Here is a 72,089-nt window from a genome sequence, read left to right on the forward strand (position 1 = left end):
CAAGATGGAATTATGGACTATAAATAAAGAATGCTCTGACACAGACTTCTGGCAACTGTTAATTGGGAGAGAAATGACCGGAAGCCAGAGAATTGGTGTGCATGTAGGGCATGCTGATTGGAATCCACTTTGAACAGTCACCAGAACTCAGCACAGTAGATGGCAGCATATACGGCCAGTTTTGTTTTGTTTTGTTTTGTTTTTACACTTCTACTGGGTTAACAAAGTTAAAAATGAAAATCCAATGATGCAGGGTTACTTGGTGGATTTTTCAGCTGCAAGGGAAATGAAGCTGTGCATGGTTGGATGGCATCAGAGACTCAATGGACATGAGTTTGAGCAAACTCCAAGAGATAGTGAAAAACAGGGAAGCCTCACATGCTGCAGTGCATGAGGTCACAGACAGTCAAATAAGACTTAGTGACTAAAAAACAATAGAGAGATAGCTACTGAAATCTGATATTTACCATAGTGGTTCCAATGTCCGTAAAGATACATATCAGATAATAAAATATATTCTCTAAGATGGTAACTTCCCTGAGCACAGACTCAGTCCTCAATCTGCTAATTTACTTCTGAATAAATTACAGACATAATTTATTTAGTTTGCAACCTAAAAAGACAATACAGACCCTTGAATAAGGGAAGCCAAAGGAAATAATTGGCATTCTCATGATAAATACCAAGGGGAAAGAATTCTGAGTTCCCAGAAAATAGGTAAAAATACTTTGTAGCTAAGGAAAAACATCCTGGAAAATACATGAAGAAAATACCACTTGATAGACAAACAAAAAATAATTTTAATGATTGCATGAAAATATTAGTTGATATTTTATAATAATATTTTGGAAGAGTTCTATCATGTGTACATGGATTGCTGCTTTGATCCTGTGCTGTGTCAAGTGGTAGTATTACAATTATTATAAATTAGGAAATTGAAACATAAGGAAGTTATTTACTTAAATTGGCACAGCTATAAATTATTAAACAGCCTCGTGTCAGACACAGGGATCCACCTGTATGTCCTGTGTTTAACCAGAGATCTTACTACTTTTTGTCTTGCACGTCCTCCAAGTTACTGACTTAGCTTTTGCTGCTCAGAGTCAAAATTCTTGAATTTTCTACCTCCATTGCCTCTACTCTGGATTTTTTTTCTGCAATTCCAGCTGCAAACAAGATCACTAACAATCACCATACTGAAGAATCCAATGACTTGTTCAGTATTTTTGAAATTGACTTACCAGAAAGCAACAATTAAAGTGTGGATTGCTCCTTATTTTGTTAATTGTGAACAATTAACATGAGCTGTACTATATGAAATGTTTTATACATTCAATGCAATATTATTCAGTACATGCACTGTGTTTTATAACAAACCATTATAATATATTCATCTTGAAAAATTGAAATTTTATAGACTTTGGTGAAAAACTATTTTAAGCTCTCTGCAGAATTTGGAAGCCATGCTTCTACACTCTGTTTCTTTGAATTTGACAATTTTAGATATTTCACATAAGTGGAATCATGCAATATGTGTCATTCTGTGACTGGTTTATTTTACTTAGCATAATTTCTTCTAGTTTCATCTGCATTCCTATATACGGAAGGATTTCCTTCTTTTCAAAAGTTGAATAATATTCCACTAAATGTGTATACCATATTTTCTGTATCCATCTATTCGGCAATGGGGATTTAGGCCAAAATCCATATCTTTATGGAAAATTTTCCATATCTTTATTTTTGTGAACCACCTTTGGGATCCTGTGTTAATTATTTTGGCAATAGGCTGAGAAGTAGGACTGCTAGATCATTTAGTTGTTCTATTTTTAATATTTTGAGGGTTCTTCATACTATGTTCTATTACAGCTGTGCCATTTTACATTCTCGTCAACAATGTACACGTTTTCCAATTTCTCCATATTCTCTCCAACACTCTAATCTTCTGTTCCTTTAACAATAGCCATCCTAATAAGTGTGGTATGATATCTCACTCTTTTGATCTGCATTTTTTTGAAATTGAACACTTTTTCAAATATCTATTAGCTTCTTTGGGAAAATGTCTACTCAAGAATTTTGTTCACTTTTCAGTTGAAGTATGTATTTATTTTCTCTACTGAGTTACAGAAGTTCTTTACATATTATGTATATAAACACCTTATTAGATATATTGTTAGCAAATATATTCTCTCATCCCATAGGCTGACTTTCAATTTCATTGAATATTTCTGCAGATACTTTTAATCTATTTTTACTTGTCTATAATTGGGTTTGTTCCCTGTGTTTTGGTGTTATATCTAGGGAGTATTTGCCAAGACCAATGTCAAAAAGGTACTTCTGTTTTCTTCCAGGAGACTTATAGATTTAAGTCTTATGTTTAAGGCTTTATTCCATTTTAAGTTGATTTTTGAATATTATATAAGGGCCCAGTTTTGTTATTTTTAATGTGGAGATCTAGTTTTCCCAATACCCATTGTTGAGGAGACTATACTTCCCTCATTATGTATTTTTTGTTCCCTTGTTGAAGTTTAGTTGACTGCATATATGTGGGTTTATTTTGAGTTTCTCTATTTTTTCCCATTTATCTATAACCTTAAGCTAATACTTTAGTTTTGGTTACTGTAGTTTCACAATGCATTTGGAAATCAAGAAATGTGATGCCTCCAGCTTTGAACTCTGTTGATATTTCCTTGGCTTTTCAGAATTATTTTGTGGTTTGGTATATATTTTGGGCTGTCTTTAAATATCTGTAAAAACTATCAATGTGATTTTGGTGGGGATTACACTGAATATGTAAGTTTCTTCAGTTCGTATGGATATTTTAATATATTAAGTCTTCCAGTACATGAATACGCAGTTCTATATCCTTTAACTTCTTTCTTCAGTTTTCAAGATGCAAATATTTCACCTCTTTGGTTAAGTTTATTTCTAAGTATTTCACTATTTTTGATGCTATTTTAAATAAGATGATTTGTTTAGTTTCCTTCTCAGAAACTTAATTGTCTGGCATAGTAACAGCTTTTTCAATATTAATGACATAGTTTATAACTTTACTGAATTAATTTATTTATTGTAACACATTTTTTTGTGGGAAATTTTCTACACATAAAATCATGCTGTCTGAAAACAAGGATATATTTATTCCTTTCCAATTTGGAACCCTACTTATTTTTCTTCTCCAATCTTTCGGCTAGAACTTCTAGCATTATGTTGCATAACAGGTGAGAGGGGGCATTTTTTATGTTATTATTGATTTTTGAGTAGCTTTTACTTTTCTTTACTGAACATGTTAAGTTTGGGCTTGACATATATCCTTTAGCATATTGAGATATATCCCTTGTATACCTACTTTATTAAGAGTTTGTATGATAAAAGAGTGTTGAATTAAGCAAATACTTTTCTTTTGCAGCTATTGAGATAATCATGGGTTTTTATCCTTCATTCTATTTTTATTAATATTGTATATCACTTGAATTGATTTGTATTTGTTGAATCAAGCTTGCATCAAAGGATAAATCACACTTGACTATGATGTACTATTCTGTTGAATTTCATTGACTAGATTTTGCTGAAAACTTCTGCATATATTTTCATCAGAAATATTGCAATATCCTTTACTTGTAGTATCTTTGCCTGTCTTTTGTATATGGATAATACTGCCCTTTTGTAATGGGTTGGGAACTGTTCCTTCCTCTTCAACTTTCTGAAGGAGTTTGCAAAATCTTGGTAATAATTCTTTAAATATTTGATAGGATTAACCAGTGAAGCCCTATGGACCTATGATTTCTTTGTTTGGAGGGGTTTTTTTTTAGTACTTATTCAATCTCTACTAGCTATTACTTTGTTTAGAGCTTCTACTTCTTCATGATTCAGTCATTTTGGTTATATGTTTCTATAAATTAAGCCATTAATTTAAGGTTATCCAGCTTTTCACTCCTGTGATATCAGCTGTAGTGTTTTCTCTTTCTAATTTTGCTTGCCTTCTGTATTTTTTATTGGTCTAACTAAGATTGGCCAATTTTATCTTTTAGAAAACCAATTCTCATTTTAATTTTTCACTATCTTTCTTTTGTTCATTTTTTGCTCTAATTTTTTCTTTCTTTCCTTTCATATTTTTGGCATAATTTATTCTTCTACTTCAATGAGACAAAAAGTCAGATTATTTATGATTTTTTTTACATTTTTGACATATTACCAATATAATCTTCCCTTTTAGTGGTGTCTCTGATATATCCCATAAGTTTCAATATGTTGTGCTTTCATTTTCAAATTTCTCAAGACATTTTCTTATTTTCCTTTAATTTTTTTTCTCTGATCCATTGGTTGATCAGGAGCATGATGCTTTAGTATTGACATATTTGTGACTTTTTTTTTTTTTAAATTAAGACTTGTTTTGTGACCTAATATGAGATCCCTCCTGGGAAAAGATCTATTTGTTCTTGGGAGAATAATGTGTGTATCCCTGTTTTAAGGTGGAAAGCTCTGTATATATCTTAAATTAATAGGCCCATTTGTGATGTGACATTGTTAAAGACCACTGTTTCCTTATTGATTTTCTATCTGGTTTTCTACATATTATTGAAAGTGGGGTCTTGAAATATCTTAATATTATATACCCGTTCATTTTTTTCCTTCAGCTTTATCAGCTTGCCTTACATATTTAGGTGCTCTGATGTCTGATTGTCCTCCTGAATTGTAATTTCTATCATTATGCAATGTCTTCCTGTGTCTCTTGTAACAAGTTTTTACTTAAAGTCTATTTTGTCTGATATAAGTAATGTTATTCTTACTCTCTTGTTTAATTTTAGTATGAAATGTCTTTTTTCCATCTCTTTGCTTTCAGCCTGTGTGTTTATTTAAATCTAAAATAGTTCAGTTCAGTCACTCAGTCGTGTCTGACTCTCTGAGATTCCATGGACTGAAGCATGCCAGGCTTCCCTGTCTCTTGTAAATAGCATATTTACTATTAGCTTTATTTTTAGTGATTCAATCACTCAATTCATTTGATTCAGTTCAGTTCAGTCGCTCAGTCATGTCCAGCTCTTTGCGACCCCATGAAGAGCAGCATGCCAGGCCTCCCTGTCCATCACCAATTCCTGGAGTCTACCCAAACTCATGTCCATCGAGTCAGTGATGCCATCTAACCATCTCATCCTCTGTCATCTCCTTCTCCTCCTGCCCCCAATCCCTCCTAGCATCAGAGTCTTTTCCAATGAGTCAACTCTTCACATGAGGTGGTCAAAGTACTGGAGTTTCAACTTCAGCATCATTCCTTCCAAAGAACACCCAGGACTGATCTCCTTCAGAATGGACTGGTTGGATCTCCTTGCAGTCCAAGGGACTCTCAAGAGTCTTCTCCAACACCACAGTTCAAAAGCATCAATTCTTCGGCACTCAGCTTTCTTCACGGTCCAACTCTCACATCCATACATGACCACTGGAAAAACCATAAACTTGACTAGACAGACCTTTGTTGGCAAAGTAATGTCTAATGTCTCTGCTTTTGAATATGCTATCTAGGTTGGTCATAAGAAGCTCAATTTATATGCATTTTGTGTATCCTTTCTGTCTGGCTACCATGAAGCTTTCCTTAACATCATCTAGATATAACAGTCTATACCTATGCTTTTCAAGCTGTATAGTAAAATTAAAAGAAGTTTACACACATCAATATTATAGTAGTCTGTATTTGTCTATATATTTACCTTTATCAGTACTTTCATGTTTTTTATGCTTTTTTTTTTTTTTTTTTGCTATTTACCAACTTAAAATTCTGTTTAGTTTTCTTTAAAGCAGTTCTAGGGGTGATGAACTCCCTCAGCTTTTGTCTAATTTTTTTTTTTTCCTGTTCTTCATTTTTAGAGGTCAGTTTTCCCAGATACTATTCTTCATTCACAGTTTTTTTTTTTTTTTCCCCTTTTAGTTTTTTGAGTATATCATTTCACCTTCTTCCAGCCTACAAGATTTGTGCTAATAAATGCATTGATAGTCTTATGTGAACCTCCTTTGTGCATGGTAAAAGATTTTTCTCTTGTTTTCAAAATTCATTCTTTGTCTTTGACTTTTGACAACTTGGTTATAACGTATCTCAGTGTAGATTTCTGTGTTGTTTTTGCAGCCCTTTGGGCTTATGAATCTGGTGTCTGGTTCCTTTCCCAAATTTAGAGAGTTTAGGGCCACTAATTTTTTTTTTTAAACCTCTTGCACTTCTGGGACCCCCTTAGTGTGTATGTCTATTCATTTGAGGTTTTTCATAAGCCCCTTAGTTTTACTTTACTCATTTCATTCTGTTTTTCTTTTTGCTCTATGACTGAATAATTTCAAATCACTGTGTTCAAATTTCATGATTCCTTCCTCTGTTCAACTAAGTCAAATACTGAAGCTCTTTATTGATTGTATTCAATTCCAGAATTTAGGTATTCATTAATGTTTATACCTTCTATCTCTTTGCTTATAGTCTCATTTTCATCTACCATTTTTCTGATTTTGCTTAATTGTGCATTTTTTTTAAGTTTCCCTAAGCTTCTTGAAGATGCTTATTTTGAATTACTTTTCAGGCAATTCATGAATCTTCATTTTTTTTTTTTTTTGGTTGTGTCTTATTCCCTTTTTCTGCATGTCAATATAAGAAACATGTCTTATCTACATATTTGTAGAAGCGACACTTCTCCCAGTCCTTATAAATAGGCTTTGACAGGAAATAGACTTCACCAATTACTCCAGCTAGAGATTCTGGCAAACTCTTAATCTTTTTTTTTTTTTCCTTTTTTTTTTAATGAATATGCATGCTCTACTCTGGTATTCTTGCCTGGAGGATGAACGGATAGAGGCCTGACAGGCTATAATTCAGTTTATGGGGTCGCAAAGAATTGGACACGACTGAGCAACTAACATACAGATGCTCCACTTGTCTCCCTCCTTTTAGGGTTATGAGCCTTCCTCCATTTTTGTGGAGCTGCAGTGACTATAGTAAGCACCACCACTGTTCCTGAGGAGAGTTTGTTGTAAGGGAAAGGTCATAGGATGAAGGCTCCATTAGAAGTCAAGGGCTAAAGTGATCTCTATGGTGTTGAGCTGTGCCAACTTGACAGAGGTGATCCAATAGGTAAAGTGAAATAGTGTTTCTTTCATGTTCCATTTGGTTGTTATCAGTTTTGAGCTCATCAGCATACTACAACCTGTTAACTTGACTTTGGAGGTCTCATAACACTATTTTCATCCATATGTTGCTTTTAAAACAGTGTTTTTATTGAGGGACAAGGGCTGGGACTTTCCATTCTGCCATCTCTCTGAGGTCACTCCCCAAGTCCTATGTTTTAAACACTCCTTCACCTTAACTTCCTAAATTCACTGTCTAGCTCTTACACTATTCCTTCTCAGCACCTTAATATCAGTATCTCAATGTCCCATACTTCATTTTCACTTTAATTTTTGTTACCCCTCCATATTCTGTGATAAAAACAGTTTTATCCTACTTAAGTTTACTCCTTGAGTGATACTACCATATCCTAGGAAGGCAGCAGCTAATATGCATATGATAATTATGACAAAAGATGAATAATATATTTTTATGATATTGACTACAGTGTTTCTCTTCTGAGTAGATTTTTCTTCAATTATTTCAAAATTCTTATATTTTTTGAATATATTCAGTCATTAAAAATGACAATAATGTATTATTGGTGGAAATATTCTCAAGTGGTAAGAAAAAAAAAATTGATCAGGCTCTTTTCTTGACTACATGCTGATTGATAAATAAATATTATTGTAATATCAGGATTAGATTATATCCAAATACTCATTAATATTGTAATTTTTATGAAATATGAAGTCAAAGTTAGCTTGGAAACATTGAACTAGTAATTTCAATAATAGTGCCTAACTTTCTAACTTTCAAATGCATGAAGAAACAACTACAAAATTGAATATATTTTGAACATTTTATGAACTTGTCTAAATTTTCAAAGTGCAGATAAAAGCCATTCTTAATGTTTACACTTAACAATATTAACCTAATATCTCTGGTAGTTGTTTTCATTGTATTTTTTTAAAATGTAGAATACAGTAAAGAAAAAGCCCTCAGCAGATTCCTTCTGAAAAACAAGAAAACATCCAATAATTATGGCGTACTCCAAATCCACTTAATTAAAATCTTTAGCTCTATGAAACTAAGCAGATAAGTATTACTCAGATTTGTAAAGGGAACTTTAAAGGAATATTGCAGCATTTTCATGGTTAATAGTAAGCTTTTCATAAGACAGTATCGATATAACAATTTCATGAGTAGGCTTTTTTCCCCTGAGTTAGTTATTAATATCCAAAGCATGACATTTTTTTGTGCCAGGTGCTTTTCTAGGCACTGGAGATAGAAAAATGAATAAAACAGATAAACTTATTCCTTCCATAAGGACTGATTTTTTTTTCCATGGATTGAAGAAAATAATAAATACATACAGAAATACTTATTATTATTACAATCTACATCAAGTTAATTGGTGACAGTGAGGGAAAATAAGCAAAAGAAAGGATAAAGTGTGTTCAGGTTGGGCCACACAGTTTATTTTAAAATAATATGCTCAGGAAATGCCACTCTGCATATCAACAAGGTGACAATAAGAATACAAATTCATAAGAGAAGTGTTGAAATGAGAGGTGAGGTTGAAGGCAGGGGCCAGGCCACTTAGGACGTCATCAGATATCCTTAGGGCTAGGGTTACAGCAGCTGCTAAGCAGAAGGGCTTAGCAGACTAACATGATCTGACTCACGTGTAAAGAGAATCATTCTTGTTGCTGTTGAAGGTGAAGGCAGAGAAAGAGTGATTCATTAGAAGAACACGTCTGTAAAAAAAAATGATGGCAAGAAAACAGTAACAGTGCTAGTGAGAAGTGGTCGGATTTTAACTGTATTTTGTTGTCAGACGCAACAGGATTTTCAGAGGGATACAGTTCAAACAGAAGAGGGAAGTCAAGGATAACTGCAAGGCTTTTTTTTTTTTTTTTGCTTAAACTAACTAGAAGAATGTACTGGTGATAATTAATGCAGGAGTTGGGAAAGGACTGCACGATGCTTGGGGACGTGTTGAATTTAGGACATGACATGCTGATGGGCATTCGAGGAGACATATCAAGTTGGCAGTGAGATACTAAAGTTTGGGGTGCATTGGAAAATCTGGATATTAACATTTTCTTTATAGGCAATTCTTTTTAGTGCTATGAAATTGTGACTTAGAGGATGTTTGAGGTTGGAATCCCAGAAATAATTAAATCATGTCCAAATTCATTATAATAGAGATGAAAATAGTAACAGCTAGTCTGGGTCAGTAACTGTGAAACATCTTAAAATGTGGGTCAGCCTACGGGCTCTTAGGGATAGATTTATTAAATTTTCTAAAGACAAGAAAATAGAACTATTTCAAAAGTTGTTAATGAGATCATGACTTTATAAGGGTATTTTCTAATAAAAACTAGTACCAGAGGGAACTTCAAAATGACTTCTAAATTTTGAATACACACTTAGTTTCTACTTAAAATAGATTTGGTTTTGTCTCTTCAATTTACTTCATTTACTTTTAATCCTTGCTTTGGCCCAGAGGAAACTATTATGAGTTGAAGTGACATGCTTTGTTTTAATTTGACAATGAAACTTGAAATATGAATTACAGTTCATCTTCAGATCATTCTGATAACTTACACAGACTTCTATTTCCTACAGTTTTAGACACATGTCCTCTTGAAAGTCAAGACTTTCAATGTAAATCCAGCTGATCTAATCATCAGTTCAGTTATTCCTCTATAAACCTGCCCTTTTGACTGAATAGCTCTTGAGTAGAAAAGAAATAGGGCGAAGTGGTTAGGGAGTAGCATGGAGGATTAAATGACAAGACTCCTTGGGAGCCAAGCTTTGCTAAAGTTGTTGGGCCTTCTTGAGAACAAGAACCATTATCCATAGGAAGCAGGAAGCATTGTGTATTATTTGTAGAAAGGGTAATGTTAAAAATAAAATAAAACATTTATAATGACTGCTTTCCAAAATTTGTGTACATTTTATATAACGTAAAGTAGCTTAAAGGTAAAGAATCCACCTGCAAGTTCAGGAGACACAGGAGACATGAGTTCAATCCCTGGGTTGGGAGTACCCCCTGGAGGAGGAAACAGCAATACACTCCAGTATTCTTGCCTGGTGAATCCCATGAACAGAAGAGCCTGACAGCATTACAGTCCATGGAATCACAAAAGCTAAGACTACGTAAAGAAGCAAGCTGTCTTAAGAAGCAAAGTGTCGTGTACCACTTTAGAGAGGCTGTGTGATGCAGCCTGAATCTGTCCCCTCCTCCTCCTTTTGCTGGACAATGCACAACATGTGCTACTGCTTACTTCATCTGAAATCTCCCATTTTACAGTGGAAACTATATCAATGTTTTAAGAGTTTATTTATAGTCTTATTTCTCTGTGAAGAGCTACTTACCTTATTCCAATCAAAATCTTCTTTTTATTTTCTGAACTATTATTACTCAATTATCTCTAGCTTTCAAGTCATGCTTAATATTTATAGTACACATGCTTCTTAAGGGATAAAAGGCTAATATTCTGCAATGTTTGTTTTTTTCATTGTTGCTGAGTCGGGTTGAATAATGAATGAATGAATACATTGGCATCACATATGAACCTGAGGTCCCTAAATTTTATGTTTAGGTAGCTGAGGTTTTCTCCCTTATTTAAGGGAAAGAAATCAAAGACAAATTATTTCATTGGCTGAGTATGCCACAGAGCTATAAAGCAAGAAAAATTATCAATATTCCTGAAATTTTGCCTATACAATAAAATGCTACTCTTGTGCTACAGTAAATAGAAATACAAATGTAATCATCTTTATTTATGAAAGTAAAGGTTTAATGATATTTAAAGGTAGTTTAGATAAGTCAAAGATTGTAATGCTTTATATTTTAGTATTTGTTCTTTCTTAGATTTATTTTCACTGCTTCCCTAAGTTTGGCTTTATATATCTGAGTACAAAGTATTTATTATTTAAAAGGAGAAATCCTTTATTATAGGCTTCCTAGGCGGCTGAGTGGTAAAGAATTCTCCTCCCAATGTGAAAGATGCAGATTGATCCCAGGGTCAGGAAGATCCCCTGGAAAATGAAATAAGGCTTCCCTGGTGGCTCAGCTGGCAAAGAATCTGTCTGCAATGTAGGCAATTGAAGGAATTGACCCTGGTTCAATTCCTGAATTGGGAAGATCCCCTGAAGAAGGGATAGGCTACCCACTCCAGTATTCTTGGTCTTCCCTTTTGGTTCAGTTGATAAATAATTTGCCTGCAATTAGGGAGACCTGATTTTGATCCATAGGTTGGGAAAATTCCATGGAGAAGGACATGGAAACCCACTCCAGTATTCTTGTCTGGAGAACCCCCTTGGACAGAAGAGCCTGGCAGGCTACAGTTCATGAGGTCACAGAGTTGGACATGACTGAATGACTAACCATAGCACACAGCAACCCACTCCAGTATTCTTGCCTGGGAATTCCAATTGACAGAGGAGCCTGGAGGGCTGCAGTCCATGGGGTTGCAAAAGAGTTGCAGACAACTGAGTACCTTTGGATCCCTTATCATAGGCTAAAGATCAGGAAATTTTAAGTCAACAATTATGTAAACATTTTCACAGTTGTTGGTAAAATGACTAAGAAGTGTAGAAGAAGGGAGAGATTAGATTCTTACTGAATGGAAAACTGGATAAACAGAATATAGAGCCATTGTATACTATTTCTCATAACTGATGTGTATCTACAATTCTATAGTAAAAATATTAATTAAAATTTTCACACTAACTGTAGAATTTTATTTTAAAAAGATTCCTTTATATCTAAGAATATAAGAACAGTCTAGCAGCAAACCAGTTACTAATATAATTTGTCATGTTAGTAGAATAAAGAAACAAAATCACAGAAATATTCAATGCAGGAAGGAAAAAAAAGATGCTTAATAAAATTCCACAAACTATTGATATAAAATATCAGAACATTAGGAAAGAAAGGGAGATTTCTAAATCTGATGATGGTTATTTACTAACAACCAACGTCATGTCTTGTTTAATGGTGAAGCATTACAAACATTTTCTTTAAAAATCCAGAGCAAGAGAAGGAAGATTGTAATCTCTGCATCAATTCAACTGCATCCTGAGGGACTCAGACAGAACAATATGATGAGAAAAAAAACAAAGAGAACAAATGATGTTATTATTGTTTATTCAGTCCTTCCCAGCAGTTTTCGTCTCAGAGGATACACAAAGTGATAAAAGATTCAGATCAACATCTTGCTCAGTTGTAATCTATTTGTGACCCTGTGGCGTTCCACTGCTACTGGAGGGAAACCCTGTGCATGCATGTGCTAATTTGCTTCAGTTGTGTCTGACTGTGCCATTCTATGGACTGAAGTCTGTCAGGCTTCTCTGTCCATGGGATTCTCCAAGCAAGAACAGTGAAGTGGGTCGCTGGCGCCCTCCTCCAGAGGATCTTCCTGACCCAGCAATCAAACTGGTGTCTAACATATCATAAATGTGCTTTGAAAAAGACAGTGTTTTGGAAGAAAGTGTTCAGCAAATTTGCCAAATAAAATATCAATATAAAAACAGATATATTATTAATGCAATTTTAACAAACAATTTTGGGGGAAAAATGTTCAAGACTTTTGTGGCAAAATTGTAAAATCTTTCTTACAGGTTAAAATGTTATTTAAATAAATTCAGAAGTATATATGGATATAATACTTAATATTTTATAGAAATTATTCTCCCCAAAATCAATCTATAAATTTGATGAAGTTCTAATAAAAAAAAAAAAAAAACCCTACAAATTGATGCTCAAAGGCAGAATCAAGAATAGCCAAGACAACTTTGTATCAAACAAGAAGGGAGACAGATCTTATCAGATATTTAGTTATATACTTTATAAATCTGTAGTAATTAAGAGAGTATAGTATTGAAGGTCGGTTGCTTAAAAGGTCAAGACAGAATAGAAAGCCCATTTATAAGAAGACAATGTAACACTTGTTTTCCTTTTTCTCTTCTTCATCTATATTACATTAAAATATTTTGAAGTGTAAAATTAAATCATTTTTGAGGATGTTTTTGTTCAATTTATACACTCCTGCTGTTTCACTAAAGTAGCATTTAATAGAAAAAAAAATAGTAAACTACTATCCTGATAACTTCAATTATGAACATTCTGAGTGTCATCAATTACTTATAGGGGTAAAATAGGAAAATATTAAATAGTGTTATGTATTGATGATATGGGCTTTAAGCTGTTTTGTGTTAGGTCATTCTCAATGCATGCATAAACATTAAACTCAGATGACAGTTGAAGGATGTAGAGGAAATATAATTTATTAAGTTTGAATTTGTTCATAGATGGTTTCTTTTATCTTGATTACCACAAGCACAATGTGAAGTTGACAAGAAAATAGACTATTTTAAATTGGTTATTGTATGACATTTAAGTATAAACTTTATTTAATCTGTAAAATAGTATATTAACATGCTACCGTAGTTGATAGATTAAAGAGCAGTTAATGTATGCTTTTATAAGATAATTCAATGAGATTTCTTTCCTGAAAAGTCACATGAACAGAAGAGCCTGCTGGGCTGCAGTCCCTGAGGTTGCAAAAATTGGGACATGACTGAGCATACACCACACACACACACACCACACACACACACATACCCTCTTAACAAAATATAATATAGTATTAGTAGCTATAGCTATTGTGTTTTATAGTAGATCTCTAGAAGTTATCTTTCTTGAATAATTGGCTTAAAATTCATCATTCATAAAACTAAGATCATGGCATCCAGTCGCATCACATCATGGCAAATAAATGGGGAAATATTAGAAACAGTGGCAGATTTTATTTTGGGGGACTCAAAAATCACTGTGGACAGTGACTGCAGCCATGAAATTAAAAGAGGCTTGCTCATGGAAGGAAAGCTATGACAAATCTAGATAGCTTATTAAAAAGCAGAGACATCACATTCCTGACAAAGGTCCATCTAGTCAAGGATATGGTCTTTCCAGTAGTCATGTGTGGATGTCAGTTGGGCCATAAGAAGGCTGAGTTCTGAAGAATAGATGCTTTAAAACTGTGATGCTGGAGAAGATTCTTGAGAGTCACTTGGACTGCAAGAATATCAAACCAGTCCATCTTAAAGGAAATCAACCCTGAATATTTACTTAAAAGACTGTTGTTGAAGCTGAAACTCCAATATTTTGGCCATCTGATGTGAAGAGTCAACTAACTGGAAAAGACTCTGATGCTGGAAAAGATTGAGGGCAGGAAAATGGGGGCAACATGATGAAATGGTTAGATAGCATCACTAACTTATTGGGCATGAATTTAAACAAACTCTGTGAGATAGTGAAAAAAAAGAAGCCTGACATGCTGCAGTCCATGGAGTTGCTAAGAGTTGGACATGACTTAAGGACTGAACAACCACGGAGGGATCTCTATCTCTAAAGTGCCACCATATATTGTAGCTATCAGCAGTTTGTTAACCAGAAGAAAAAAGAGGCGGGTGTTTCAGGCACAAGGAACAGCATTGTGAAAATTAAAAAGCAATAGTATTTTTAGAATAATAATGAGCCATTCAATATGAATAAAGCACCTAGTTGCTTGTAAAATTCAAAGGAAAGAATGAATGATTACAGAAAAGCTTAAAATAAGAATGAGAATACAGTTCCAGTGGTCTTTTAAGCAATTGCTCAGATTTGCATTTCACTCTATGTAAGTTATTCCTAACAGTCCTCAGTGGAACGGAGTGTTCTGTGGAAACAGATTTTCAAGTGAAATAGGATTGAAATACATTTTGCCAGATTCAATACCATATTGGTAGTGTAACCCATCTTGGAGTTAATCCATGGTAGCATTTAACACATCCTAGTATATAAACAACTTGGGAGCCCTTCAGTGAAGAAAAAAAAAAGATTTTTACATATAATTTTCTCAGTTCATTCGCTCAGTCATGTCCAACTCTTTGCAATCCCATGCCAGGCTTCCCTGTCCATCATCAGCTCCCAGAGCCTACTCAGGAAATGAAAAATTCTCCAGTTGGAATGCTTATTATGTATAATATCAAGAAGAATTCCATGTTATAAAGTTAGGCACATACGATTTATAGGATGTGCATTCTTATGATATCTGTTACTTTATGGCTCAAGTATGATTTTCCCTGTAATGAACCTCCTCCACAAACATCTTCATCAAGCTTATACATAAAGCTATAAACTCTGCTTGTCCTCACATTATAACTGGAAGCAGTTTGAAATATGTCATAAAGTGTCTTTAAAAAATGTCTTCTTTAACAGGGGTCCCCAAACTCTGGGATTTAATGCCTGATGATATGATATTAATATAAATAAAGTCCATAGCAAATGTAATGCTTTTAAATCATCTCCAAACCATCTCCAACCATCTAGTCCATGGAAAAGTTGTCTTCCATAAAACCATTCCCTGGTGCCAAAAACGTTGGGTACCACATATAGGATTTTATATTTTGTCTTTATTTCACTGGGAAGAAAACTGCCTAAGGAACATTTTGCATTCATCTATGCAGCCCAGTGTGTAGGAAAGTATTTAAATATCATAGGAACTAAACAGAAACTTTTGAAGGAATGACAATATTCATTAATAAACTCACTAACAACTTGGTTTCTCACATTTTCTGAGCCAAGGAGCAACAATAAAATGTTCTTTATTGATTGTATTTTGAAACATACTATTTGTATTTATTAGTGTCAATGCTTAATACTTACATAGCATAACATGAATATCATAATTTATCTATTGCCAGTTACTTCTATTCAGCATTTTTTAAACTAAAATATAGTTGATTTAAAATGTTTTCTTACTATCTGGTGATATTAAAATAATTATAGTTGTATATCCTCAGATTCTTTTCCATTTTATTTCTAGATAGCGAATAGTTCCCTGTGCTATAAAGTGGGAACTTGTTGTTTATTCATTTTATATGTAGTAGCTTATATCTACTAACCCCAAAGTACTAATTTATCCCTTGTTCTATATCTATTACAGTTTTGTAAATAAGTTCACTTTAGCAGAAGTTAGATTCCACATATAATTAATGTCATATATTTGGCTTTCTCTGTCTGACTCACTTCAGTTAGTATGATAATATCTATATTGATCTTGCCACATTTCTCATTATTTTTTTAAGACTGAGTAATATTTATTTATATTTGTGTATATATATATATATATATATATATATATATCTCACATTTTCTTTATCCATTCATCTGTTTTTGTACATTTAGGTAGCTGCCATGTCTTGGCTATTGAAAATAGCTTCAGCAGGTTTTTTTTTTTTTTAATCATCTTCAACATTCACATTTTTGTAAGGAACTTAAGTTTTATACATTTTGACACTATAATGAATATGTATATAATTCTATTTTAGAAAGTCCATGAACCAAGTTTTCTAAGTCTCTCAAATTCCTATTTGAAAATACACTCTGATAAAATCATATTGAAAGAACCATGAGTCCCATGGAATGGCATCACAAAACCTTTCCAAGATTTACAAAAATGAGCTAAAGAAATCCAGTGTTTCAAGCATTCTCTGTGCTGGCATACAGCTGCAGATCACAACTTTGTACATTATAGTACTCTTCACATGTTTTCAAAGATTAAATTTCTATAATTATAATGCATTATATTCTGAGAAGCAATGTTTCATTTTCTTGTGCACTAGTCACTTCAGTCATGTAGGACTCTGTGCAACCCAATGAACTGTAACTTGGCTCTTCTATCCATGGGAGTCTCTTGGCAAGAATACTGGAGTGGGTTGCCATGCTCTTCTCCAGGGGATCTTCCTGACTCAGGGATCAAATCCTTGATTCTTATGTCTCTTGAATTGGCAAGCAGTGTTCTTTGCCACTAGTGCCACTTGGGAAGCACATATCATTTTCTTAACACCATTTAAATGTGGTGTCTGTGAAATAAGGTAAAGTTAGTAAAATCAATTAAAAAAAAAAAAAACTGTAAAACTAGAAGGAAATAAACAGGCATCAAGCCAAAAATCTTTTGTTGTAAAGAAATGTGTCCTAAGACCTGGAAAATTAAATGGTTCCCTGGTGGCTTAGATGGTAAAGCGTCTGTCTACAAAGCAGGAGACCCAGTTTCAGTCCCTGGGTCAGGAAGATATCCTAGCGAAGGCAATGGCAACTCACTCCACTATTTTTACCTGGAAAATCCCATGGATGGAGGAGACTGGTAGACTATAGTCCATGGGGTCGCAAAGAGTCGGACACGACTGAGTGACTTCACTTTCACTTTTGCTAGAGCATTCAGGAATTGTTGTCATCCAGTCACTCAGTCATGTTCAACTCTATGAAACTCCATGAACAACAGCAAGCCAGTCTTCCCTGTCCTTCACTATCTCCCGGAGGTTGCTCAAACTCATGTCCATAGAGTCAGTGAAGGCATCCAATCATCTCATTCTCTGTCATCCCCTTCTCCTTCTGCCTTCAATCTTTCCCAGAATCAGGGACTTTTCTAATGAGTTGGCTGTTTGCATAAGCTTGCCAAAGTATGGACTCCAACTTCAGTATCAGTCTTTCCAAAGAAAATTCAGGATTGATTTCCATTAGGATTGACTGGTTTGATCTCCTTGCAGTCCATGAGATTCTCAAGGGTTTTCTCCAACATCACAGTTCAAAAGTATCAATTCCTCAGTGCTCAGCTTTCTTTATGGTCCAACTCTCATCCATACATGACTGTTGGAAAATCACAGCTTTGACTAGCCTTTGTCAGCAAAGTAATGTCTCTGCTTTTTTAATATGCTGTGTAGGTTGGTCATAGCTTTTCTTCCAAGAAGCTGATGTCTTTTAATTTCATGGCTCTAGTCACCATCTGCAGATTTTGGAGCTGAAAAAAATAAAGCCTGTCACTGTTTCCATTTTTTTCCCCATCTACTTGCCATGAAGTGATGGGGCCAGAATCCATGATTTTTGTTTTTTGAATGTTGAGTTTTAAGCCAGCATTTTCACTCTCCTCTCATCTTCATAAAGAGGCTCTTTAGTTCTTCTTTGCTTTATGTCATAAGGATGATAACATCTGTATGTCTGAGTTTACTGATATTTCCCACTGCAATCTTGATTTCAGCTTGTCCTTCTTGAGGCCTGGCATTTCTCATGATGAAATCTGCATACAATTTAAATAAACAGGGTGACAATATACAGCCTTGATGTACTCCTTTCCCAATTTGGAAGCAGTCCATTGTTCCATGCCCAGTTGCTTCTTGACCAGCATGCAAGTTTTTCAGGAGGCAGATAAGGTAATCTGATATCCCCATCTCTTTAAGAATTTTCCACTTTCTGTTGTGATCCACACAGTCAAAGACTTTAAAATAATCAACAAGGCAGGACCTACTGTTCCCTTTCTTCTGTTCAAGCATACCTGGGAGCAGCCTAGCAAGGTCACTGCACAGGTGACACATACTGCTGTTAAATTTGCTTGCTTGAAAACCTATCCAAAATTTCCTCAGATAAGTGTTCACTGAGATATTTCTTTTGTTATATGACATGATACACATTAAAAAAATATATATTTTGAAAATATTTTACTTTGTTTTATATTTATCATGTATTACATAGATCTTAAAATATTTATTTAAAAAAGTCTTATATTGAAGTATATTAATTAACAATGTTGTGTTAGTTTCAGGTGTACAGCAATATGTTTTAGTTGTACATATACATGCTTCTATTCTTTTTCAAGTTATTTTCCAATTTAGGTTATTACAGAATGTTGAGCAAAATTCCTTTCAAATGCTACTCTTTTGTAACTGAAATACCTAGCTGCGTTTATTATGTCTGATAAGAATTTTAAACTTTTTTTTTTTAATTTTTGCTTGTTCATCAGTTAGATAGAATGTTGTTCTCATAAGACCATCAGGGATACAAACTCTCCTGTTTGCCACTATATTTCTGTTACCAGTGCTGAGATAAATGTGATAGGAACTCAGTGCATACCAACAAAATGAATGAATGGATGACTAGTAATTTATATACACATTGTGATAATTTGCAGATATAAATCTTTTTTTTTCTTAAAACTATTAATAGCATTGTGTTTTCTTCTTAATCCTACAAAACTCTAATTTGCCCAATTGTTATAGTCCATTTTTATGGACCTGCTAACTCAGCATTTCTCAGGGTGAATCTTGAAACACTTGGGACACTGGTCTGTATCTAACCATCTATACCTTCCTGTTCATGGTCAGATCATTCAGATTACACTGATTACACTAAATTAATGTAGTGCACCTGCAGATTACCCTAAATCAGCAGTTCTACTGATTTAGACTACAAGGTTGGGAATTAAGGGGTACAGAATTTTGAAAAAAAATTCTGATTCATTCTAAAGATTGAGAACCCAAGTTTTTTTGTTTTGTTTTGTTTTGTTTTAGTTCACCCATGATGAAGTTATTTATGATTTTACGTTGATATAAATTATTGTTTGCATTAATTCTGAAAATAAGAATAATTATGTTTCTTAGTACAAATAATATTAACATAAGTGAAAGTTAAATGGCAAAGTTTGAAGTTAGTTTTCAAGTTAGTGCCTGGAAAATTTCTCCTCACATTCATAGGATAAGATATTTCTAGTAGTTAATCTAAGCTACAGGGAATAAGTAACAATAGCAATAGCAATGATAGCTTTTAAAATATTCATTAAAGGATAGTTCAAAGGTTAAAAGTAAGAGGTACTGTGACTGGGCTTAAAACTTAAAGAAGGCAGCTTTTTGAGAACATCACTAATTCTATGAATATAACAGAACATTGCTATTCAAGCCCTTTTCTTTAGATGTATATATTCCTATCATACATTTGTGTCATCATGATTCAATATGTTCTTCATATAGCTTTTCTGTTAATTTCAGATCCCACTTTTAAAGTTTATTTAGAATAAATCTTCCTATCTTTATTATTATTATTATTTATTTATTTATTTTTTACTAACGATGCCAGAATAGAAGGTCATGAGCTCATCTTCTCCTGGAGAACACCAAAATCGCAACTAGCTGCTGAACAACCATCGACAGGGGAATGTTAAATCCCACCAAAAAATGGTACCTTGTGACCAAGGGCAGAGAAGAAACCTGAACAAGATGGTAGGAGGGGCAAAAGCACATTTTAAGTAAACCTTATACCTCTTGGAGACACTCAGAGGGTGCAAACAAAACCTTTTGTGCACAAGGACCCAAGGAAAGGACCAGTGACACCCACAAGAGTCTGATCCAGACCTGCCTTTGAGTGTTTGAGTGTCTCCTGTGGAGACACAGGTCAGCAGTAGCCTGCTGTGGGGACAGGGTTTCTGGCTGCAGAAACCTGGAAGGCAAAGTGTGTAGTATAGTCCTCTTGGAGGAGGTCACCATTAGACCCACCAGTGAGCCACCAAGCAGACCACCTTGAAACAGGTGGAAGCAGAACACCTGGAAAACAATTATACCAAAGAAATTCTTGCACTGTTGCTAAAGTTCTAGATCCCAAAACAGATTTCCCAATTTGAAACCTGGCAAAAAACTGAGAACTCCCAGGGAACTCGATTTTGAAGGCTGCTGGAATTTGATTACAGAAATTCCACAGGACTTAGAAACAGACTCTTGGAGGGCACAAACCAAACCGTGTATGTTCCAAGACCCAGGAGAAAGGAGCAGGGACCCCATAGGAGACTGAGCCAGACTTGCCTGTGAGTATCCAGGAGTCTCAAGAGGAAGTATGGGTCAACAGTGGACTGCTGTGGGTTCAGGGGCACCAAATACAACAGTACTGGGAGCCACACTGGGATGGCATCAGTTCTTTTGAAGGAAGTCTCCATTACTACCATTATCCCTACCATAGTTTGGCCTTGGGCCAAAACACAGGGAGGAAACATAGCTGCAGCTATCAGCAAAAAACTGGACTAAATATTTACTTTGCAAGGCCCTACCCACTAGAATGAGACCCAGTTTCCCCCCAGCTAGTCACTCTCATCAGGAAGCTTCCACAAGCCTCTTGTCCTCATCCATCAGAGGGCAGAGAGAATGAAAACCACAATTATATAAAACTAAGCAAACTGATCATATGGATCAGAGCCTTGTCGAAGACAATGAAACTCTGAGCCATGGCCTGTAGGGCCATCCAAGAGGGACAAGTCATGGTGATGAGTTCTGATAAAACCTGGTCCACTGGAGAAGGGAATGGCAAACCACTTCAGCATTCTTGCCTCAAGAAACCCATGAACAGTATGAAATGGTATATCAGTTCAGTTCAGTCGCTCCCCGTCCATCACCAACTCCCAGAGTTCACTCAGACTCCCATCCATTGAGTCAGTGATGTCATCCAGCCATCTCATCCTCTGTCATTCCCTTCTCCTCCTGACCCCAATCCCTCCCAGCATGAGAGTTGTTTCCAATGAGTCAACTCTTCGTAAGAGGTGGCCAAAGTATTGGAGTTTCAGCTTTAGCATCATTCCTTCCAAATAAATCCCAGGGCTGATCTCCTTCAGAATGGACTGGTTGGATCTCCTTGCAGTCCAAGGGACTCTCAAGAGTCTTCTCCAACACCACAGTTCAAAAGCATCAATTCTTCGGCACTCAGCATTCTTCACAGTCCAATTCTCACATCCATACATGACCACAGGAAAAACCTTAGCCTTGACTAGACGGACCTTTGTTGGCAAAGTAATGTCTCTGCTTTTGAATATGCTGTCTGCATTGGTCATAACTTTCCTTCCAAGGAGTAAGCGTCTTTTAATTTCATGGCTGCAATCACCACCTGCAGTGATTTTGGAACCCCCAAAAATAAAGTCTGACACTGTTTCCACTGTTTCCCCATCTATTTCCCATGAAATGATGGGACTGGATGCCATGATCTTCGTTTTTTGAATGTTGAGCTTTAGGCCAACTTTTTCACTCTCCACTTTCACTTTCATCAAGAGGCTTTTTAGTTCCTCTTCACTTTCTGCCATATGGGTGGTGTCATCTGCATATCTGAGGTTATTGATATTTCTCCCGGCAACCTTGATTCTAGCTTGTGTTCCTTCCAGTCCAGCATTTCTCATGATGTACTCTGCATATAAGTTAAATAAGCAGCATGACAATATACAGCCTTGACATACTCCTTTTCCTATTTGGAACTAGTCTGTTGTTCCATGTCCAGTTCTAACTGTTGCTTCCTTACCTGCATACAGATTTCTCAAGAGGCAGGTCAGGTGATCTGGTATTCCCTTCTCTTGAAGAATTTTCTGCAGTTTATTGTGATCCACACAGTCAAAGGTTTTGGCATAGTCAATAAAGCAGAAATAGATGTTTTTCTGGAACTCTCTTGCTTTTTCAAGGATCCAGAGGATGTTGGCAATTTGATCTCTGGTTCCTCTGCCTTTTCTCAAACCAGCTTGAGCATCAGGAAGTTCACAGTTCACGTATTGCTGAAGCCTGGCTTGGAGAATTTTGAGCAGGTCTTTACTAGCACGTGAGATGAGTGCAATTGTGTGGTAGTTTGAGCATTGTTTGGCATTGCCTTTCTTTGGGATTGGAATGAAAACTGACCTTTTCCAGTCCTGTGTCCCCTGCTGAGTTTTCCAAATTTGCTGGTGTGATCACTGACCTAGAGCCAGACTTCCTGGAATGTGAAGTCAAGTGGGCCTTAGAAAGCATCACTACGAACAAAGCTAGTGGAGGTGATGGAATTCCAGTTGAGTTATTTCAAATCCTGAAAGATGATGCTGTGGAAGTGCTGCACTCAATATGCCAGCAAATTTGGAAATGGCATATATATGACACTAAAAGATGAATTCCCCAGGTGGGTATTTTCCCAATATATTACTGGAGAAGAGCAGAGAAATAGCTCAGAAAGAATGAAAAGGCTGGGCAAAAGCAGAAACAAAAACCAGTTGCAGATGTGTGTGGTGGTGAAAGTAAAGTCCGATGCTGTAAAGAACAATATTGCACAGTAACATGGAATGTTAGGTCCATGAATCAAGATAAACTGGAAATGGTCAAACAAGAGATGGCAAGAGCAAACATTTACATTGTAAGAATCAGTGAACTAAAATGTATCAATGGTGAGCTTAATTCAGATGATCATTACATCTACTAATGTGGGCAAAAATCCCTTAGAAGAAATGTGGTAGCTCTAATAGTCAGCAAAAGAGTTTGAAATGCAGTACTTGTGTGCAATCTCAAAAACAGAAAGAGCCCTGTAGGTTCAAACAATTCAATATCACAGAAATCCAAGTCTACACCCCAACCACTAATGGTGAAGAAGCTTATGTTGACTGGTTTATGACGATCTACAAGACTTTCTAGAACTAATGCCCCCAAAAGATGTACTTTTCTTCATAGGGTACTAGGATTCAAAAGTTGGAAGTCAAGAGATACCTTAAGTAACAGTCAAGCTTGGCATTGGAGTACAAAATGAAGCAGGGCAAAGGCTAACAGAGTTTTGCCAAGAGAACACACTGATCATAGCAAACACCCTCTTCCAACAACATAAGAGACCACTCTATATAAGGACATCACCAGATGGTCAATACTGAAATCAGATTGATTATATTTTTTGCAGCAGAAGCTTTATACAGGCTGGATGAAGCTCAATCTGGAAACAAGATTTCTGGGAGAAATATTAATAATATCAGGTATGCAGCTGACACCACTCTTATGGAAGAAAGCAAAGAGGAATTAAAGAGCCTCTTGATGAAGATGAAAGAGGAGAGTGAAAAAGCTCGCTTAAAAGTCAACATTCAGAAAATGAAGTTCAGGGCATCTGGTCCCATCACTCAATGCAAATAGATGGGAAAACAATGGAAACAGTGACAGACTATATTTCCTGGGGCTCCCAAATCACCACAGATGGTGACTGCAGCCATGGAAATTAAAAGATTCTTGCTCCTTGGAAGGAAAGCTATGACCAATCTGGACAGTTTGTTAAAAAACAGAGACATTACTTTGCCAACAGAGTCCATCTAGTCAAAGCTATGGTTTTTCCAGTAGTCATGTATGGCTGTGAGAATTGAGCCATAAAGAAAGCTGAATGCAGAAGAATTGGTACTTTTGAACTGTGTGTTGGAGAAGATTCTTGAGAGTCCCTTGAACTGCAAGGAGATCCAACCAGTCAATCCTAAAGGAAATCAGTCCTGAATATTCACTGGAAGGACTGATGCTGAAGCTGAAGCTCCAATCTTTTGGCCACCTGATGCAAAGAGCTGACTCATTATAAAAGACCCTGAATATGGTAAAGATTGAAGTCTGGAGAAAAAGGGAACAATAGAGGGTGAGATGGCTGGATAGCATCAGAGTTTGAGTAAGCTCTGGGAGATTGTGAAGGACAGGGAAGCCTGGTGTGGTACAGTCTATGGGTTCACAAAAATTTGGACACTGAACGATGACCTTAAATTTTGGCTTTGTGCATTTAAAAGGCATTATCTAGTTTTGATTTTAAATAGTATAGGATGTGTCTCAGAATAAAGTCATCTAGTTTAAGGATAATTTAACTGATATTTTCATTCCTCCTCCTTCACTAGAAGGTATATTTTGAGAAAAGAACACACACAAGCGAAGTTTATTTTGCCACAGCTACTCACAAGAAGACAGCAGGATACTATGGAGTTTAGTGGAATAGACAGTTTCCAGAGAGGCTGAATTTCAACAACTCTCAGACACAAAAAACTACCTCTGAGCTTCCTTGATGGTCATGTGGTTAAGATTCTGCACTTCTGATGCAGGGGGCTTGGATTGGATAATCCTTCATGCCACATGGTGTACCCCTTCTGCCCACTCTCCAAAAAAACTAAAAAGCTACTTGACTTTGAGCACATTGCCATTTATGATGAGTTTGTTTTTCAATCTATAAGAAAGAGAATAATAGTAGCATCATAGTAATATTTAAGGAGAAGGCAATGGCAACCTACTCCAGTACTCTTGCCTGGAGAATTCCATGGATGGAGGAGCCTGGTAGGCTGTGGCCCATGGGGTTGCACGGAGTTGGACAAGACTGAGCGACTTCAATTTGACTTTTCAGTCTCATACATTGGAGAAGGAAATGGCAACCTACTCCATTGTTCCTGCCTGGGGAATCCCAGGGACAGCAGAGCCTGGTGGGCTGCCTTCTATGGGGTTGCACAGAGTCGGACATGATTAAAGGGACTTAGAAGCAGCAGCAGTAATGTTTGATGCACATATTTCAAGAAGCACACATCTGACTGTTTCTGATATTAAAAGTAACATTTGACATGGTATAATGGAAATCTCGGAGAAGGCAATGGCACCCCACTCCAGTACTCTTGCCTGGAAAATCCCATGGAAGGAGGAGCCTGGAAGGCTGCAGTCCATGGAGTCGCTGAGGGTCAGACATGACTGAGCGACTTCACTTTCACTTTTCACTTTCACGTGTTGGAGAAGGAAATGGCAACCCACTCCAGTGTTCTTGCCAGGAGAATCCCAGGAACGGGGCATCCTGGTGGGCTGCCGTCTATGGGGTCGCACAGAGTCAGACACAACTGAAGTGACTCAGCAGCAATGGAAATCTTAAAAAATACCCCCTGCATATTGAGGAACATATTCTGGTAGGCCTGGGATTTTCTATGTGAGGAATTTCTACTCTAGTCAAGGTTAATATTTTAGCATAAATATTATTAGTTGCAAACATAGAGCTTTTGGCTACTGAACCTATCAGAACATTTTTCACATTCCATTTGTTGCATAAATAATTGATACCATATAAAAGTATTAAAGAATATAAACTATTTGGTCATTGAGACGCTAGAAGCAGGATTGATATATATTGGGTTGACCAAAATGTTCCTTCAAGTTTTTCCATAACATTTTACAGAAAACCCAAGTGGATTTTTGCCCCACCCAATATGTCTATTCCTCTTTTTATCAATAATATGTTGAATTATCTCTTTCTTTTCCTGTCTTCTCTGATGTGTTTCCTGTCTACACTTAGGCCTTATCTTATTTTTGCGCTTAACAACTCAAATATCCACATATGTTGTGGATATCACTTGTCTATTAGTCTGACCAAGGACCTCAAGAAAAAAATCAGATTTAGCAATTGAAAATGAATTGAATTTCTGCCAAGTTCATAAATTAAAACTGCTTGGTTATATTTTGTTGCTTATGTTTTGTTAATTATTTGTGTTTAAGTTTATTTGACTTTTCCTAATTTAAGAATCTAGGGATCTATTTATAGCTATCCATCATGTTTTAATATATCTCATAACCTTTGGAAGGTGGAAAATGATCAATTTCATTAATTTTATGTACTGCTGCTTTTGAAGCTAAGTTGCTTCAGTAGTGTCCAACTATGTACAACCCCATAGAAGGCAGCCCACCAGGCTCCCCCATCCCTGGGATTATCCAGGCAAGAACACTAAAGTGGGTTACCATTTCTTTTTCCAATGCATGAAAGTGAAAGTGAAGTCTCTCAGTCGTGTCCAACTCTTAGCGACCCTATGGACTGCAGCCCACCAGGCTACTCGGTCCATGGGATTTTCCAGACAATATTACTGGAGTGGGTTGCCATTGCCTCCTCTGAATTTTATGTACTAATCATATGAAAAATATCTAAGGTTTACTTTCCATTAACCCATAGTTTAAGAAAAAAATTATGGATGTAAAGTAATATTCATTTATTACATATAATTCTAGAGATCCTAATAATTTTATAAAGAGGAGAAAAAATATTATAAATATACCTGCATCACTCATTATTTACAATACCATAAAATTCAATTTGCCTATTAATTTTATTTTTTAACTTGCTAAGTTGTAAGCTCTTATTTTCATTAAATGCTTTTCTTCTTGGTATGAATTTAGATTCACTTAAAGTGATTATGATTAAGAAACATTTTTAGTTGCATTGTGTGTATGTGCTCAGTCATGTCCAACTGTTTGCAATCCTATGGACTATAGTCCCCCATGCCTGAGGCCAGGGGTGGCGGCTGGGAGGAGCTACCCCATGCCCCCACGCCCGAGTCCAGGGACGGCGGCCGGGAGGACCAACCCCACGTCCAAGGAGCGGTGGCTGCTCGGGCACAGGAGGGCCTAGAGGAGATATCCCACGTTGAAGGTCAGGAAGGGCAGTGTAGAGGAGATACCCCTCGACCAAGGTAAGGAGCAGTGGCTGCACTTTGCTAGAGCAGCCGTGAAGAGATACCCCATGCCGAAGATAAGAGACCCCAAGTAAGTCGGTAGGTGTTACAAGAGGGCATCAGAGGGCAGACACACTGAAACCATACTCATAGGAAACTAGTCAATCTAATCACATTAGGAACACAGCCTTGTCTAACTCAATGAAACTAAGCCATGCCCCTGGGGCAACCCAAGATGAGTGGGTCATGGTGGAGAGATCTGACAGAATGTGGTCCACTAGAGAAGGGAATGGTAAACCACTTCAGTATTCTTGCCTTGAGAATCCCATGAACAGTATGAAAAGACAAACAGATAGGATACTGAAAGAGGAACTCCCCAGGTCAGTAGGTGCCCACTATGCTACTGGAGATCAGTGGAGAAATAACTCCAGAAAGAATGAAGGGATGGAGCCAAAGCAAAAACAATACCCAGCTGTGGATGTGACTGGTGATAGAAGCAAGGTCTGATGCTGTAAAGAGCAATATTGCATAGGAACCTGGAATGTCAGGTCCAGGAATCAAGGCAAATTGAAAGTGGTCAAACAAGAGATGGCAAAAGTGAATGTCGACATTTTAGGAATCAGCGAACTAAAATGGACTGGAACAGGTGAATTTAACTCAGATGACCATTATATCTACTTCTGCAGACAGGAATCCCTCAGAAGAAATGGAGTAGCCATCATGGTCAACAAAAGAGTCTGGAATTCAGTACTTGGATGCAATCTCAAAAACAACAGAATGATCTCTGTTCGTTTCCAAGGCAAACCATTTGATATCATAGTAATCCAAGTCTATGCCCTAACCAGCAATGCTGAAGAAGCTGAAGTTGAACGGTTCTATGAAGACCTACAAGACCTTTTAGTACTAACACCCAAAAAAGATGTCCTTTTCATTATAGGGGACTGGAATGCAAAAGTAGGAGGTCAAGAAACACCTGGAGTAACAGGCGAATTTGGCCTTGGAATACGGAATGAAGCAGGGCAAAGACTAATAGAGTTTTGCCAAGAAAATGCTCTGGTAATAGCAAACACCCTCTTTCAACAACACAAGGGAAGACTCTATACATGGACATCACCAGATGGTCTACACTGAAATCAGATTGATTCTGTTCTTTGCAGCCAAAGATGGAGAAGCTCTATACATACAAAAAAAAAAAAAAAAGACTGGGAGCTGACTGTGGCTCAGATCATGAACTCATTATCAAATTCAGACTTAAGCTGAAGAAAGTAGGGAAAACCACTTGACCATTCAGGTATGACCTAAATCAAATCACTTATGATTATACAGTGGAATTGAGAAATAGATTTAAGGGCCTAGATCTGATAGATAGAGTGCCTGATGAACTATGGAATGAGTTTTGTGACATTGTACAGGAGACAGGGATCAAGACCATTCCCATGGAAAGACATGCAAAAAAGTGAAACGGTTGTCTGGAGAGGCCTTACAAATAGCTGTGAAAAGAAGAGAAGTGAAAAGCAAAGGAGAAAAGGGAAGATATAAGCATCTGAATGCAGAGTTCCAAAGAAAAGCAAGAAGAGATAAGAAAGCCTTCTTCAGCGATCAATGCAAAGACATAGAGGAAAACAACAGAATGGGAAACACGAGAGATCTCTTCAAGAAAATCAGAGATACCAAGGGAACATTTCATGCAAAGATGGACTCGATAAAGGACAGAAATGGTACGGACCTGACAGAAGCAGAAGATATTAAGAAGAGGTGACAAGATTACACAGAAGAACTGTAAAAAAAAAGATCTTCATGACCCAGATAATCAAGATGGTGTGATCACTGACCTAGAGCCAGACATCCTGGACTGTGAAGACAAGTGGGCCTTAGAAAGCATCACTATGAACAAAGCTAGTGGAGGTGATGGAATTCCAGTTAAGCTATTCCAAATCCTGAAAGATGATGCTGTGAAAGTGCTGCACTCAATATGCCAGCAAATTTGGAAAACTCAGCAGTGGCCACAGGACTGGAAAAGGTCAGTTTTCATTCCAATCCCAAAGAAAGGCAATGCCAAACAATGCTCAAACTACTGCACAATCGCACTCATCTCACATGCTAGTAAAGTAATGCTCAAAATTCTCCAGGCCAGGCTTCAGCAATACGTGAACCGTGAACTTCCTGATGTTCAAGCTGGTTTGAGAAAAGGCAGAGGAACCAGAGATCAAATTGCCAACATCCGCTGGATCATGGAAAAAGCAAGAGAGTTCCAGAAAAACATCTATTTCTGCTTTATTGACTATGCCAAAGCCTTTGACTGTGTGGATCACAATAAACTGTGGAAAATTCTGAAAGGGATCAGAATACCAGACCACCTGACCTGCCTCTTGAGAAATCTGTATGCAGGTCAGGAAGTAACAGTTAGAACTGGACATGGAACAACAGACTGGTTCCAAATAGGAAAAGGAGTACATCAAGGCTGTATATTGTCACCCTGTTTATTTAACTTCTATGCAGAGTACATCATGAAAAATGTTGGGCTGAAAGGAACACAAGCTGGAATCAAGATTGCCGGGAGAAATATCAATAACCTCAGATATGCAGATGACACCACCCTTATGGCAGAAAGAGGTATTAAAAAGCCTCTTGATGAAAGTGAAAGTGGAGAGAGAAAAAGTTGGCTTAAAGCTCAACATTCAGAAAATGAAGATCATGGCATCCAGTCCCATAATTTCATGGGAAATAGATGGGGAAACAGTGGAAACAGTGTCTGACTTTATTTTAGGGGGCTCCAAATTCACTGCCAATTGTGACTGGAGACATGCAATTAAAAGACGCTTCCTCCTTGGAAGAAAAGTTATGACCAACCTAGATAGCATATTCAAAAGCAGAGACATTATTTTGCCAACAAAGTTCCATCTAATCAAGGCTATGGTTTTTCCTGTGGTCATGTATGGATGTGAGAGTTGGACTGTGAAGAATGCTGAGTGCCGAAGAATTGATGCTTTTGAACTGTGGTGTTGGAGAAGACTCTTGAGAGTCCCTTGGACTGCAAGGAGATCCAACCAGTCCATTCTGAAGGAGATCAGCCCTGGGATTTCTTTGGAAGGAATGATGCTAAAGCTGAAACTCCCGTAGTTTGGCCACCTCATGCGAAGAGTTGAATCATTGGAAAAGATTCTGATGCTGGGAGCGATTGGGGTCAGGATGAGAAGGGGAAGACAGAGGATGAGATGGCTGGATGGCATCACTGACTCGATGGGCGTGAGTCTGAGTGAACTCCGGGAGTTGGTGATGGACAGGGAGGCCTGGAGTACTGCAATTCATTGGGTCTCAAAGAGTCGGAAATGACAGAGCGACTAAACTGAACTGAATTGAACCCATAATTTTTAGCATCCTAACTGAACTGAACCCATAATTTAGGGGGAATTAAAATTTGACCCCAAAGTTGTAGAGTTTGAAAATCTTCAGACAGTATAAAAAACATAGTTTTAACCTGCAACAATTTTGAATCAGTCATGAAGCTCTTTCTCTTGTTACTCCAAGCAATTAACTGACCAATTAATCACCTGGTTTATCACACAGATATCAAATTTATTCTTACTCTTTTTTAAAAAATGTGTTAAGATACATGAAATAACTTGTAAACACTGGAAGGAAAACATTTAGATCAATATTTTAGAAGAATAGTAATAAACTTTAGTCAAGTTATTAATTTTTTATCAAAATATCTTTCAAGTATTATGCCTATTTAATACTTTTTCTTTAAGTAAAATTTCATCTCTTAGTTTGTTTAAAGTACACTAACTTCAAGAAGAAAATTGTCAGAGTCAAAAGCATTTTCTAGAGGTCTGAATGTTTGAACACACACACACACACACACACTTTTATTTGGAACCCTCCTCTGTTTTCATGACTTTTATTCATTGCTGTGTAGACAGAGTAAAACTCAATATAATGCAGAGAGTTGTGTTAGCTGTTAGCTTCATGGTGATTAATGGCAAGACGAGCTATCAGGCACCAAAGAGTTGAAAAGCTATTAACTTAAGAGAAAGCTGAAAAAGCAAGAGGGGAATAAGTCACATTAACAAAAGGCAATGGAAAAGCAAGACATTGCTCTTTATTGCATTTTGATATATTCCTGAATCCATGCAAAATTTTCAAAAGACACTTTATACTAGTGTTCAATCCAGATCAGTTCAGTCACTCAGTCATTTCTGACTCTTTTTAAACCCTTGGACTGCAGCACACCAGGACTCCCTGTCCATCACCGACTACTGAAGCTTTCTCAAACTATGTCCATCCAATCGGTGATGCCATCCAACAATGTCATTCTCTGTCATCCCCTTCTCCTCTTGCCGTCAGTCTTTCCCAGCCTCAGGGGCTTTTCCAATGAGTCAGCAATTTGCATCAGGTGGCCAAAGTATTGGAGCTTCAGCATCAGTCCTTCTAATGAACATACAGGACTGATTTCCTTTACGATGGACTGGTTGGATCTCCTTGCATGCAAAGGGACTCTCAAGAGTCTTCTCCAACACCACAGTTCAAAAACATCAATTCTTCAGCACTCAGTTTTCTTTATGGTCCAACTCTCACATCCATTTATGACTACTGGAAAAACCATAGCTTTGACAAGATGGACCTTTGTTGGCAAAATAATGTCTCTGTTTTTTGAAATGCTGTCTAGGTTGGTTGTAGCTTTTCTTCCAAGGAGCAAGTTTGTTTTTTTGTTTGTTTGTTTGTTTTTTAATATCATGGCTGCATTCACCATTTGCTGTGATTTTGGAGCCCCAGGAAATAAAGTCTGTCATGATTTCCATTGTTTCCCCATTTATTTGCCATTAAGTGATGGGACCAAATACCGTGATTTTCATTTTTTGAAGGTTGAGTTTTAAGCCAGCTTTTTCACTCTCCTCTTTCACTTTCAGCAAAAGGCTCTTTAGTTTTTCTTTCCTTTCTGAGATAAGATGGAGTTATCTGCATATCTGAAGTTATTGATATTTCTCCTGGCAATCTTGACTCTTGCCTGTGTTTCATCCTGCCCAGCATTACACATGATGTAATCTGCATATAAGTTAAATAAACAGGGTGACAACATACAGCCTTGATATACACATTTCCCAATTTGGAACCAATCTGTTGTTCCATCTTCAGTTCTAAAGGTTACTTCTTGACCTGCATACAGATGTCTCAGGAGGCAGTTAAGGTGGTCTGGTATTTTTGTATCTTAAAGAACTTTTCAGTTTTTTGTAAGCCATACAGTCAAAGGCTTTGGTGTAGTAAATAAAGCAGATGTACATGTTTTTTCTGGAACTCCTTTGCTTTTTGTATGATCCAACAGATATTGGCAATTTGATGTCTGGTTCCTCTGCCTTTTCTAAATCCAGTTTGAATACCTGTAAGTTCTCAGTTCATGTACTGTTGAAGGCTGACTTGGATAATTTTAAACACTGAACATTTTGTTACAAGATGCTTGAATAGAAGGACTTGCACTCATATTCTCCTTGAGAATTTCAAAATTGCAACTTGCTGCTGAAAAACCATCAACAGGAGAATGTTGGATCCCACCAAAAAAAAGATGCCCCACATCCATGGCAAAGAAAAAGTCTGAACATAACAGTAGGGGGAAAAACCATGTTTAGAATCAAACCTTACACTCACCAGAGACACTCGGAGGGCTCAAACCAAATCTTCTATACACCAGGACCCAGAGACCTGACAGAGACTGAGCCAGACCTGCCTTTGAGTATTTGAGTGTCTCCTGAGGAGGCGTGGGTCATCAGTGACCTGCCACGGGGACAAGTGCTCTGGCTGCATCAGACCTGGGTCATACACTGTGTGTCATAAGCCCTCTTAGAGGAGGTCATCACTGGCCCCACCATAGAGCGACCAAGCAAATGACCCACAAACTGCAGAGTAATTATACCAAAGAAATTCTCACACTGTTAAGAAAGTTCTAGGATCCACAACAGATTTTCCAATCTGGGGATTTGACAAAAATACTGAGAACTTTGACTTTGGAGGCCAGTAGGATTTGATTACAGAATTTCCACAGTACTGGTGAAACAGACACTTGGAAGACATAAAGAAAACTTTTGCAGACCAGAAGCCAGAAGAAAGTACAGTGTTCCCACGAGAGATTAAGCCACACTTTCCTGTGAGTGTCCAGGAGTCTCCAGGGGAGGTGTGGGTTCACAGTGGCCTACTGAAGGGACAGGGGCCCTGAATAGAACAGTGCACGCACAAGTCTTCTTAAAGGATGTCTGCTATAACCTTTATTACTCCTACCATAGATTGACCTCAGGCCAAACAACAGGGAGGGAACACAGTCCCACCCATCAACAGAAAATTGGATTAAAGATTTACTGAGCATGGCCCCGCCCATCAGAACAAGACCCAGTTTCCCCCACAGTCACTCTTTTCCCATCAGGAACTTTCCATAAGCCTCTTATCCTTATCCTTCAGAGGGCAGACAGAATGAAAAACACAATCACAGAAAACTAATCAAATTGATCACATGGACCACAGCCTTGTCTAACTCCATGAAACTATGAGCCATGCCATGTAGGGCCATCCAAGATGAATGGGTCATAGCGAAGAGTTCTGATAAAACATGGTCCACTAGGGAAGGGAATGGCAAACCACTTCAATATTCTTGCCTTGAGAACCCCATGAACAGCATGAAAAGTAGTATTCATGTGGTCTAAATCTAAACTTGCCCATACAGTAGAACAAGAAACAAATGTATCATTACAGAAAAATAAAAGAATATATATATATATATATATATATAATAGTAAACAAATTTTGTATATATTTGAATACAGAAAAATGCAAGAACTTAGTTTTTCAAGATTTATATGTTTCAAAAATTTAAACTTTAGAAGAAAAGCCTGATAAAAAAAGACATACACAAAATTCTATGTATAAGCCTCAAGTAATATTTGTTACTAGTTATTAACTCGATGATCCTGTAATTGTCCTAGGTCATTAAATAATATAACCTATATCGATCCTTACAGCATATTCACTAGGTACATGTTTGCTTTTTGTTGTGAACACTTTATGAATTTTGTACATTGAAATTTCAAAACAAGCGGTTTTTTGAAAGTTGCACAAAAGTTTCATCACAGTTTAAATCAGTAGTGTTATTTATTGGCCTGATTTCAATATTGTAATGTCTCAGGGAATAGGGAGACCCAGGGAAAGAGGGGGGAATTGTTGGGGACAGTCTGTAGGTGGAACAGTCAAGACACAGACAAGGATTATCTATTGAGTTCTCCCTCTTATATGGGTATGGCTCATGGTGCCCTAAAACTACCGCAGTAATATCAAAGATTACTGATAAGAGATCATCATAGAAAATATGATAATATTGAAAAAATTTGAAATATGGTGTTAACTACCAAAATGTTACACAGAGACACAAGGTGAGCACATGCTTTTGGAACAATAATGCTAATACACTTGTTTGATCTAGGGTTGCCACATGCCTTTCATTTAAAAAAAATTAAAAAAAAAAGAAAGAAGGCAGTATTTGTGAGTTGCAATAAACAAAATATAATAAAGCAAAGCATGATTGTAATGAAACATGATGGACACATGGAATATTTTGCTAATAAAACAACAAGTGGATTGAAATTGGAAAAAGTGAGTTTGTTATCTAGCTTCATAATGACAGAGAGTGGGAGAAGAGAAAAGCACTTCAGGAAGGGAAAATGGCATACTAACTCCCACGTTAAAGGAAATAGCATGTTCATTTTGTCTGGGCTATAAAGTTTGTGAATCAATGGCAGAGTTAAGCTTACAAATGTGTGGTCAGGTCAGATGTTCCATGAAGTTCCCTTTAGCAGAGGCATTACTGGCATATTGCACAATTCTTTGTTGTTGATGACAATTTTGGAGGAGGACCTTTAACATCACTGGTCTCCATCAATTAAATTCCAGAAGCTAGTCCTTGTAACAGGGCAAACCAATCTCTTTCCCTACCTGCCCACTCCTTTCCAGATGCATCTTATGAGAACTGTAATCCCCCATAGATACACACCCATGTCACTGAGGGCTGCTGTAGAGTGTTGAGGCACATAATATGCCACATATGAAGCACATATTCAATGGAAAATGAGGATAAAGATTTTAGGTAACAAAAATGACCATGGATCACATCACACTTCATGTTTGCACTGTACTTTATAATACTGAAAGAAAATTACACATTTATGTGATGTTGTTTGGTTGCTCAGTCAAGTCTGACTCTGTAACCCCATGGTCTATAGTACACCAGGCTTCCCTGTCCTTCACTCTCTCTAAAAATTTGCTCAAACTCATGTCCATTGAGTTGGTGTTGCCATCTAACCATCTCATCCTAATAGTTTAAATTGTAAAAATAAAACAAATCATCCCTAAGGTGTGAAATGTTTTATCAATATTCATTTAGAATCCAGTCCTAGGATATGCTGGTTTTCAGTTTGTGACAGCTCAGCACTGACTCATCGCTGTTTCATTGACATGAGTCTGTGTCAAGGCACCTATTTATTTTATTAACACTTCTTCTTCATGGTCCTCAAAGATAAATGTGACAGGTTATTTTATTCATCTACACTCATATATACATACATACACAATCATACACTCACACACACAAATATAGCTTTGCAGAATATAATTCTAATTATTGTAGTGATTTTTGGGAAGTTTTCTTACTAATTTGGCAGTTGCAATTGCAATATTTTTAGTTACCACATTATAACAACAAATAACAACTTAAGCCCTGGGGAGAATAAAAATGGTCAAAACAAAGTTGTCTGTATTTCAGCCAAATTATTTAATACAATTATGTTCTGTCCACAACATATAATTACATAATCTGCTCCATGATCATCATGTTTGTATCTTCCATATTGTGACATGTGAATGTGTGCACAGTTCTTAAGGTGTATTATCAGCAATGGATCTATGATTACATCAGGTAGGCAGGTTAGAAAACCTGCTCCTGTTTTTCCTTCAGTATCTGGTAAAAAGGGTTTTATTTCCCTGACTATCTGAAGAAGAGCAAATCTGACTTATTGCTACTCTCTCCACTCTGCCATTTCTATTTCTCATCAGCATGTGACTGGAAATCATATAGTATATTATCTGGAAGCAATAGAGCAAGACTTGAGAGTTAGAAACAAAGATTCTGATTAAATGTTAGGTTTCACCTTAGGAAACTAACACTCACATTTGTATGCACCAGTTAATGTGTTCCCAGTGCATTTGCTTCCCATCATAAGCTATGTCCTAAGAACAAAAATAACCTCTTCCAATAGATTCTTAGGACCATCTGCTCCACTTCGCCTTATGAGACTTCTGTTGTTTGCTTTTACTAAAGCATGGTTTCAACAATGTTCTCTGTGATCTATTGTCTTCCTGCTGTCTACTCTGGCTTTCTTCCTATAAGGAAATTGAGAATTGTCTCCAGCTCCCTACAGCTTGAAAGTCAAAGTAATAGCCAATTATGTGACTTTAGCCTTATGGGAGCATATGGATTTTGTGGAGAATTTTTTTTTAATTAAAATCTTTGAGCTGTTAACTCATAAAAGAAAATAATTCTTACGGGATTTTTCTGAAATGTTTATAGTCAAAAATACATTCATTTTAGCAACGTTCTCAAACTATATTTTTGAATTGTCATGTATACAATTTAACACAAGAAAGAAACTGAAAATAAAGTTGGTATTACCTATTGTCTACAGGTATTAACAACTGAAAATGGAAAACTACTAGTAGCTGATTTGAATTTCATTCTCTTCAGATTCAACTGTGAGGTAAAACGATGAGAAATAAAACTTGGCTAAATCAAACAAACAGAAAACATTTTCAGAATCTTGTTTGAAAGCAAAGTCAAGAAAAACAAGGTTTTCAAAAAAACAGATTCTGTGTATTCTTTTTCTTCCTCTCCTCAGAACAAGTCTTTTCTTCCTCAGTTCTCTCTTCCCTCATTTCCTGTCCTTCCATTCTTCCCTTTTCTGCTTTGAAGTAATTTTCTTTCTTAGTTAGCCAACTCAACTTTTTATCTTCCTTGTTTTCTTACAAACTTTCTGGGACCTTTCCCTCATTTTAGATGCTAATTAGCACTTGGTAATTGAAATTTTAAAAGCTGAGTATTACAAGCACATTAGCACATCACAGATTTCTGTGATCATAGGCAGAATTCAAAATAGTTTAGTGTATAAAATAGAAGATGCTAAGGACTCTGCTGTCTTTTGAGGAAAGTGTGAAAAACAGAATATGGGTCTACACTTTATGCTTATTTTATATTCACAATGCATGTCTAATTCTGCCATTCTTACACAGTTTGAAAACAAACCCAGCTTTCATTGGTTTCTGGCTAGTGTGACTACTGCCGTCAGAATCCTGGCCTCTCAGCTCCTTCAAAGGCACCACAGATATTAGAATTTTTATTCCAGATTCCTCTGTCTTTGTTCCATAGTTATTTATAGAAAATTAAATAGGACTAAGTATAACAACAGCCCTAAATCTAGGGGGAACAATAGGTCATTCTTAGGAAGCCGTATTTCATGTAACATTTTTTTTCCAGTAAAATTACATTTATAAAATATGACTGATATATGTGGAAAGCAAGAGGGAAGGAAGGAAGTGCACAGGAAAGAGAGGTGGAGCATCACTTAGTGGGCAGACCTTTCTGCTGACCCTGTGATGTATGCAGCAAGAGATGTACCATCAGAGTGATGCTGCCTGGAGTGGGACGGGGCTAGACCTTCCTGCTCCTTCATCCAGCAGCAGTATGTGTCCTGTTCTGGAAAGGGGAATGATCTTGTGGAGGCAACTCCTGAACTGTGGCAATAAGACCCTCCAAGAGGAATGTGGGCTCTGGGTGCTACATCTGCACACTCAGACCCCAAAAGTACCTCACATTTCTGGACTTCTGCTAAATAATTTTTTTTTTTAAACATGACATTGTCTTAGTTCATCATTGTTATGAAAATTGTTGATATACTCAAATGTACAGTACTATGCTATTTTCCATTTTATTCAAAATACACTTGGGCCTCACTATAAGTGTTTTTCCTGGGTCAGTTACTGTTGTATATACCTGAATTCTGTTGTAATTTTATTTTGAATGTGTTTGCTTCCCCTTCCTTTGGAAATGCTTATAAATATAACTACTAGCAAAAGTAGTTTTTATTATTTATTTTTGGGTGTTTTCTATATTAATTTAAAAAATAAACACAGATGAGTGGTATACTCATCTCTAAGTATGGGGGATAAGAAAACTTCCAATTTTGATGCAAACTAAAGAAAGATAGTAGAAGAAGCTAATGTTTGTAGTATTTACTAGCAGCACAATTTAAATATTTGAGAATAAATCATAGAATGTATTTACTTTGTTTACATACACACCACACACAAACATTTTAACTATGTTTTACTAACATTTAAAATAATTTAAATACTTATTACTTCAACTAAATTGGTTAATCTGCACCCCCAGTAATAATTCAGATATCTCTTTTGCAATATTTAATAATTTTCTTCCACAATAAATGATTAATGAATATTTGAATAATTTACCACAGTCTTTAGAATTATAGAAATATACAAAGTTGTCATATTTTTACCTCAGAAATCCTATTTTTGTCATTAGCTTAAAAAATGTGTTCATGTACAATAAACAAAGATTCAGTTCAGTTCAGTTCAGTCTCTCAGTCGTGTCCGACTCTTTGCAACCCAATGAATCGAAGCACACCAGGCCTCCCTGTCAATCACCATCTCCTGGAGTTCACTCAAATTCACGTCCATCGAGTCAGTGATGCCATCCAGCCATCTCATCCTCTGTCGTCCCCTTCTCCTCCTGCCCCCAATCCCTCCCAGCATCAGAGTCTTTTCCAATGAGTCAACTCTTTGCATGAGGTGGCCAAAGTATTGGAGTTTCAGATTTAGCCTCATTCCTTCCAAAGAACACCTAGGGCTGATCTCCTTTAGAACAGACTGGTTGGAAAGTTTTAGCAAACATAATTGTTTGAGTGTTAAAGCTACTGTGGGTTTTTTAATTCCTGCCTCCACAGTGATAAAATTCTCCTAATTAGCACTGCTTCCAAAATGTAGTTACTGACCTCTATCTTTTCCTTTTTTTAAGTGCCTATTTTAACATTTTCACTTTCATAAAGAGTGACGATTCCAAATTAATTTGTATGTTAGTTAAAATTCACCCAAAGTTGTGCTATCAATGAACAATTTATTTATAACTGTACACTTTAAATAATTTTACATTCTTGCTCTGTTACATATTTAACAGGAAAATGAATATATTTTCTTAATTTGAAGAAAATATTTAAACATTTTTTAAAGATTTGCATATAGATACATTGGAATCCTTAATGAGATATAGTAAAAATAAAGAGGATATGTCACAAATTGATAATGATAATATCTAGTAAGTATAAAGGGAATGTTAACTCATTAACAACAACTATAAACAAACAGCAGAGTGTTAGAAACTCTTCCAATAATAAGACTATCACATTCTAAAATTTAAGAAATATGTTTATCATTTTCATTATAAAGCAATATTTTTATTATTACCTAATGAAAAAATATTTCAAAGAACAGAAGGACAGAAAAGATGACTTTTTACTAAATTAAATTATTCTAAATTAAATGAGATGTTCTAATATTGAGCCAACTTTATCTGCTTGAAATAATTAAGCTTGTTGGTGTATATCAGATTTGTTTATTGAAGTCACTAAGGTAAGATTAACTACATTATAGCTTGTAATGTATTGCCTCACTCAAGATAATAATATGTAATTAGTTGAATTAACTGGGTTTTCCAATCTGTATTCCTAATGTTAAAGATGTTGCATAATTGTAACTGGCATCTGTCTACAGTCAAAATGCCATTTGGAAGATTAGCAGAATTCTAGTGGAATTAGTGGACAATGGCCCAGACTGAGGGCTGAAATGAAGTGTTGCAGTGATGAGCTTTCTGTGGATTATCCAGTGTCAGGGAATTATATGTTTCAAAAAAGAAATAGCATCCAAGTCAATGATATGTGGACATGGCCATATGATAAATCATTATGAGTGTTTCTGTTAGACCCATATGAGTAATCAGGGATCTAAAAATTAATAACCATTTGTTAACATATCAACAAACCTTAATAATGGCAATCCAAAAAGGAACCTTTGAAATAAAAATGTGAAGAATGTCCAGTCACAGACAAGAACCACAGATCTCTAAACATAAATTAAGCTGTGAGGTGGAAGGAAATCTTAATAGTTATACTAACTGAGATAGATGGGCAAATAGTGGCTGACTTTATTTTTTTCAGCTCCAAAATCACTGCAGATGGTGATTGCAGCCATGATGTTAAAAGATGCTTACTCCTTGGAAGGAAAGCTGTGACCAATCTAGACAGCATATTAAAAAGCAGAGACATTACTTTGTTAACAAAGGTTCGTCTAGTCAAGGCTATGGTTTTTCCAGTGGTCATGTATGGATGTGAGAGTTGGACTATAAAGAGGCCTGAGCACAGAAGAATTGATGCTTTTGAACTGTGGTATTGGAGAAGACTCTTGAGAGTCCCTTGGACTGCAAGGAAATCCAACCAGTCCATCCTAAGGGAAATCGGTCCTGGGTGTTCATTGGAAGGACTGATGTTGAAGCTGAAACTCCAGTATTTTGGCCACCTAATCAAAGATCTGACTCATTTGAAAAGACCCTGATGTTGGGAAAGATTGAAGGCAAGAGAAGTGGACGACAGAGGATGAGATGGTTGGATGGCATCACCACTCAATGGACAATACTTTGGGTAGACTCCGGTAGTTGGTGATGGACAGGGAGGCCTGGCGTGCTGCGGTTCACGGGGTCGCAAAGAGTCAGACACGACTGAGCAACTGAACTGAACTGACCTGAACTGAGATAGGTTATATGCACATTTATATTTATTTTCAGGTACATAGTATAACTGCAGTCTGCTCCCATATAAACTAACAAAGTGAATAACAAATTTTCAAAGATATATGTGTGGGGAAAAAATCTGTATTCGATTTCACCTTCACACATAGTGTGTATTTAGATATTCTAGCAAACTACACTACCAATATCACTGTTTCTAGAGTAACTGACCAGGAAGTTTACACAGACTTTTGCATTATACCCCCAAATCTATGAAGAATATCAGTATTCTCATTTTGTGAATGTAGAAACTTAGGTAGATCTTGTCTTAGAACTCAAGTGTTTTTGATTTCAAAACTGCTGTGACATTTGTTTATTTTTCCACTATTTCTGGTTCTCCTGAGCACATGAGGATAGATACTGAAACTTTTTTACCTCCTGGAGGTTACATATAGTTTGTGATCGGTTTCAGCAAAAAAAAAAAAAAAAATTGCATAGATGAGATCTATGTTACCTAAGGATGAAAGCAGTTAATTGCTAGTAGAAGCCTCCAGGCACTCTTTCAGTGTAACAGCAAACTTGGTTTATATGGAAATGCCAGGCTGCACTGTCTCACCTTGGTGGTTGCCTTGGACTGTCAGCTAAGCTTGTCGTTGTGTTTTTATGAGTAGAATACGTTTTTCTTTCTCGAATTCATTGAAGTTGTTCATTTGGTTACCCTGGCCTAACATCTTATTCTGATGAATTAAAAAAAGAAAAAAAAATTCACATTTACATTGACATGTGTGTTACAACGGCAGTGAACCAAGTTGAAAGTTATGGTAGAAAACTAACATTTCACCTACAAATTTAACTTAAGCATATTTATATATTTCTAATTGGAACTAGGTTTGCCCAACTTTGGGAAATATTCTGAAATATCAGTCAAGACATTGTGGAAATAATCAAAGCATCTATCTCAACAAGTTCAAAGGGAACTCATCACTTCACTCTACCCTCAACCTTATGACATTCATCAAATTATCACAGTGGGAAACCTTGGAGCAAGCCTTCTCTTTAACCCTTCTGCATCCTCACCTTGAGAACAAACTACACAGTAAATCGTGTTGATTCTTAGCATCATGATTACAATACATCTTACTTGTATTATGGCCACCTTCCCATTGGCAATGCTAGCTCAGGACTGTATTTTGAGATTTTAATCATCAGTTTTACTGTGACCTGCCAAACTTTGTTAATTAAAATAAAATTCAAATCTGATCATGCAGAAAATATGTCCTCAGTACCAGTTATGGCATCCGTGAACTTTTCTACCATGCATCTTTTGTCTTCTCTAACCACCAACCTGTGAATTGGTCTAGGGCAGAGACCATGGATTTATCTTTTCACCTCAGTTCTCAACCTACCCTTCTCTCCCACCCAAACCTCCCACTCTTGTCCTCTACTTGGTCACTGGCCTAACCCCAATGAACATTCTTGGGAATCCTGGCTGGCAAATGAAAGCAATAAGATTAAAAAAAAAAAAAAAGAAAAGAAACTTAAAAATAGACTAATTGATGCTGATCTGAATAAGGCACGCCCACAAATGATTCCAGATCTCTTTGAATAATCTTCCAATTCCCAAGTATCACTCCAAAACTGAAGAGATGTCATGTGTGCTTGTTAAAAGAACTGCTCAGAAATGAGATTTCTGTTAAGTCCAAGGTTTGCATAAATCTGAGTTATCCCCAGTATAAGCTGTAATTTTACACTTGTCCACAAAACACACATGTCTTTATTTTATATGATTTTTGAAAATAGTTTGGGTAGATAAAGAATATTATTTTTATTACCCATTATAAATATAGTTTGCCAGGCACTGATGCTGAATTGAAGTTTCAAGTTAAAATCTATTGCCAGAGCTATTTTAAATCTAAATATCATCTAAAATGTGTACTTACTCATATTTCCTTAAATATGTATATAAATTAAAACTGCAATAATAGAGAAATTTGTCAAGTCATATCTCTATAATGAGAAGAATTTACTTGCAAAAATAATCTAAACTAAAAAATTTAAAAATAAAGAAACAAAATTTTAAGAGAGCTGATATTTGAGAAGATATGTCTGTAAAAATTGCCTTCCTATATTTTTCCATTAAAAAAAATCAGAGGAAACTTCTTTCTGCTATGATAGAATTATAGACAGTTGTCTAGACCTAATAAAACAATTCTTGCTAAATGAACTTTGCCAAAATTAATTGATCAAGACTTACTTACCGGTTTGAAAAGCCATTTGTAACAGCATATGAAACAGTGAGAAATGTGCTGAGTGCATATGTCACAGAGATGGGGGATTGAAAATTAATATTTTCACTTACTAGAAAAGATGAAGTAGTTGACATTCTTATGACTTTTTTCTTTTTTAATCTTGGTGCTGTTGTTCAGTCACTCAGTCATGTCTGACTCTTTGCGACCCCATGGACTGCAGCACACCAGACTTCCTTGTCCTTCACCATCTCCCGGAATTGGCTCAAACTTATGTCTATTGAATTGCTGACGCCATCCAATCGTCTCATCCTCTGTAATCCCCTTCTGCTCCTGCTTTCAATCTTTCCCAGCATCAGGGTGTTTTCCAATGAGTTGGCTCTTCGTATCAGGTGGCAAAGTATTGGAGATTCAGTTTCAGCATCAGTCCTTCCAATGACTATTTGGGGTTGATTTCCTTTAGAATTGACTGGTCTGATCTTCTTGCTGTCCAAGGGACTTTCAGGAGTCTTCTCCAGCACCACAGTTTGAAGGCATCAGTTCTTCGGTGCTCAGCCTTTTTTTATTGTCCAGCTCTCACATTTGTACGTGACTACTGGAAAAAAGCTTCCTGGTGGCTCAGACGGTAAAGCGTCTACCTGCAATGCAGGAAACCTGGGTTCGATTCCTGGGTCGGGAAGATCCCCTGGAGAAGGAAATGGCAATCTACTCCACAGCACTATTGCCTGGAAAATCCCATGGATGGAGGAGCATGATAGGCTACAGTCCATGAGGTCACAAAGAGTCGGACACGACTGAGCGACTTCACTTTCACTTTCCCTTTCACTGGAAAAAACATAACTGACTATATGGACCTTTGTTTGCAAAGTAATATCTCTAATTTGAATATGCTGTGTAGGTTTGTTATAATTTTTCTTCCAAGGAGCAAGTGTCTTTTAATTTCATGGCTGCAATCACCATCTGCAGTGATTTGGAGCTCAAGAAAATAAAATCTGTCACTGTTTCTATTTTATTTTGTATTGAGTTATAGCAAAGTAACAATGTTGTGATAGTTTCAGGTGAAATGCAAAAAGACTCAGCCATACATGTACATTTATCCATTCTTTGTTAAACTTCCCTCCTAAGCAGGCTTCAGCATAACATTGAGCAGAGTTCCATGTGCTATACAGTAGGTCCTGGAGGTCCATCCATATTAATTACAATAGTGTGTACATGCCCATCCCAAACTCCCTAACAATCCCTTCCTCCCATCCTGCCCCCTGGCAAACATAAGCTCATGTTTATGTTTTGTAAGTTTATTGTATAATTTCATTTTAGATTCCACAAATAAGGGATGCCATACGTTATTTCTCCTTCTCTGTCTGACTTCATTCTCTATGACATTCTCTAGTTCCATTCATGTTGCTACAAATGGCAGTATTTGATTCTTTTTGTGGTTGAGTAATATTCCATTGTAAATACAGACCATATCTTCTTTATCCATTCCTCTCTCAATGAACATTTAGGTTGCTTTCATGTTGTGGCTATTGTAAATAGTGCTGCAATGAATGTTGGGGTACATGTAGCCACTCAAATCATGCTTTTCTCTGGATATATGCCAAGGAGTAGAATTTCAAAATCATATGATACCTTTCTTTTGGTTTTTAAGAAATCTCTATACTGTTCTCCATAGTGACTGTACCGATTTACATTCCCACCAACAGTGGAGGCTTCCCTTCTCTCCGCACACTTTCCAACATTTATTATTTGTAGATTTTTTGATAATAGCAATTCTGGCTGGTGTGAGATCTTTCATGGTAGTTTTGATTTGCATTTCTCTAATAATTAGTGATGTGAATATCTTTTCATGTGCCACTGACCATTTATATGTATTCTTCAAAGAATGTCTATCTAGGTTTTCTGCCCTTTAGTGCTTTTTTTTTTTTTTTTTTTTTTGAGTGGATTGTTTCTTTTTTCCTTTTGATGCTGTTAAGCAATTGCTTGTAAATTTTTGAGACTAATTCCTAATTGGTCAAATCATTTGCAAATATTTTCTCCCAGTGGGTTGTCTTTTCATTTTATTGATGGTTTCCTTTGCTGTGCAAAAGCTTTTGAGTTCAAATAGGTCCCATTTTTTATTTTTTATTTCATTTCCATTATTCTGGGAGACAGATCAAAAGAGATTTACATCAGACAGTGTTCCGCCTATATATTCCTCTAGGTGTTTCATAGTATCCAGTCTCATATTTAGGTCTTTAATCCATTTCAATCTTATGTTTGTGTATGGAATTAAAGAATGATCTAATTTCATCTTTTTTTTTTTTTTTTTAACATGTAGCTGTGCAGTATTCCTACCACCATATCTTGAAGAGACTGTCTTTGCAGCATTGAGTACACAAGACTTCTTTGTCTTGGATTAATTGTCCATAGGTGCATGGACTTATTTCTGTGTTTTCTATTCTGTTCCACTGATCTATATTTCTGTTTTTGTGCTAGTACTCTACTATTTTGATGACTGTAGCTTTGTAGTATAGTCTAAAGTCAGGGAGTCTGATTCCTCCAGCTCCACTTTTCTTTCTTAGATTGTTTTGGCTATTCAGGGTCTTTTGTGTCTGCATACAAAATTTGGAATTTTTTATTCCAGTTCTGTGAAAAATGTCATTGGTAATTTGATAAGAATTGCATTTGAATATGTAGATTGCCTTGGGTAGTAGAGTCATTTTGACAATGTTGATTTATCCAATCTAGCAACATGGTATCTTTCCATCTGTTGATGTCTTCTTTGATTTTTTTCATCAGCAACTTATAGTTTTCATTGTACAGGTTTTTCTTTTGTCTCCTTAGGTAGGTTTATCCCTAGGTATTTTACTATTTTTGATGCAACAATAAATGGAATTGCTTCTTGAATTTTTCTCTTTGATATTTTCTGGTTAGTGTATAAAAATGCAATATATTTTTGTGTATTAATTTTGTAAGCTGCAACTTTAACAAATCCATTGATGTGTTCTAGTAGTTTTCTGGTAGCACCTTTAGTAGAACTGTGGTGGTAGAGAAGGGTATTTAGAATCCCTTGGACTGCAAGGAGATCCAACTAGTCATTCCTAAAGGAAATTAGTCCAGAGTATTCACTGTAAGGACTGATGCTGAAGCTAAAACTCCAATACTTTGATCACCTGATGTGAAGAACTGACTCCTTGGGAAAGACCCTGATACTGGGAAAGATTGAAGGCAGGAGGATAAAGGGATGACAGAGGATGGGATGGTTGAATGGTATCACCAATCGATGGACATGAGTTTGAGCAATCTCTGGGAGTTAGTGATGGACAGGGAAGCCTGGTGTGCTGCAGTCCAGGGAGTTGCAGAGTCAGACACGACTGAGTAACTAAACTGAACTGATGTACAGTATCATGTCATCCTTTAACAATGACAGTTTAACTTCTTCTTTTCCAGTTTGGATTCTCTTTATTCTTTTCCTTCTTTGATTGCTATAACTAGAACTTCCAAAACAATGTTTAGTAAAAGCGGTGAGAGTGGATATGATTTTCTTGTTCCTGATCTTGGAATGCTTTCAACTTTTTACCATTGAGTATGATGCTAGCTGTAGTTTTATCATATGTGGCTTTTATTATGTTGAAGTAAGGTTATTGTATGCCCACTTTCTGGAGAGTTTGTTTAAAAAAAAATTGGTGCTAAATTTTGTCAAAAGCTGTTTCTGCATCTACTGAGATAATCATATGTCTCTAATTCTTCAGTTTGTTGATGTGGTTTTTTCAGTAGTCATGTATGGATGTGAGAGTTGGACTATTAGAGAAAGCTGAGTGCCAAAGAATTGATGCTTTTGAACTGTGGTGTTGGAGAAGACTCTTAAGAGTCCCTTGGACTGCAGGAGATCCAACGAGTCCATCCTTAAGGAGATCAATCTTGAGTGTTCATTGAAAGAACTGATGTTGAAGCTGAAACTCCAATACTTTGGCCACCTGATGTGAATAGCTGACTCATTTGAAAAGACCTGGATGCTGGGAAAGACTGAAGTCAAGAGGAGAAGGGGATGACAGAGGATGAGATGGTTGGATGGCATCACCAATTCAATGGACATCCGTTTGGGTACACTCCAGGAGTTGGTGATGGACAGGGAGGCCTGGTGTGCTCTGGTCCATGGGGTCACGATGAGTCAGACACGACTGAGTGACTGAACTGAACTGAACTTGTTGATGTGGTATGTCACATATAAGTTTGCTGATTTGTAGATGTTGAAAAATCCTTGTATCCATGGGATAAATCTCACTTGATCATGCAGACTGCTAGATTTTGTTGAGGATTTTTGCATCTATGTTCATCAGTGATCACTCAGTTCAGTCAGTCATTTCAGTCACTCAGTCGTGTCCGAGGCTTTGCAACCCCATGAATCGCACCATGCCAGGCCTTCCTGTCCATCACCAACTCCTGGAGTTTACTCAAACTCATGTCCATCGAGGCGGTGATGTCATACAACCATCTCATCCTCTGTCATCCCCTTCTCCTCTTGAACCCAATCCCTCACAGCATCAGGATCTTTTCAAATGAGTCAACACTTCGCATGAGGTGGCCAAAGTATTGGAGTTTCAGCTTTAGCATCAGTCATTCCAATGAACACCCAGGACTGATCTCCTTTAGAATGGATTAGTTGGATCTCCTTGTAGTCCAAGAGTCTTATCAAACACCACAGTTCAAAAGCATCAATTATTTGGCGCTCAACTTTCTTCATGGTCCAACTTTCACACCCATACATGACCACAGGAAAAACCATAGCCTTGACCAGACAGATCTTTGTTGGCAAAGTAATGTCTCTGCTTTTCAATATGCTATCTAGGTTGGTCATAACTTTCCTTCCAAGGAGTAAGCATCTTTTAATTTCATGGCTGCAATCACCATCTGCAGTGATTTTGGAGCCCAGAAAAATAAAGTCTGACACTGTTTCCACTGTTTCCCCATCTATTTCCCATGAAGTGATAGGACCAGATGCCATGATATTCGTTTTCTGAATGTTGAGCTTTAAGCCAACTTTTTCACTCTCCTCTTTGACTTTCATCAAGAGGCTTTTTAGTTCCTCTTCTCTTTCTGCCATAAGGGTGGTGTCATCTGCATATCTGAGGTTATTGATATTTCTCCCAGCAATCTTGATTCCAGCTTGTGCTTCTTCCAGCCCAGCGTTTCTCATGATGTACTCTACAAAGAAGTTAAATAAGCAGGGTGACAATATACAGCCTTGATGTACTCCTTTTCCTATTTGGAACCAGTCTGTTGTTCCATGTCCAGTTCTAACTATTGCTTCCTGACCTGCATACAAGTTTCTCAAGAGGCAGGTCAGATGGTCTGATATTTCCATCTCTCTCAGAATTTTCCACAGTTTATTGTGACACACACAATCAAAGGCTTTTGTATAGTCAATAAAGCAGATATAGATATTTTTCTAGAACTGTCTTGCTTTTTCAATAATCCAGCGGAGGTTGGCAATTTTATCTCTGGTTCCTCTATGTTTTCGAACACCAGCTTGAACATCTGGAAGTTCACGGTTCATGTATGGCTGAAGCCTGGCTTGGAGAATTTTGAGCATTACTTTACTAGCGTGTGAGATGACTGCAATAGTGCAGTAGTTTGAGCATTCTTTGGCATTGCCTTTCTTTGGGAGTGGAATGAAAACTGACCTTTTCCAGTCCTGTGGCCATGCTGAGTTTTCCAAATTTGCTGGCATATGAGTGCGGCACTTTCACAGCATCACCTTTCAGGATTTGGAATAGCTCAACTGGAATTCCATCACCTCTACTAGCTTTGTTCATAGTGATGCTTTCTAAGGCCCACTTGACTTCACATTCCAGGATGTCTGGCTCTAGGTGAGTGATCACACCATCTTGATTATCTGGGTCATGAAGATCTTTTTTTTTTGTACAGTTCTTCTGTGTATTCTTGCCACCTCTTCTTAATATCTTCTGCTTCTGTTAGATCCATACCATTTCTGTCCTTTATCGAGACCATATTTGCATAAAATATTCCCTTGGTATCTCTAATTTTCTTGAAGAGATCTCTAGTCTTTCCTGTTTTGTTGTTTTCTCTATGTCTTTGCATTGATTGCTGAGGAAGGCTTTCTTATCTCTCCTTGCTCTTCTTTGGAACTCTGTATTCATATGCTTATATTTTTCCTTTTTTCCTTTGCTTTTCACTCTCTTCTTTTCACAGCTATTTGTAAGTCTTCCTCAAACAATCATTTTCCTTGTGCATTTCTTTTCCATGGGGATGGTCTTGATCCCTGTCTCCTGTACAATGTCACAAACCTCCATCCATAGTTCATCAGGCACTCTATCTATCAGATCTAGGCCCTTAAATCTACTTCTCACTTCTTCTGTATAATCATAAGGGATTTGGTTTAGGTCATACCTGAATGGTCTAGTTGGTTTTCCCTGCTTTCTTCAATTTAAGTCTGAATTTGGCAATAAGGAGTTCGTGATCTGAGCCAGTCAGTGCCCGGTCTTTTTTATGCTGACTGTATAGAACTTCTCCATCTTTGGCTGCAAAGAATATAATCAATCTGATTTTGGTGTTGACCATGTGGTGATATCCATGTGTAGAGTCTTCCCTAGTGTTGCTGGAAGAGTGTGTTTGCTATGACCAGTGCATTCTCTTGGCAACACTCTATTAGCCTTTGCCCTGCTTCATTCCATATTCCAAATTTGCCTGTTACTCCAGGTGTTTCTTGACTTCCTACTTTTGCTTTCCAGTCCCCTATAATTAAAATTACATCTTTTTTAAGTGTTAGTTCTAAAAGGTCTTGTAGATCTTTATAGAACCATTCAACTTCAGGTTCTTCAGCGTTACTGGTTGGGGTATAGGCTTGGATTACCGTGATATTGAATGGTTTGCCTTGGAAACGAACAGAGATCATTCTGTCGTTTCTGAGACTGCATCCAAGTACTGCATTTTGGACTCTTTTGTTGGCCATGATGGCTACTCCATTTCTTCTAAGGGATTCCTGAATGCAGTAGTACATATAATGGTCATCGGAGTTAAATTCACCCATTCCAGTCCATTTTAGTTTGCTGATTCCCAGAATGTCAATGTTCACTCTTGCCATCTCCTGTTTGGCCACTTCCAATTTGCCTTGATTCATGGACCTAACTAAAATTCCAGGTTCGTATGCAATATTGCTCTTTACAGCATTGAAACTTGCTTCTATCACTGGTCACATCCACAACTGGGCATTTTTCTTGCTTTGGCTCCACCTCTTCATTCTTTCTGAAGTTATTTCTCCACTGATTTCCAGTAGCATATTGGGCACTTACCAACCTGGGGAGATCCTCTTTCAGTATCCTATCATTTTTCTTTTCATACTGTTCATAGTGTTCTCAAGGCAAGAATACTGAAGTGGATTGCCATTCCCTTCTCCAGTGGACCACATTCTGTGTGACCTCTCCACCATGACCCTCCCTTCTTGGCTGGCCCCACTTGGCATAGCTTAGTTTCATTGAGTTAGACAAGGCTGTGGTCCATGTGATCAATTTGGTTAGTTTTCTGTGGTTTCATTTCATTGTGTCTGCCCTCTGTTGCCCTCTTACAACACCTACTGTCTTACTTGGGTTTCTCTGATACTGGCATGTATTGTCTCTCAATCTCTCTCTCTCTTTTTTTTTTTTTTTTGTTGTTGTTGTTGCGTTTTTGTCTGGTTTTGGTATCAGGGCAATGGTGGCCTTATAAAATGATTTTGGAAGCTTTTCTTCCTCTGCAATTTTTTGGAACAGTTTCAGAAGAATAAACATTAACTCTTCTCTTAATGATTGGTAAAGTTTGCCTGTTAAGATGTCAGATCCTGGGCTTTTGTTTTTGTAAGGTTTTAATTACAGTTTCAATGTTAGTGCTTCTTATTGTTCTGTTCATATTTTCTTTGTCTTTCTAGTTTGGTCTTATGAGAGTGTCCCTTTCTAAGAATTTATGAATTTCTTCCAGGTTGTCCATTTATTGGCGTACAGCTGGTCATAATAATCTCTAATAATCCTTGTTATTTCTGTTGAGTCAGTTGTAACTTTTCATTTTTTTTTATTTCTAATTTTATTTATTTGAGTCCTCTCCTTTTTTTTTTTTTAAGGCTAAGTAAAGGTCTATTAATTTTGTTTATCTTTTTTTAAAAAACAGCTTTTAATTTCATTGATCTTTGCAATTGCTTTCTTTGTCTGAATGCCACTTATTTCTGCTCTGATCTTTATGATCTCCTTCCTTCAACTAACATTAGATTTTGTTTGTTCTTTCTCTAGTTGTTTTGGATGTAAGATTGGGCTGTTTACTGGAGGTTGTTCTTGTTCTTTGAGAAAAAGATTGTAGTGTTATAAACTTACCTCTTAGAGCTGCTTTTGCTGCATCCCATATGTTTTGGACTGTTGTGTCTTCATTTTTGTTTGTCTCTAGGTAATTTTTTTTAATTTATTCTGTAATCTACTGGTAGTTTAATAGCATGTTGCTTAGTCTCCATATTCCATATTTTTGTATGTATTAGAGTTTTTTTTTTTTTAATTGCAACTTATTTCTAATGTCATAGTGTTATGATCAGATAAGATGTTTGGTATGATTCCAATTTTCCTAAATATACTAAGGCTTATACATTGTGACACAGCATGTAGTCAGTTCAGGAGAATATTCGAAGTGCACTTAAGAAGAATGTGTAGTCTGCAGCTTTTGGATGGAATGCTCTAAAAATATCAGTTAAGTTCAACTCATCTAATGTGTCATTTAAGGCCTCAGTTTTCTTATTACTTTCTGTCTGGATGATATGTCCATTGATGAAAATGGTGTGTTAAATTCCACCATGAAGTTGTGTCAGTTTCTCCCTTTATGGTTTTTAGTATTTGACTTACATATTGAAGTGTTCCTAAGTTGGGTGCATATACATTTATAATTATATCTTCTTGTATTGAACCTCAATCATTTTCTAGTGTCCTTCTTTGTCTTTTATAATAGTAAACATTTGGACTATTTTTCTGATATGAGTATTGTAACTTGAGCTTTCTTTTGATTTCCATTTGAGTGGAATACTTTCTCCCATCCCCTTACTTTCAGTCTGTGAGTGTCCCTAGGTCAGAGGTGGGCCTCTTGTAGACGGCATATATACAGATTTTGTTTTTTGTATCTACCCAGCTAGTCTGTGACTTGGTTGGTGCATTTAGTCCATTTACAAAAAAAAATACAGATAAAGATATAAGATTAAAAGCAACAAGAGAAAAAAGGCAAACAACATACAAGAGAACTACCATAAGATTATCAGCTGATTTCTCACAGAAACTCTACAAACCAGAAGGGAATGGCATAATATATTCAATGTGATGAATGAGAAAAATCTACAACCATGAATACCCAGCAAGACTATCATTCAGATTTGATGGAGAAACAAAAAGCTTTCCAGACAAGTGAAAGTTAAGAGAGTTCATCACCAATAAACCAGCTTTACAACAAATGCTAAAGGAACTTCTCTAGGCAGGAAACGTAGGAGAAGGAAAAGACCTAGAGTAAATAAACCCAAATCAATTAAGATCATTGTAATAGGATCTTACATATTGATAAGATAATTATCAATATGTAAGATCCTATTACAATGATCTTAATTGATTTGGGTTTATTTACTCTAGGTCTTTTCCTTCTCCTACGTTTCCTGCCTAGAGAAGTTCCTTTAGCATTTGTTGTAAAGCTGGTTTATTGGTGATGAACTCTCTTAACTTTCACTTGTCTGGAAAGCTTTTTGTTTCTCCATCAAATCTGAATGATAGTCTTGCTGGGTATTCATGGTTGTAGATTTTTCTCATTCATCACATTGAATATATTATGCCATTCCCTTCTGGTTTGTAGAGTTTCTGTGAGAAATCAGCTGATAATCTTATGGTAGTTCTCTTGTATGTTGTTTGCCTTTTTTCTCTTGTTGCTTTTAATCTTATATCTTTATCTGTATTTTTTGTCAGTTTGATTACTATGTGTCTGGTGTGTTCCTCCTTTGGTTAATCCTTCCTGGGACTCTCTGTGTTTCCTGAACTTGTTTGATTATTTCCTTTCCCATGTTAGGGAAGCTTTCAGCTCTTATCTCTTCAGATATTTTCTTGGATCCTTTCTCTCTCTCTTCTCCTTCTGGGACCCCTATAATGTGAAAGTTGGTGTGTTTAATGCTGTCCCAGATGTCTCTTAGGCTGCCTTATTTTCCTTTAATTCCTTTTTTCTCTATTATGTTTTGCTGCAGTGGTTTCCACTGTTATGTCTTCTAAGTCTCTTATCTGTCTTTCTGCCTCAGTTATTCCATTATTGATTCTTTCTAGTGTATTGTTCATCTCTGTTTATTTGCTCTTTAGTTCCTCTAGGTATTTGGTAAATATTTCTTGCATCTTCTTCATTCATTTTCTGAGATCCCAGATTATCTTTACTATGGTTATTCTGAATTCTTCTTCTTGGAGGTTGCCTATCTTCACTTCATTTAATTGCTTTTCTGCGTTCCTTCACCTGGGTCACAATCCTATGTTTGTTTGTTTTCCCTTTTGATTAGCTTTTTCTCATTGTGTTTTTCATTCTGGAGGCTGCAGGATTTTAGTTCTTATTTTTTTTGTCTGTCCTCAGGTGGATGAGACTAAGAGGCTTGGGCAAGCTTCCTGATGGGAGGGACTGGTTATAGAGAAAACTTGGTCTTGTTCTCTTGTTCAGTAAATTTGTAATATAATTGTCTGCTGACAGATGGGGCTACATTCCCTCCCTGTTTTGGGCCTGAGGAGACTCAGTCTTGGAGTCTACAGGATCTAAAGGCTATTGATGACCCCTAAGAGGGCTTATGCCAAGGGATACTTCCCAGGACGTCTGCTGTCTGTGCCCCTATCCCTGCACTGAGCCAGTGTTAACTCACACCTCTATAAGTGACCCTCTAAAACTCACAGGTAGTTCTGGCTCAGTCTTCTGTGGAGTCATTGCTCATTTTCTGTGGGTCCTGGTGTGCACAAGGTTTTGTTTGTGCCCTCCAAGGGTGGAGTCTCTATTTCTCCCAGTCCTTTGGAAGTCCTGTAATCCAATCCTGCTGGACTTCAAAATCAGAGTTCTTAGGGATTCCATGCCCCTTTGCCAGATATCCAGACTGGGAAGCCTAATCCAGAGTTTATAACCTTTAGAACTTCTTTGATATTACTGTTCTCCAGATTATGGATCACCCACCCAACAGTTATGGGATTTGATTTCATCATGATTGCATCCCTCCTACCATTTCATTGTGGCTTCTTTTTGGCCCTTTGGTGTAGGTATCTTTTTTTGTGAGTTTCAGCATCCTCCTGTTGATGGTTGTTAAACAGGTAGTTGTGATTTTGATGCTTTCAGAGAAGAAAAGTGCATGCTCTTCTATTCTACCACATTGAAACAATCTCCTTAGTGATGTTTTAAGGACCAGTGATATTAATTCAAAGTAATCACTCTCATTATCTTTATGTTATCTTGCATTGGGGGGCAAGTTGAATTTAGAGAACTTAATTATTTACATGTGAAACAAAATGACTTAAGAAGCAGTTATAGTAGTTTTCAGCATCAATATTAAAAGCAATGTAAATTATTAAGATAAGGATGTATATAATATTCAGTTCAGTTCAGTCGCTCAGTCATGTCCGACTCTTCATGACCCCATGAATTGCAGCACGCCAGGCCTCCCTGTCCATCACTACTTCCCGGAGTTCACTCAGGATCACGTCCATCGAGTCAGCGATGCCATCCAGCCATCTCATCCTCTGTCGTCCCCTTCTCCTCCTGACCCCAATCCCTCCCAGCATCAGAGTCTTTTCCAATGAGTCAACTCTTCGCATGAGGTGGCCAAACTACGGGAGTTTCAGCTTTAGCATCATTGCTTCCAAAGAAATCCCAGGGCTGATCTCCTTCAGAATGGACTGGTTGGATCTCCTTGCAGTCCAAGGGACTCTCAAGAGTCTTCTCCAACACCACAGTTCAAAAGCATCAACTCTTCAGCGCTCAGCCTTTTTCACAGTCCAACTCTCACATCCATACACGACCACAGGAAAAACCATAGCCTTGACGAGACGGACCTTTGTTGGCAAAATAATGTCTCTGCTTTTGAATATGCTATCTAGGTTGGTCATAACTTTCCTTCCAAGGAGTAAGCGTCTTTTAATTTCATGGCTGCTGTCACCATCTGCAGTGATGTTGGAGCCCCCCAAAATAAAGTCTGACACTGTTTCCACTGTTTCCCCATCTATTTACCATGAAGTGATGGGACCGGATGCCATGATCTTTGTTTTCTGAATGTTGAACTTTAAGCCAACTTTTTCACTCTCCTCTTTCACTTTCATCAAGAGGAGTTCCTCTTCACTTTCTGCCATAAGGGTGGTGTCATCTGCATATCTGAGATTATTGATATTTCTCCCAGCAATCTTGTTTCCAGCTTGTGTTTCTTCCAGTCCAGTGTTTCTCATGATGTACTCGGCATAGAAGTTAAATACACAGGGTAACAATATATGGCCTTGACGTACTCCTTTTCCTATTTGGAACCAGTCTATTGTTCCATGTCCAGTTCTAACTGTTGCTTCCTGACCTACATACAGATTTCTCAAGAGGCAGGTCAGATGGTCTGATATTCCCATCTCTTTCAGAATTTTCCACAGTTTATTGTGATCCACACAGTCAAAGGCATTGGCGTAGTCAATAAAGGAGAAATAGATGTTTCTCTGGAACTCTCTTGCTTTTTCCATGATCCAGAGGATGTTGGCGATTTGATCTCCGGTTTCTCTGCCTTTTCTAAAACCAGCTTGAAAATGAGAAGGTCACATATTGCTGAAGCCTGGCTTGGAGAATTTTGAGCATTACTTTACTAGCATGTGAGATGACATAATCAAATATACTAAACCTTTAAATTTAATGTAAAGGAATAAGAAAGTGAAATACTATTACACAGCTTTTTCAAAGATGATAGGTAAGAAGTGCCTGACACAGGGTGGATGGTTAATAAATATTTGTTAAATGAATGAGGAATAAAAAGCCCTCATTTTATACTCTCAAAGATTTCAAGATCTCAAAGATCTTTATACATATACAGCTTGATTTTTAAGAAAACTATGAAGTAGTCAAATAAAAAAATGATACTAATCTTATAGTTATTATTTATCAATAGTATAATAAATTTCTCATTTCTAGGGAGTAGTCAGCCAGTTATCTCTCCGTTAAATTCTTCCTCAGTGGTATTCCAAAGAGGAAACAAAGGAATGAGGAAAGAATGAAAGAAAAAGGAAAGAAAAGAATGAAGGAAGGGAGGAAGAAGGAAGGAAGACAGAAAAGAAATCCAGTTAGTCAGAAAGAGAAAAGAAAATACCCATGGACTATTGTGTCTACTAAACTTCAAGCTCATCAAATGTTACTTCCCTAGAGATAAACACATCTTTGCAAATTATGATCTAACTTAAATCCACAAAGGAAAGCAATAGACAAAGACTTATAAGTACAAAACATACATAAGTACTTGTTATAATACAAACTCTTACAATTTTTTAAATGCTGAATTAAAATATGAATGTCATCATACCTACAAAGATATTAAAGCCTCTAGGTCTTTCATCTTGATTTTTGCTTTCCCACTGTTTGTGTACTATATGGTACAGAAAGTGAGGAAAATTCTCTACAGTTTTGATACTGATTATCTCATCTCCCCAGTCCTGGAAATGTGTGCACTATCACCAGGTCATTTGGAAATACTTACAGTGTTAATAGGAAAAAGGAGATTAAATACCTATTATCTTGATTTACTCAGAGTATGGTGACCCATATCCAAAACCTGGTTTCAATGTACCAAGATTTTCCTTTGGCCACTTCTTTATCAAGTGCACAAAAATATATTTTGGTGATATTTAGTGATGTTTTGGCCTGAATAAGCAATGCATTACTCAAATGACACAAGGGTTATCAAATTAATAATATATATCAATAGATACACACATGCACACAAACACACATACATAATGACTTCCAAATCCTTAAACTATACCATTAAATCGACAAACTTTTCCATTAACACAATACAGTCATTATTTATCAAACTATCAATAATACTGTCTTCAAATATGAGAACCAAATTGTATTTCTATATCAAACATTAAGAGAGAAGTTGCCAAAAAAAATTTTTCATTTTTTTATCTTCAACTTTTACTTTCTCAAACATTAGTAAAATGTTACATTTTTCTACAGAAGGTATATTGCATGATTCATATGATTGATTGAATCATACCATGTACTGGAACATTAGAGCTCTGTTTCCTTCTGTCAGCCAAACTTGGTTCCTGTACATTACTTCTTCACAGCAAGCTGCGACAATTAGCTCAAAAGCCCACCAGTGCCAAACTTTATTTTTTTTAACACATCCAGGAACACATCCAATTGCTTTTCATGTACCCCCAATAACTTAGCAAATTAGAGCCTCCCTGAATTACACACATAGCAATGCTGTACCTGGCATTTGCTAACCACAGATAAGATGTACCTGACTACAAAAGACCCCAACTCCAAGTGGCTGCCCTTTGTAGTTCCATACCTTGGAGACTGCCAGGTGTGCTGTTGAGGGACATTAACCAGTTTTGTGAGGGCTCTCCCGACATTTGCTGTTCCCCAGGAGACTTTCACCCTCTTTGCTCTCTGGATGATGACTCTGAGTTCCTGCCTCTGAGAAGAAAAAAAAAAAAAAAAAACCCTGATGTAAGGGAAGACTCTTCTCACTTGTAATATTAATCTAACCCACATAAAACTCTATGTTCCTACCACCTAGTGATCCTGTTTTTTTTTTTTTTTTTGATTAGCCATAATATTTTTGAACTCACCACCCCTTCCAAAGTTTCAAAGCATTCAAAAAAATAAATAAATCTGACTTTTAAGATATCTGAACTACAATGAGTTATCACTGCTCCCTTATTCAAATGGCTGAAAGGAAAAAAAAGAAATAAATAAAGGCAAATTACAACATGTGTGTTATTGGAAATGCAAAATAACAAGTACTCATACATTATTGGTTGGAAGCAGGAATACAGAATAGGCACTTTGGAAAACAGTTTAGTACATACTTATAAAGTTAAACATGCACAGCTATATAACATAGCAATGTTATTCTTAAGTATTTAGCTTAGGGAAGGAAATTTTTATTTTTCACAAATAATAAAATAATAAAAAATTAAATGAATTTTGATTACTCTAGAGATTGGAACGTAAGTTTGATATGTGAATGTGTATGGAAGCTTTATCCATAATCATAAAAATGCAAATAACTCAGATGTCCTTAAATAAATGGATACATAAACTTTGGTATATCTATATAATTGAATGCTGTTGTTGTTTAGTCATTGAGTTGTGTCTGACTCTTTTGCAATGGGCTGTAGATTTCCCAGGTAAGAATACTGGAGTGGGTTGGGTTGCTATTTTCTTCTCTGTGTTATCTTCCCAACCCATAGATTGAATCCACATAACCTGCTTTGGAAGGTGGATTCTTACCACATGGATACAGCTCAGCAATAATAAAGGAATGTGAACTCTGACTTCATGCAGTAATTGGAGAGATCTCTAAGATAGCTGAGGGAAAGAACCCAGTCTCTAAAGCATATGTAATGCATGATTCTCTTGACAATACAGACTATAATGACAAAGAATTGATCAGTGGTTGACAGGGCCCAGGATGGGAAGAAATGTAACTAAAAAGGAATAGCCCAAAAGAGGTCTGGGGGTTGATGTATCCTAATTGCAGTTGTTAATACACAAGTCTATGTTTTTGTTGTTGTTTAGTTGCTAAGTGGTGTACAATTCTTGCTACCTCATGGACTGTAGTTTACCATGCTCCTTTGGCCATGGAATGTCTCAGATAAGAATACTGGAGGGCATTGCCATTTCTTTCTCCAAGGGATCTTCCTGACTCAGGGATCAAATCTGTTTATCCTCCATTAGCAGGTGTATTCTTTACTGCTGAGTCACCAAGGAAGCCCATAAAAATCTATGATGTGTTAAAATTCATAGAAATGAAAAGCACATCTAACAAATTTTACTGTATACTACTTCAAAATAACAACTAAAAGATATTTGAATGAATAAGGATGGAAAGTAGTAGTATTAAATTATATATATATATATATATATAATATATATTTTATCCTTGAATTGTGTATTTGCCTACTCCTTTATAGAAACAAGGACTTCCCTGGTAGTTCAGAAGGTAAAGGATCCCCCCTTAAGAGGGGAATGGCAACCCACTCCAGTATTCTTCCCTGGAGAATTGGATGGACAAACCATGTGGTCCCAAAGAGTTGGACGCAACTGAATAATAGCACTGTTACTTTTATATAGAAACAACTTCTGCATAAGTCAGCTGTTGAAATAACCCATTATTATCATCATTGTATTTTATTTCATGCTATTTACCTTAAGTTTTATAACAGTTTTTATGTTTATAATTTAATGTAGTCTCTCACTGAAATTAAAACTATTATCTCACAAGACATTTTAAATCATAGTTTGTATGGCTTACATTTTAAACTATGCATGCTTCTCTATTATTATTATCATATGCTGCAAATAAGTCAAATTTTAAAATAGGTATACTTTCTGATCTCATTATTAATAGTAAATTTTGCTGAAAGTTTTTATTTTATGATCCAATAAAGCTTTTTCTTGATTTACAAATGTTCAAAACAATATTTTTTCATGGAAAATTTTATTGTCCTCTGAATTACAATAAGATTCCCTACTTTTGCCTCAGCACTACTGCATTCCACTTTCATCACAGTAGTCAGAATCAACCTTCTGAACATCAGACCATGTTTCTCTTCTCAAAACACTTCAAGGGCTCCCTAGGTCAGGGTCAAAATCAAAGTGCTTTAGATGTGCTCTGAGATTCTGACTCATTTACTTATAGCTAATGTTTCTATTTGTATCCACGAGAATGTAATATCTATAGGAGCAGAAATATTGATCTGTTTTATTTACTATCTTCAAGTGCTTGAAATAGTACTTAGCAAACAGGTACCCAGGAAATACTTGCTCAATAAAGGAGGAAAATAGAGATACTCATTTTTGCATAAGACTTTTCTATGGGATATAAACTAAAATTGGTTATTATCATACATAGGGTAAAACAGTTTACAAAATTAATTTGCTTTCTTAAAAAAATGTGTCAAAATATTCCCTCAAAATTGTGATTAAATATCAGTTAAGCTCAGTTCAATCACTAAATTGTGTCCAACTCTTTGTGACCACATGGACTGCAGCAAGTCAGACTACCCTGTCCATCACCAACTCCCGGGGCTTGCTCAAACTCATGTCCATCGAGTCGGTTATGCCATCCAACCACCTCATCCTTTGTCGTCCACTTTCCTCCTGCCTTCCATCTTTCCCAATATCAGGATCTTTTCCAATGAGTCATTTCTGTGCACCAGGGGAGCAAAATATTGGTTTCCATTTCAGCATCAGTCCTTCCAATGAATATTCAGGAATGATTTCCTTTAGAATTGACTGGTTTGATCACCTTGCAATCCAAGAGTCTCTAAAGTGTCTTCTCCAACAGCACAATTAAAAAGCATCAATTCTTCCGTGCTCAGGTTTCTTTATAGTCCAACTCTCACATCCATACATGACTATTGGAAAAATCATAGTTTTGACTAGATGGACATTTGTTGGCAAAGTATGTGTCTGCTTTTTAATACACTGTCTAGGTTGGTTATAGCTTTTATTCCAAGGAGCAAGCATCTTTTAATTTCATGGTTGCAGTCACCATCTGCAGTAATTTTGGAGCCCCCAAAAATAAAGTCTGTCATTCACTATTTCCATTGTTTCCCCATCTATTTGCCATGAAGTGATAGGAACATGTGCCATGATCTTCGTTTTTTTTTAATGCTGAGTTTTAAGCCAGCTTTTTCACTCTACTTTTTATCAAGAGGCTTTTCATCAAGAGGCTCTTTAGTTCTTCTTTGCTTTCTGCCATAAGGGTGAAAGATTTGCTATTCTGTCATCAGTCTATCTGAGGTTATTTATATATCTCCCAGCAATTTGATTCCAGCTTGTGCTTCATCTAGGCCAGCATTTCACATGATGTATTCTGCATATAAGTTAATAAGAAGGATGATAATATACAGCCTTGGCGTACTCCTTTCCTGATTTGGAACCAATCTGTTGTTCCATGTCCAGTTCTAACTTTGCTTCTTGACCTGCATACAGATTCCTCAGGATGCAGGTAAAGTTGCCTGGTGTTCTCATGTCTTGAAATATTTTCCAGAGTTTTTAGTGATCCACATAGTCAAAGGCTTTGGTATAATCAATAAAACACAAGTAAATGTTTTTCTAGAACTTTTTGGCTTTTTTGATGATCCAAATGATGTTGGCAATTTTTTTTAAATTTTATTTTATTTTTAAACTTTACATAATTGTATTAGTTTTGCCAAATATCAAAGTGAATCCATCACAGGTATACATGTGTTCCCCATCCTGAACCCTCCTCCCTCCTCCCTGCCCATACCATCCCTCTGAGTCGTCCCAGTGCTCTAGCCCCAAGCATCCAGTATCGTGCATCGAACCTGGACTGGCATCTCGTTTCATACATGATATTTTACATGTTTCAATGCCATTCTCCCAAATCTTCTCACCCTCTCCCTCTCCCACAGAGTCCATAAGACTGTTCTATACATCAGTGTCTCTTTTGCTGTCTCGTACACAGGGTTATTGTTATCATCTTTCTAAATTCCATATATATGCGTTAGTATACTGTATTGGTGTTTTTCCTTCTGGCTTACTTCACTCTGTATAATAGGCTCCAGTTTCATCCACCTCATTAGAACTGATTCAAATGAATTCTTTTTAATGGCTGAGTAATACTCCATTGTGTATATGTACCACTGCTTTCTTATCCATTTATCTGCTGATGGACATCTAGGTTGCTTCCATGTCCTGACTATTATAAACAGTGCTGCGATGAACATTGGGGTACACGTGTCTCTTTCCCTTCTGGTTTCCTCAGTGTGTATGCCCAGCACTGGGATTGCTGGATCATAAAGCAGTTCTATTTCCAGGTTTTTAAGGAATCTCCACACTGTTCTCCATAGTGACTGTACTAGTTTGCATTTCCACCAACAGTGTAAGAGGGTTCCCTTTTCTCCACACCCTCTCCAGCATTTATTGCTTGTAGACTTTTGGATCGCAGCCATTCTGACTGGTGTGAAATGGTACCTCATAGTGGTCTTGATTTGCATTTCTCTGATAATGAGTGATGTTGAGCATCTTTTCATGTGTTTGTTAGCCATCTGTATGTCTTCTTTGGAGAAATGTCTATTTAGTTCTTTGGCCATTTTTTGATTGGGTCATTTATTTTTCTGAAGTTGAGCTGTAGGAGTTGCTTGTATATTTGTGATTAGTTTTTTTTTTTTTTTTTGGTGTCTTTTTTTTTTTGCATTTTATTTTATTTTTATTTTTAAACTTTACATAATTGTATTAGTTTTGCCAATAATCAAAATGAATCCATCACAGGTATACATGTGTTCCCCATCCTGAACCCTCCTCCCTCCTCCCTGCCCATACCATCCCTCTGGGTCGTCCCAGTGCTCTAGCCCCAAGCATCCAGTATCGTGCATCGAACCTGGACTGGCATCTCGTTTCATACATGATATTTTACATGTTTCAATGCAATTCTCCCAAATCTTCTCACCCTCTCCCTCTCCCACAGAGTCCATAAGACTGTTCTATACATTGGTGTCTCTTTTGCTGTCTCGTACACAGGGTTATTGTTATCATCTTTCTAAATTCCATATATATGCGTTAGTATACTGTATTGATGTTTTTCCTTCTGGCTTACTTCACTCTGTATAATAGGCTCCAGTTTCATCCACCTCATTAGAACTGATTCAAATGTATTCTTTTTAATGGCTGAGTAATACTCCATTGTGTATATGTACCACTGCTTTCTTATTCATTCATCTGCTGATGGACATCTAGGTTGCTTCCATGTCCTGGCTATTATAAACAGTGCTGCGATGAACATTGGGGTACACGTGTCTCTTTCCCTTCTGGTTTCCTCAGTGTGTATGCCCAGCACTGGGATTGCTGGATCATAAGGCCATTCTATTTCCAGGTTTTTAAGGAATCTCCACACTGTTCTCCATAGTGACTGTACTAGTTTGCATTCCCACCAAGAGTGTAAGAGGGTTCCCTTTTCTCCACACCCTCTCCAGCATTTATTATTTGTAGACTTTTGGATCACAGCCATTCTGACTGGTGTGAAATGGTACCTCATAGTGGTTTTGATTTGCATTTCTCTGATAATGAGTGATGTTGAGCATCTTTTCATGTGTTTGTTAGCCATCTGTATGTCTTCTTTGGAGAAATGTCTATTTAGTTCTTTGGCCCATTTTTTGATTGGGTCATTTACTTTTCTGGAGTTGAGCTGTAAGAGTTGCTTGTATATTTTTGAGATTAGTTGTTTGTCAGTTGCTTCATTTGCCATTATTTCTCCCATTCTGAAGGTTGTCTTTTCACCTTGCTAATAGTTTCCTTTGATGTGCAGAAGCTTTTAAGGTTAATTAGGTCCCATTTGTTTATTTTTTGCTTTTATTTCCAATATTCTGGGAGGTGGGTCATAGAGGATCTTGCTGTGATGTATGTCAGAGAGTGTTTTGCCTATGTACTCCTCTAGGAGTTTTATAGTTTCTGGTCTTACATTGAGATCTTTAATCCATTTTGAGTTTATTTTTGTGTATGGTGTTAGAAAGTGTTCTAGTTTCATTCTTTTACAAGTGGTTGACCAGTTTTCCCAGCACCACTTGTTAAAGAGATTGTCTTTAATCCATTGTATATTCTTGCCTCCTTTGTCAAAGATAAGGTGTCCATATGTGCATGGATTTATCTCTGGGCTTTCTATTTGGTTCCATTGATCTATATTTCTGTCTTTGTGCCAGTACCATACTGCCTTGATAACTGTGGCTTTGTAGTAGAGCCTGAAGTCAGGTAGGTTGATTCCTCCAGTTCCATTCTTCTTTCTCAAGATCGCTTTGGCTATTCAAGGTTTTTTGTATTTCCATACAAATTGTGAAATTATTTGTTCTAGCTCTGTGAAGAATAACATTGGTAGCTTGATAGGGATTGCATTGAATCTATAAATTGCTTTGGGTAATATACTCATTTTCACTATATTGATTCTTCCAATCCATGAACATGGTATATTTCTCCATCTATTAGTGTCCTCTTTGACTTCTTTCACCAGTGTTTTATAGTTTTCTATATACAGGTCTTTAGTTTCTTTAGGTAGATATATTCCTAAGTATTTTATTCTTTCCATTGCAATGGTGAATGGAATTGTTTCCTTAATTTCTCTTTCTGTTTTCTCATTATTAGTGTATAGGAATGCAAGGGATTTCTGTGTGTTGATTTTATATCCTGCAAATTTACTATAGTCATTGATTAGTTCTAGTAATTTTCTGGTGGATTCTTAAGTGTTTTCTATGTAGAGGATCATGTCATCTTCAAATAGTGAGAGTTTTACTTCTTCTTTTCCAATTTGGATTCCTTTTATTTCTTTTTCTGCTCTGATTGCTGTGGCCAAAACTTCCAAAACTATGTTGAATAGTAATGGTGAAAGTGGGCACCCTTGTCTTGTTCCTGACTTTAGAGGAAATGCTTTCAGTTTTTCACCATTGAGGATAATGTTTGCTGTGGGCTTGTCATATATAGCTTTTATTATGTTGAGGTATGTTCCTTCTATTCCTGCTTTCTGGAGAGTTTTTATCATAAATGGGTGTTGAATTTTGTCAAAGGCTTTCTCTGCATCTATTGAGATAATCATATGGTTTTTATTTTTCAATTTGTTAATGTGGTGTATTACATTGATAGATTTGCGGATATTGAAGAATCCTTGCATCTCTGGGATAAAGCCCACTTGGTCATGGTGTATGATCTTTTTAATGTGTTGTTGGATTCTGATTGCTAGAATTTTGTTAAGGATTTTTGCATCTATGTTCATCAGTGATATTGGCCTGTAGTTTTCTTTTTTTGTGGGATCTTTGTCAGGTTTTGGTATTAGGGTGATGATGGCCTCATAGAATGAGTTTGGAAGTTTACCTTCCTCTGCAATTTTCTGGAAGAGTTTGAGCAGGATAGGTGTTAGCTCTTCTCTAAATTTTTGGTAGAATTCAGCTGTGAAGCCGTCTGGACCGGGGCTTTTGTTTGCTGGAAGATTTTTGATTACAGTTTCAATTTCCGTGCTTGTGATGGGTCTGTTAAGATTTTCTATTTCTTCCTGGTCGAGTTTTGGAAAGTTGTACTTTTTCTAAGAATTTGTCCATTTCTTCCACGTTGTCCATTTTATTGGCATATAATTGTTGATAGAAGTCTCTTATGATCCTTTGTATTTCTGTGTTGTCTGTTGTGATCTCTCCATTTTCATTTCTAATTTTATTGATTTGATTTTTCTCCCTTTGTTTCTTGATGTGTCTGGCTAATGGTTTGTCAATTTTATTTATCCTTTCAAAGAACTAGCTTTTGGTTTTGTTGATTTTTGCTAGGTCTCTTTTGTTTCTTTTGCGTTTATTTCCGCTCTAATTTTTAAGACTTCTTTCCTTCTGCTAACCCTGGGGTTCTTCATTCCTTTTCTAGTTGCTTTAGGTGTAGAGTTAGGTTATTTATTTGACTTTTGTCTTGTTTCTTGAGGTGTGCCTGTATTGCTATGAACTTTCCCCTTAGGACTGCTTTTACCGTGTCCCACAGGTTTTGGGTTGTTGTGTTTTCATTTTCATTCGTTTCTATGCAAATTTTTATTTCTTTTTTGATTTCTTCTGTGATTTGTTGGTTATTCAGCAGCGTGTTGTTAAGCCTCCGTATGTTGGAATTTTTAATAGTTTTTCTCCTGTAATTGAGATCTAATCTTACTGCATTGTGGTCAGAAAAGATGCTTGCAATGATTTCTATTTTTTTGAATTTACCAAGGCTATCTTTATAGCCCAGGTTGTGATCTATCCTGGAGAAGGTTACATGTGCGCTTGAGAAAAAGGTGAAATTCATTGTTTTGGGATGAAATGTCCTATAGATATCAATTAGGTCTAACTGGTCTATTGTATCATTTAAAGTCTGTGTTTCCTTGTTAATTTTCTGTTTAGTGGATCTATCCATAGGTGTGAGTGGGGTATTAAAGTCTCCCACTATTATTGTGTTATTGTTAATTTCTCCTTTCATACTTGTTAGCATTTGTCTTACATACTGCGGTGCTCCCGTGTTGGGTGCATATATATTTATAATTGTTATGTCTTCTTCTTGGATTGATCCTTTGATCATTATGTAGTGACCTTCTTTGTCTCTTTTCACAGCCTTTGTTTTAAAGTCTATTTTATCTGATATGAGTATTGCTACTCCTGCTTTCTTTTGGTCCCTGTTTGCATGGAAAATCTTTTTCCAGCCCTTCACTTTCAGTCTGTATGTGTCCCCTGTTTTGAGGTGGGTCTCTTGTAGACAACATATGTAGGGGTCTTGTTTTTGTATCCATTCAGCCAGTCTTTGTCTTTTGGTTGGGGCATTCAACCCATTTACATTTAAGGTAATTACTGATAAGTATATCCTGTTGCCATTTACTTTATTGTTTTGGGTTCGAACTTATACACCATTTTTGTGTTTCCTGTCTAGAGAATATCCTTTAGTATTTGTTGGAGAGCTGGTTTGGTGGTGCAGAATTCTCTCAGCTTTTGCTTGTCTGAGAAGCTTTTGGTTTCTCCTTCATACTTGAATGAAATCCTTGCTGGGTACAATAATCTGGGCTGTAGGTTATTTTCTTTCATCATTTTAAGTATGTCTTGCCATTCCCTCCTGGCATGAAGAGTTTCTATTGAAAGATCAGCTGTTATCCTTATGCGACTTCCCTTGTGTGTTATTTGTTGTTTTTCCCTTGCTGCTTTTAATATTTGTTCTTTGTGTTTGATCTTTGTTAATTTGATTAATATGTGTCTTGGGGTGTTTCACCTTGTGTTTATCCTGTTTGGGACTCTCTGGGTTTCTTGGACTTGGGTGATTATTTCCTTCCCCATTTTAGGGAAGTTTTCAACTATTATCTCCTCAAGTATTTTCTCATGGCCTTTCTTTTTGTCTTCTTCTTCTGGAACCCCTATGATTCGAATGTTGTAGCATTTAATATTGTCCTGGAGGTCTCTGAGATTGTGCTCATTTCTTTTAATTTGTTTTTCTTTTATCCTCTCTGATTCATTTATTTCTACCATTCTATCTTCTAATTCACTAATCCTATCTTCTGCCTCTGTTATTCTACTATTTGTTGCCTCCAGAGTGTTTTTAATTTCATTTATTGCATTATTCATTATATATTGACTCTTTTTTATTTCTTCTAGGTCCTTGTTAAACCTTTCTCGCATCTTCTCAATGCTTGTCTCCAGGCTATTTATCTGTGATTCCATTTTAATTTCAAGATTTTGGATCAATTTCACTATCATTGTTCAGAATTCTTTATCAGGTAGATTCCGTATCTCTTCCTCTTTTGTTTGGTTTGGTGGGCATTTATCCTGTTCCTTTATCTGCTGGGTATTCCTCTGTCTCTTCATCTTGTTTAAATTGCTGATTTTGGGGTGTCCTTTCTGTATCCTGGCAGTTTGTGGAGTTCTCTCTATTGTGGCTTTTCCTCGCTGTGTGTGGGTTTGTACAGGTGGCTTGTCAACGTTTCCTGGTTAGGGAAGCTTGTGTCGGTGTTCTGGTGGGTGGAGCTGTATTTCTTCTCTCTGGAGTGCAATGAAATGTCCAGTAATGAGTTATGAGATGTCTATGGTTTTGGGGTGACTTTGGGCAGCTTATATCTTGAAGCTCAGGGCTGTGCTCCTTTGTTGCTGGAGAATTTGCTTGGTATGTCTTGCCCTGGAACTTGTTGGCCCTTGTGTGGTGCTTGGTTTCAGTGTCAGTATGGAGGCATTTGATAAGCTCCTGTCAAATAATGTTCCTTGGATTCAGGAGTTCCCTGGAGTCAGGGTTTGGACTTAAGCCTCCTGCTTCCAGTTATCAGTCTTATTTTTACAGTAGTTTCAAAACTTCTCCTTCTATACAGCACCATTGATAAAACATCTACGTTAAAGATGAAAAGTTTCTCTACTGTGAGGGTCACTCAGAGAGGTTCACAGCGTTACATGGAGAAGAGAAGAGGGAGGAGGGAGTTAGAGGTGACCCAAATGAGATGAGGTGGAATCAATAGTGGAGAGAGTGGGCTATCCATTAGTCACTTCCTTATGTGCACTGCACAACTGGACCACTCAGAGATGTTCACAGAGTTATACAGAGAAGAAGGAGGAAGGAGACAGAGGTGGCCAGAGGGATAAAAGGGGGGAATGAAAAGGAGGGAGACAGATCCAGCCAGTAATCAGTTCCCAAGTGTTCTCCACCGTCTGGAACACACATAAACTCACAGAGTTGGGTAGAGTATAGAGGGGTTAGGGAGGAGACACAGGCGACCTGGTGGAGAAAAAGGAGAGTCCAAAGGGAGAGAGAGCAGTCAAACCAGTAATCTCACTCCCTAGTGAAAAATGGGTCCTGAAGATTGGGTTCTTAAAGGTACAAAATTGGTAACAAATACCAAAAAGCATAAATTAAAAATCTAGAGTAGAGTTTGGAATTTCAAAAATTCGATGTTAAAGAAAAGAAGAAGGAAAAGAAAGAGAGAAAAAACGAGCAAAGTAAAACAAACAAGGTCGTGAAAATTATAAAGAAAATACAGGTACAAAATTGATAACTAATACCAAAAAGCAAAAATTAAAAATCTAGAGTAGAGTTTGGAATTTCAAAAATACAATGTTAAAAAAAAGGAAGAAGAAACATAAAGAGAGAAAACAAACAAACAAACAAAAACAAACAATGTCGCAAAAATTATAAAGAAAATACAGGTACAAAATTAATATTAAATACCAAAAAGCATAAATTAAAAATCTAGAGTAGAGTTTGGAATTTCAGATATACAATGTTATATAAAAGAAGAAGAGAAAGAAACAGAAAAAAAAAAAAAAAGTCACAGAAATTATAAAAAAAACCTGTAGGTACAAAATTGATAACATATACCAAAAAGCTAAAATTAAAAAACTAGAGTAGAGTTTGGAATTTCAAAAATACAATGTTAAAGAAAAGAAGAAGGAAAAAAAAAAAAAAGGTCAAAAAGTATAAAAATATATATATATATATATATATATATATATATATGAAGTTTGCTGAAGAAGAAAAAATAGGGTCTTTTTTTTTTTTTTTTTTTGCAAAGTAATAGGTTATAAAAGTGGAAATTAAAGGAACAATAGAGGACTTAAAAAATTTTTTTAATTAAAAAAAAGAAAGAAAGAATGATCGTAAAAATAGTAAAAATATATCTAGGACTTTCTCTGGTTTTGTTGTGAGTATTGTGGGTTCAGTTAATTTTTGGCTAGTTCCTTGGTCCGACTTATATTTCTCAAGATCTATAGGCCACTTCCTATGTAGTCCGTAGTAACCACGGGGTTTTAATCTATTGCCTATAGCTTCCCAGGCGTTTCCCTCTGTTATAACTTCTTCTGTTTGCTGGTCTCTTCAGTGTCTGGCTTCTGCCCTGACACAAAGGGGACGGTGGGGGAAACTTTTTTTTTTCTTTTTTAGGCTCACTTGTTCAGTCGCGCTGTGGGGAGGGAGGGAGGGAGGGATGCTGCAAACAAATAACACTGGCATGCGCTCGCAGTGCCTCAGCCACACTGGGTCTGCCCCCGCTCATGGTGCGTGTAGCCTCCCTGCCTACACTGCTCAGGCTCTAGGTTGTTCCACTGGGAACAATCCGAGGCTGGCCCTGGGCTGCATGCACCTCCCAGGTCCAAGCCGCTCGGGTTCAGGCACTCGGGTAGTCCTCAGAGGTGCAGACTCAGTTGGGCCTGCGTTTTGTGCTCTTCCCAGGTCTGAGCAGCTCTAGTGATGAGGTGTTTGGCAAGCGCCAATGCTGCGACTTATCGCCTCCCCACCACTCGGTTATCTGGGTGTAAAACCGGCGCACCTTCTCAGGCAGATGTTGACCGTCCAGACCCCCAAGAAGTTTTAGTTAGCAAAGAAGCCTGCTTACTGTTTTATAGATAATGTCTCTCTGGGGCTGCGATTGCCCGCTTCTGGCTCTGGCTGCCTGTCACCAGAGGGGGAAGGTCCACAGCCGGCTATCTCTGTTCAGTCCTTTGTTCCGTGCGCAGGCCTGGCGGTGTCTTAGGTTGGGGCTGGCTTTTCACGTGGTAGATATCCCACAGTCTGGTTTGCTAGCCCAAATTATTTCGCTCAGATAGTGCTCAGGGTATTCAGGCCAGATTCTTACTCTAAGCGATGCAGCCGGCGCCACGCCTCCCTGCCCAGCCCCCGCTTGCTAATGGCGTGTGCAGGCATCTGCGCTGCTTCTCCACTGGGGGAGTTACCGTAGGGCTTGCAATCTGCAAGTTTTAATTGTTTATTTTTTCTCCCTGTTATGTTGCCCTCTGTGCTTCCAAAGCTCGGCACAGATTCGTCAGTGAGAAAGTTTCCTGGTGTTTGGAAACTTCTCTCTTTTTAAGACTCCCTTCCTGGGATGGAACTCCATCCCTCCCTCTTTTGTCTCTTTTTTTGTCTTTTATATTTTTTCCTACCTCCTTTCGAAGAGTTGGGTTGCTTTTCTGGGTGCCTGATGTCCTCTGCCGGCATTCAGAAGTTGTTTTGTGGAATTTACTCGGCGTTTAAATGCTCTTTTGATGAATTTGTGGGGGAGAAAGTGTTCTCCACGTCCTACTCTTCCGCCATCTTGGCTCCCCCCCCCCCCCCGATGTTGGCAATTTGATCTCTAGTTCCTCTGTCTATCCTTAATCCAGCTTGAACATCTGGAAGTGCACAGTTCATGTACTTCTGAAGCCTGTCTTGGAGAATTTTGAGCATTACTTTACTAGCATGTGAGATGAGTGCAATTATGCAGTTAGTCTGAGTATTCTTTGGCATTGCCTTCCTTTGGGATTGGAATGAAAACTGACCTTTTCCAGTCCTGTGTCCACAGCTGAGTTTTCCAAATTTGCTAGCATATTGAGTGCAGCACTTTCACGGCATCATCTTTTAGGACTTGAAATAACTCAACTGGAATTCTATCCATTCCACTAGCTTTGTTTGTAGTGATGCTTCATAAGGGCCACTTGACTTCACATTCCAGGATGTCTGGCTCTAGGTGAATGATCACACCAACAGGATTATCTGGGTCATGAAGATCTTTTTTTTTTTTTTTTTTTGTACAGTTGTTCTGTGTATTCTTGTCATGTCTTCTTAATATCTTTTGCTTCTTTTAAGTCCATACAATTTCCGTCCTTTATTATGTCAATCTTTCCATTAAATATTCCCTTGGTATCTCTAATTTTCTTGAAGAGATCTCTAGTCTTTCCCATTCTACTGTTTTCCTCTATTTCTTTGCAGTGATCACTGATCACTGAGGAAGGCTTTCTTATCTCTCCTTGCTATTCTCTAGAACTCTGCACTCAAATGGGTATCTTTCCTTTTCTCCTTTGCCTTTAAATTATCTTCTTTTCTGAGCTATTTGTAAGACCTATTCAGACAACCATTTTGTCTTTTTCATTTCTTTTTCTTGGGGACTGTCTTGATCACCTTCTCCTGTACAATGTCATGAACCTCTGTCCATTGTTCTTTGAGTACTTTGTCTTTCAGATATAATCCCTTGAATCTATTTGTCCCATCCACTGTATAATCATAAGGGATTTGAATTAGGTCATAACTGAAAGATCTAGTTGGTTTCCCTACTGTCTTCAATTTACATCTGAATTTTGCATTAAGGAGTTCATGATCTGAGCCAAGATCCCGGT

Source organism: Bos taurus, chromosome 9, assembly GCF_002263795.3.
Source record: "Bos taurus isolate L1 Dominette 01449 registration number 42190680 breed Hereford chromosome 9, ARS-UCD2.0, whole genome shotgun sequence".
NCBI lineage: Eukaryota > Metazoa > Chordata > Mammalia > Artiodactyla > Bovidae > Bos > Bos taurus.